The sequence below is a fragment of the Thunnus maccoyii genome, chromosome 15 (assembly GCF_910596095.1).
Source record: "Thunnus maccoyii chromosome 15, fThuMac1.1, whole genome shotgun sequence".
Classification (NCBI taxonomy): domain Eukaryota; kingdom Metazoa; phylum Chordata; class Actinopteri; order Scombriformes; family Scombridae; genus Thunnus; species Thunnus maccoyii.
The window spans coordinates 26,350,637-26,422,725 of record NC_056547.1 but is presented as its reverse complement, the minus strand read 5'-3'; the positions used below and the strand labels follow the sequence as shown (position 1 = coordinate 26,422,725).

Sequence of the window (72,089 nt, the reverse complement as noted above, 5' to 3'; positions counted from 1 at the left end):
AGTAATGCCATAATAATATTATTATAGCGGCAACAAAATGAATCTGTCCATTCATTTTTCTCCATTAATTCAAACAACGGAAGGCTACCTGCTGTGTTGATGACACACCGATGTCAGACTCATGCCCGTCTACAAACCAATCAATGTCAAGTATAGGGAGACGCAGCCCATGTACGCCTACGGTAGGTGATGTTATTGTCAGGCATAATAGAAGATGATAGTACCTGCAGGAACTACTGAAATGTAGAAGTTACATCTAGTTAAATCTAAAATACCTCTCACCCAAAACCACCCAAAAACCTCTAACCCTAATCCTAACACTAACCACATGACAGGCCTGGACCACTTGTAAATCTTGTTTGTTCCTAAGAAAAAATTGTAAGTACAAGAAAATTGATGAATGCCAGAAATTATCTTAAATTACTTGTATATGCCTCTTAATAACAAATCTGTTTGTACAAGTGGTTCTCGTATAAGGCCCAGTGTGTGACAGGGTACCTTTAATGCTAACCATAAGAGTCCAATATATTCATAGTGGAGAAATCATTAACTAGCTATATGCCAACATGCATACAAAATTTGCACCATTTTTTTTTACGTGGTGTTGATGGACACTGTTGTCTCACATTACAGTGCACAATGGAGGTATTGTTGCAGCATAGTCAGAGTTGGAAAGTTTTGAAACTCTGGGCTATTTTTATTTTAGTTAGATTGTACGGTTGACAGCAGAAGGTAACAGGAAACTTTGAGAGAGAAAGAGGGGATGACATTTAAAGGTCTCCACCTGAATTTAAAACAAAGATGTCACAGTGACTCGGCATGCATTCTAGACTTCTTGTCACTCCTTCAATCCAACTTTTTGAATGTGAAGGTGAAAAATTCATAGTCTTTTTGTGCGTCACTATTGAAGCATAGAGATTTCAGTTATAGTGACATAAGAGTACACTAACAGCACAGACTGAGCGTAATGATTATATAGCCTGAGACCCAGCAGAGTTTATGCATGACTGGATGAATTTAGGAAAGCTGTGACGGCTCTTATTGATTTGCAGCTTCCTCAGCCTTTATCACACAGTCAATGAGGAAAAAAACTATGAAACAGCGATTGCTTTCTTTGGAGAACTTCAGAGAACAGTGAAATTCATTCCAATGAAAGGAAAGGCCAAGATATCTGTTTACCAGCTTGTCTTACACTTACGCACCATTCAACAGATCAAAGGTGAGTTGACGTTAGAGACTGCCTTCCTGTTTTATAGAGACGAAACTCCTCTATGAATGCAGGACAGGAACTGTGGAGGTCGCAAGCCTCCTGAATGAACAATCCGCAGAGGGTCAATTAATGTTTAATACTCCACACAACTGAAAGTTTCATGATTCATGTGTTGGTAATCTCGTTAATGAGTACCATCATCTACACAAAAGGAATATAAGTGTTTTGGATTTCCACCTGCGTATGCAAACAAACACATTGGAATGTGTAACGCGATAGGAATTTCTACCGCTATTCCTCTCCACATGGGGTATCCTCTCAGTCGTGTATTAAGTGCTTCCTCATCTATTCCAGCCATTATGCGGGTCATAAATCTTCCGTGCCCTCCCACCACTTCCAGATATGGGGAGAGAGAGGTAGGGAGAGCGAGTTAGCAGTGGATCAATGTAACGCAGAGTATCTGTCCATTAATCATACTGAAACAGGCGACAGGCATGCAGTGATTGTTTGATTTTCCGGGGAAGGCTCACACCCCTACAGACCTTAAAAAGCCACAGTTCTCGCCCCACACCTCATCTAACAAAGCTACATTTGTTTGCCCAGTGAAAGACATTAACCTTTCTTTTTCACCATTTCCCAGCAGATATGGTTTTTGTTATCTGATATTGAAGTACTGAACCTTCCTGACTGTCAAAAATAGGGGTGGGTGTTATGGATCTTTTGACAGGAATTCTTTTTGCTTCAGATGAACTGTTTTGCATATTTATTCATGCTGTCTTGGCAGTCAGTGAAGATGTAATCATGTAAGAAGGGGATTTTCTGTGTTTGATATACCTGCTTTTTACTGAAGCGTAAAAAGTAAGTACCATTATCTGTGAGGAGGTTAAAAGGTGATGAATCTTGATGTCAGGTTGATGCCATTTCTGACAAATCAAGCCCCTTGGTCACTCTTGAAGAGGTAAATCTTTAAAAAGGGCTCAAAAATATACAGTTTAATTTTTCCTAAAATGGCTCAATAATTTTCCGAAACAGCTGAGCATTTTAGTTCTTAGCAAATATTACTCAAACAGGAGTAAATTGTGATCTATAATGAATAAGTTATTTCAATTTTTGGATTTCCATGAATTTTAATTATGAGCATAGTGATTATTAGAAATGTATATTTTACAGTTAATGGTAATGTCATGACAGTAAAAGCACTGGTGTAATTAATAATATTAATGATGGCTCTGTTCCATTAGGTGTCCCAGTAAGCATTTAAAGTGAGCCAGTATGCACAACAGCAGCTCCTTGGAACTTGCTCATGTAAATGGAATGCAGCCATCATTAATATTATTAGTAACACCCGTGCCTTTCTTGCTATGACATGTTTAAATGACTTCATTGACAGTGCTTCATTTTCTGGACTGAAAACAGTTTGGGAGGAAAATTGTAATAGCGAAATAGCATCAGGACACTATATTAACAATACCAGGAATTACGCTCTTCAATTTTAAAGGAAGTTCTGGTCTTACTTTCATATTCATACACTTATCTGGGATTATGACCAAAGGGGTGATGATATATGAACCTGATATCATTTCCACCTACCAGAAGCAAATGTTTTCACTTTTGCTTGCATGATTTTACTTGCAGTTGCAATTCACTTATCAAGCCAACTGATAAACCAAAACAAAATTGTTTTCACTCTTAAAAATGTTTTAGTTTTTTTTTAGATTAAAAAAGTAAAATAATTAAACAATAAATTACGTGGGAAATTTAAAAAAACAAACAATCAAACAAAAAAAAACTTCAGCCATGCTAAAATTGCACTTAAGTTACTGCAGAAGCCTGATGGGTACCAGGGCAAATATGGTGGAAAAATAGGTGGGGAGGTGAAGGAACAACTGTTTAAAAAGATAGTTTAACAACTTGGGAACTATGCTTATTCACATTCTTTCCTAAAGTGAGACAAGAAGATTAAAATCAATATCATGTTTGTACATGTATGAAGTTGGAGCCAGGACATGGTTAGCCTAGCTTGCTAGACTGCAAACAGCCTGTTATCGTTGTTTCTTGGTTGTTCACTCTGTTCACACACAGAAATGTGGCTATTTGAAATTTTAGAGGGAGTTACTGTATGTGTTGGAGCTATCTTCTCGCATCTTTACATTTCTGTTTGTGTACAGCTTAAACACACAGCATGATCATTAGTAAGCTAGGCTAATGTCCAGACAACTCCATAGTTAAACACAGAGACATTAGATTGATCTTTCACTCTTGGAAAGAAAGCAAATAATTGATGTACTGTGTTCACAAAACATTGAACTATTATTTTCATTCACTAAGCTGATACATGTACTGCATTAAGGAGAAGCAGGTTTGAGGTGTTCATTTCCTGGATGAATTAAGGTAAAAAAAAACGAAACTCTTCTTATCAAACCTTTCACCTAGAACAGATAATAGAGGCACCACACCTATGTTTTTTTGTGAACATAGGACACCCTGACCTACGTCTCAACTCATCTAACCAAAACTATTACCTCAGCCCCAGGCCCTCTGCTCATCTTGAAGCTAACATGCTATGGCCCATTGAAGATAAGAAGTTGGGTTCCATTTGCATGGCAATGACACCCTTCATTTGTGCTGCCTACTCAAACCGCAGTAAACACAATTAAGCAGCTAATCTCCAAACATTAACATTGCCTTCAGGTGGTATTTGACTACGATACTCAGCATGGGCTCAGCTAATGGCTCACAAATTACTATATAATCTTGTTTTATTGGAATCAGTATTCCTCCTTTTTTTCTCAGCTTCCCTCCAGGTCGGTTTTTTCCAGTTTTAACATGTCATTGATTCTAAAAATGTGGGAGGTAAACCAATGACAATGACTTTGTTCAAAAAGGAATGCACTCTGAATTCCAATGGTTAAATTTAATCTCCGTTCTAGACACTAACATGTCATCATTGTACATGTGGGGAAAACTGATCTAATGCCCTGCTAAGAATGTTTATCCTCTTCCAAACATTACAGACACTGGCTTGAACCTTGATCTTATCAATCTACGCTCTCAAAAATTCCATAACTTCACCTTTGTTTTATTTTCTAAATATATCTGACACTCAGCAGATATTTGGCTAACTAATTATAGTCTCAGGAATCTCCCCTGAAAACAAAGACACTCGCCTCGAACAACCTTTTTATCAAGTTTCCGTGATGCTCTGGCTCTTCTGGACATACTCCCATCACTGGCTTTATCGAGTGGGGACGCCCAGAATGATGGCCTTTATTCATGATGGCAGGAGGATGGGTGGTTCCAGCTAAGGCAGACAATCACTGTGCCACACAGTATGTCACTGTGTTAGATACTCTGTGGTGTCCAGAAGCTTTTCCAATGCAGCAACATCCAACAGAGGTTGTGTTAAAACCTTCACTATCACAAATGAGGTAATCTGTATTGCTTTTCAAAGGTTGTTGGCAAAAGGAAGCCATTGTATTACAGAAGATGATTTAGCCTGTAGATTCAACAATGTCCTAGATAATGTGACCTATGCAGCTTATGACAAAATAATGTTGTTCTTGGACTTGTTGATCTGTCAGCCTAGAGCAGCCTCTAAGCTACCTAAAGTAGGCTATGCACAGCTAAATGTTGACATTTGCTCCTTTAATATGGTACAGAACTGATGCTGTGAGAACAGCAAGGAGCTGCACAGTGTCACATATTTCAATATCAATCTAGTCTAATTTTTTTTTAAGGAATTTTGAAAACCAAGTTAGATTAGTTTGGGGAATACGTTTATTCACTGTCTTTCTGAGAGTTACGCGAGAAGGTCGATACCTCTCATGTCTGCACGTCTACATCTTGCAAGTGGGGATGCCCTGAGATGAAAAACCAGAGGTGGAGTGGACAGTAAATGAAACTTAACTCAGGCACTTTTTTATGATGATATAAATCTTTTTGACACTCATAGTATTTATAGTGATTTGTAGTCACGTCTGTGATGGAAACATGTCCATGGAGTCGACCCTCTCGTAAACCTGGAGAAGGACAAGGACATTTTGGTCAACGATACCAACCTGCTGTAAGTTAGGTGAATAGGGTACAAATCAGAAATGAGGTTTTCCTGGCATTGATTTTCTTTTTCATTGGTGCTATTTTGCTTAGATGGTTACTAGCTAAGGGTTAAATTTAGCACTACATCACTAGCTATTGCTGTGTATCACATGAAAGGTCCTTGAAAGGTCTTCTCAATTAGGCAATAAAGATGTGGACTTTTCCACAACCAAGCAAACACTATTATGCTTATACACTGTGCTACTGTGATGCTTCTGTTGCTGTAATGCGTAAATCTTTTGTTCACCCGTCTAGACCTCATAAAACTGTGTTTGTACTTTATAGTCACATTATCTGCGAGTCCATGAACAGACGATGTGTCATCACTGACAGACAGACTGGAGTAAAACTTTTTCTCTCTATGAGTTTTGACCTCTCTGCTAAATTTGTTCAGATAAGATGTTTGTACTTTTCCTAAACCCTTTCAACCCCAGTTAATTTTTTCTAAAAAGCACTATTCACTTTGTAACTTTCCTTAGACTCTACTGTTGAGCTGCCCAGTCAAAGCCTGAAAACTAGGTTTCAAAGTTTTAGAATTGCTGTAATATGACAGTTTTTAACAGTGCTGCATTTTCTACTGATTGCAACAGATTTTTCCAGAACTTAACGGTTGATGTCGATGCTCTGCCTTCCTATCTGAGTGCTCCATCAGACATTCCTTTTGTTTCTAAATGATTCTGTCAGTCATTACATTATCAGCTGCTGTTAAGCAACAATAAGACGCATCTATGCCTAACTGCGAACGGCAGAAATCAGACTATAGATAAAACTTACAAGAGAACTACGTGAGAAGTCCCGATTTTCATGAGATTACATTACGTTTGATTTGTATCTTTCCTTTGATGCTTTTAAAATTGTAACACCAGCCTTCAAGCTCACGCACTATCAGACGTTTTCAATCTTCCTGTCATTTCATATTTCACTTTCTCCTATCTATCTCTTAAGTGAGCTTGCTTTCCACTTCTTTAGGGTAGCTCAGTGTTGTCAGCTGAGCACAAAATACCCAGAAGAGGATCTTGTGCCTATTTATTTTTGGGTGGCTTAGATGAGAATGCAAAGAGAAAGGTTGAGTGTAAGGATGCTAAGAGGAATGCAGCAGACTTTGTCCACTATCTGACATCACAACAACAGCACCCACACGATCTAGAGGGATGAAGAGGTGTTTTATCCTCCAGACACCAGGTGCTCAAACTCAGACACCACACCTGTATATTCATTCTGTGATAAAGTCAAGTTAATTTGCTTTTTCCACCAACAAGGGAATGTGAGTAGGAGCTGTGAGTGACGTGTTGAAACCAGACATAATACCTTGTTTATGTTCAGTCTAGCAAATTTTTGTTGAACTGACGCAAAGAGATTAGGTGTCACAGATTTATATTTTCACTGAGGAAGTGCAACCCATTTGTTTTCACATCACAAATATATGCCTCCCTTTCATTTGTATGTACTGCTTATATATAATTGACAGTGATTATATATATATTGACATTATGACATTTATGCTGCTAATCTGTATCTCTTTTCATATCACACATATTTTCATTCATAGTTGTTTCTCTCAGCATGCTGTTGTTTTGCACACCTTCAAGTCATCCATGTATACTTACTACACATTTGAAAGTCAAGACAATGTCATACTGTAAAACACTCAATAAATAAGTGAAAGTCTTATATTGAAAATGTAACTTAAAGCTGCGATAATAAATATTTTTACATTAGGAATGGATCAAATAACGATGTGTAGCTATATGAAAAGTGTCACTCATAATTTTTTCATACAACAGCAGTTCCCCTCTGATCTACAGAGCATTTCTGAGTCTTTTAGCTCATTATTTTGATATACGACCCGCAACTTGACTGTTTTGGTAGACTCTCACCGCTCTCATCAGTGTCATTTCTAGATACAGCAAGCACCTGTTTTCAATTAAAAAGCTCTGATAAACTGCACCAAATTCCAGATTTTCCCCTCAGGAGTAAGTGGAGACCAAACCAGAACTAAAAGGAGAGTTTATAGTCATATATTATAAATTCATCAGGTAGAAAGAAACATGACTTGATGAATGCTAAAATGAATGCTAATGATGCTCTGTATCTGCTAGATGTGTAAATAGCCAACATTTGCCATATTTACATATTTACTTCAGGTGATAATATGACAGTGATGTTTTTACTGCTTGATTTCCGCTGCCCCAAGTAGCCAGAAAATGGTCTAAGTAAAAGTGAATAAGTATAGCAAAATGTACTCAAACACACATAACAGTCGATTAATCAATCTAAAAAAATGCATCATATTTTATAAGCTAATCACATGTTGTGTATGTAAAATCTTAATTTGTAAAGTAACTGTAAAGGTCAAATAAATGTAAGGAAGTAAAAAACTGAATATTTCCCTAGTAACAGTAACAGTGGTGGAGTGTATGTTTAAAGCAGTCTGATATTCAAATAGCCTACTCAAAATACAAGTGATGTAAATTCATACTTAAGTACAGTACTTGAGTACATTACATGTACTTACAATGTACTTAAAGTTATATTGCACCGCTGCATTCATGTGTACATGAACGATTAAAGCTTTCTCTAATCTTATTAGTCTCCTCTTCACTTTCCACAACACTATCTGATTTTATGGATTTATAGGTATATGACCTAATGTCCCATTCAGGCAGGATTAGAGAGAAAATTAGAGTATATTGTGGCCTAATTTGCCCTTAAATAATCAACAGATTTGTAATTTGCTGAATTGGATTTTAGCATATAGTTCATTCGGTACAACTTGTAACGAACCTTTATGTCTTTTTGATAGTGAAATGGTATGGTTCAGTTTAATTGTAAGCTATTAAGGTTTGATGTTGTTGTGCCAGGTTTCTAAACGTCATTAATGAGGTTTATTGTCATGATTCACCCAGTCTGTTTTTCAGGATTGCTTGGAATTGGTCTTATCTGCTGTTTGAGTGAAACCATGATACGGTCCTGTCTAATCAGCCTCTGTGTCCACAATGATGAGCTTATTGTTTTCCTGTCTGCTTCCTGCAGTGGGACTCATGGAAAGAGTGGGTGGCCTTGTTATCAGGACCTTGGTTTCACCCTTGCTACTAAATATAACCTACATTTGCTTTTTTGCTGCTTCACTTTTTCCTTGACCTTGACCCATGAGCAGTTCCACTGAAGAATGTAAAATACACATCATAAAATTATATTGCTCATTGTTCTGCAATGACCAGCATAATTTATGTTTTTATGCACTGTAATACAAATGCCAACTGTTTATCTCTTAAAAAACGCTTACATGCTGACATTCCTGAAAACACTGAATGACATGCCAGGATACACCTATATGGATTCTGCAGGCTAGATGGAAGAGAGTATTTAAAGGTGCAGTGTGTACAATTTAGTGGCATGTAGCGGAACGGACTTGGCAGGAATGGAATATAATATTCATAAGTATGTTTTAATTAGTGTATAATTGCCTGAAAATAAGAGTGTTTTCGTTACCTTAGAATGAGCTCTTTATATCTACATAGGGAACAGGTCCTCTTCCATGGAGCCCACCATGTTGCACCACCATGTTTCTACAGTAGCCCAGAACATACAAACCAAACACTGGCTCTTCAGACGGCCTTTCACTTTTTTTTTACGGCCACTGTAGGTTCTCCTACACACTTGGAAGAGGAGGGGGAGGAGAGGTGTATTCAGTTGGTTCGCAATCTGCAACCTCAACACTAGATGCCACTAAATCCTTCACACTGGTCCTTAAAGCAACTACTTGACTTAACATGTGAGGGTAGATACAGTGCTACTATACAATAAAAAATGTTATGGCAGATTATGAAAACACTCTACAGATGAGCATCACTAAATAACTTACAAAATAAATACATGTATTAAATACAACCAGAGTACATATTTACTCAAAGGCTGTGGCCCCACTTTGAGCATAAGCCGCCAACAAAGACTCTCCAGGCATCCTGGTGCTGGGCCAATTTCTCCAGCTGTCAGTTCTCTTCACGTCTGCCTCCTGGTCACAGCACCAGGTGTTTCTTGGTCTGCCTCTTTTCCTTTTTTAGATTCCAAAAGAGGGCATGTCTTGTGGTGCTGGATGCAGGCTTGTGAAGAATGTGACCAATCCATCTCCAGCGTCTTCAGAGGATTTCTTCCTCTGCAGGCTGCTGTCTTGTTCACTGCCAGAGTTCCTGGTTACTGATAATATCTGGCCAGCTAATTTGAAGGATTCTTCCAAGGCAGGTGTTGGTAAATGTCTGGATTCTCTTCATGGCGGTGACAGTTGTTCTCCGGGTTTCTGCTCCGTATAGCAAGACAGGCTTCAGAGTGGTATTGAAAATCCTGATCTTGGTGTTCGTGGTCAGATCTGAGGATCCCCAGACATTTTTCAGCTGATAGAAAGCTATCCTTGTCTTACCAAACTGGGCTTTTATGTCAGAGATACAGCATACAAGTACATCTACTCAAATAAGTAACTTAAACATAAAATTCATTATTTTATCATTGTAAATGTGTCAGTGTGTCACTGTTTCTTTTGCTACACTATATTTGACTCATGATTTTAAATGGAGCACAGCATAAAACTCCAACGCGGCATCAGATATCTATTAATCTGTAATGTTCTGAACTTTGAAAGGTAGGTGCATGAGTTGAACAGACATGTTTCAACACCATTTCCCTCTTATTCATCCATAGAATTTATGGTCAGCCCCTCCAAATTTGTAACAGGAAATGAACGTCTGAAAGAGACATGACAAAAACTGTAATAGAATCCTGCTGACTAATTATAGATTTGAAGACATGGGTGTAACTAATCAAACAGCACATGTATTGTGTGGATTCTATTCACCATGAAACGGCTGAACTATCATATTTATAGTTAGCCTTCTCAGGGTTCAGAGACGCAGGTTTCCTCTGTTTGTTCACTGTTTCTAAGTTTAATATGAGGGTGTTCCACGCAAGATTATGATGATGATTGGCAAATGATTCTTTTAAGAGGAAACGTACGTTGGATATTACACGTGATGAAACGGAATCTGCCATGTGGAAAAATACTTGAAAGTGGAGATGGAAAGTCTATTCAAGAACAATGTGTGTGATTAGCATATGTCTAAAACCTGTCCTTGTTCCTGATTAAGATTATAAAATTGTTACACCAGACCCTTCACATTCTTCCTCTGCATATTAAGTTGAAGAATGGATATTACAAAAGTCTCTGCGTTAATTTGAGTAAGTTTACATCAATATTAAAATAACTGTATGTGAGATATATATATATAAAAAATCTAGAACAAAAAATGTGTAACTGTCTAAATACTTATGGTCTGGACTGTATGTGGCTTAATTCAGGGGATAACAGGTGGTTGTATATGAAAGAAGACCATGAGATGTGGTTAAAAGCTCCATAATCCTATTAAGTGGACCTTAAATTAATTATTATTATTTTATCAAACAACTGTTCATAAGCTCAAGAATGGACTTTCATGCTCAAATTCCAAATGTGCTAAAATGAAAGACAAAATAGGAACACCCAAAAACAGCAAAAAATAGATAAATTAAATATAGTAAATGAATTGGAAAGCGTATTTGAATAGACTGTGGCAGACTGTTGGGGCCTTCACTGAAGAAATTTGGTCTTCCTGTAAGAGAAAAGACACACATTGTATGATCCAAAGTTGAATTCTGCCATATAAGGGCTTAAAGTTCAGAAATGTAAATGAGAGCCAGACCTTTGAGTCCTTTGTAGGTTATGAACAGAATCTTCAAAACAATTATGAACTCTTTCAGTGCAAAGGTTATAAAATACAGGTTTTGTGATATTTGATGCAAAGGTCAGGGTTTTATTCCAGTTTTATAGAGATTTGGAATAATTTTAATGCAGAATGCTCACAATATGTTGTACATAATTGACTCTTTATGTTTCTTTGGGCAGTGTTTGCTTGCTGAGCTGCAGCATATAGGCATAGTAACTATTATACTAAAACATACTGTAACTTTGAATCATATGTATTAAGACATGCTTGAGTAAAATCCAAAGCTGTCCTTTACTGTAATACCACAGCACTTTCACAATGAGAGGTCCGCCTCAAACCCCTAACCCCTTGTGGGTTTTGACCAGTGACCCAGCACTTTGGGATCAAACCATGAAAGCTTACTATAAATAAAAACAGTGAGAGGGTGGGAACCCCTGTCTGGGCCAGTAAGACTAGACTGGGTCCACCGAAAGGTCACTGCAAGGCTTGCTTTTGTCTGACTTTTCCTCGCAACCCAACAATTCCTCTCATGGAGTGCCGTTCACTCAGCAGAGAAAACAACTTCAGACTGGGAATGGCTGCGGCTGTTATTCTCACAGCGGGCAGGACTGTATGGTGTGTTTACTTCCTAATACCAGGCAAACAAAGGGCACATAAATTTTATCTGAGTTACATGAATTGAACTGCTTCACTATCAGCTCTGGCATCATTGCCTTGCTCTTGGATTACTGTAAACATTAGTGTGTGGAAAATGTTTAGGAAAAAAAAGTTTCTCTATTTGTTTTTGTCTTTCTGTCTTCTTTGTTTGAGTTTTATTAAGAATTATCACAGTAACAGAACAGTAGGTACTTCATATGTAAAGTTGGAAAATGCAAAACTACGGCTTTTGTTTCCAGAGTTATCCATCAACCCTTTGTTTGCACTCAGTGACAAGGCCTTACTAGTCCAGTAGATGGCAGAACAATCTGTGCCTCTAGTAAACAGTGTACGGTCTATAAAAACATGAACTGCACTCATTCCATGTAGTTCAGCAAATGACCAGAAGAGATCACAGTATTCCAACTTTTGATTGCTGTGCCTTCTGCAGACTTAAAAGATGAATGACTTGCTCATGTTTTAAAGAGAGCACAGAGTTAAATTAGATCAATTTCAATTAAATATAACTTTAAAAAAGTACATAGCAGTGCATTTGAAATGGCCTTAAATCAATCCATGAGTATTTTTTTCTATATAGAATTTTCCCATAACAGTTTTAGGGGAAAGACAAAATCTTTGTCATTTCAGTGTTTGTAAAAAGAAAAAAGTCTCTTGTGGTTCTATTTACCCAGTCTTACCCCTTATAAAATGTGAGTTTTTATGTGAGTTCTGTGTATGTTCAAAGAAAGAAAATTTTCTTTGTCTAATCCAGAGAAATCACACTCATTTTCAATATTGGACTAACATACAGTATATTTCTCTTTATTTATTACTAAAAACGGTAAATGGATGGTAAACGTACTGCACCTATATAGCGCTTTGCTAGTCTTATTGACCACTCAAAGTGCTCTACAACACATACTAACATTCACCCATTCAAACATACATACATACACTGATGGTAGAGGCTGCCATCAGTGTGCACCGATGGCCGAGAGCAATTTGGTTCAGTATCTTGCCCAAAGACACTTCAATATGTGGAGGAGCTGGGGATTGATCCACCGACCTTTTGATTGGTGGAGGACCCACTCTACCTCCTGAACCACAGCTGCCCCTGAAAGAATATAAAATATTCTATTAATATTAAATACAAAATATAAAAAAATATTTCTGACAAATGAACCATATTTCACACCAGTTAAATTCTCCAAAAATCTCCTCACAGGATCGATACTTCTCATCTGTCTAAGCATTTCCCTTTATAACTTGCAATTATAAAGTATAAAGAATTTGCAAAAGTGCAATTACATTGGCTCCAACAGTGGTAGACTTTCTCCAAAATGTTAACTGGGTTAACTGGTGAATTAAATTTATTGAGTTATTTTTGTACAATGGATTATCTTGTATTGAATATTCATGTTATATTGATACAAAAATTGTATTTATATGCCAATTTTCATGTAAGAAGAGAAAATTTGATAATTTCAGTTTTGTAGCCACCAGACATGCCACTTCCTCCCAGAGAGAGAGATTTTGGGCAGTGTTGTATAACTATGACTGAGTATTTGGGCTGTAGCCTATTCAATGTGCTTTCCTTGTGGATCTTCATTTTTTCATTTGATTGAATAAGACAAATAACTTTAAAAAGTAGATTTATATTTTTTACATTTCTTTGTTATATTTTTACATTCCAGACCACAGGTTTCCTTGACTCAAATAAACTTTCTTCACCTTTATCTTTTAAATTGATAGTTTCAAATAGTGGTAAAATCAGGTGAGAGGGGACAAACTTTGTTAAACCACGTGACTGCAACCATGACGACAGTCTTTCACAACCCAGTGTTTTTTACAGTCTTTGTTCACAACCCGTTCATTCATTCATTCATTCAAACCTTTATTTATGAGATCAGTCTTTAATTAATTAATTAATTCATTATTATTATTAATAATGATATAATAATATTAATAATAATACATTTAATTTGTACCGCATTTTTCATTCATATTGAAACTCAACCTAACTTTAACCTTGTTTTTTCTTCTTTTTAAAAGCATTCAGAGCGCTTATGTGGTCACGTGGTTCCCTGAGGTTTGTCCTTAGCAGTGGAGCCTGCTAATAAGTGCGCATGCGCAACTGTATTTAATCTTCCTACCGAGTTAACTTGCTCCACCTTTTGACAGCAAAGTGTTAACAAAGAAGTTTTAAACACAACATTTAACGTCGCTCTTAGCGTTTTGGTGGGGAAATTTAGGCGATGTTTGTGTATATTAGTGTTTTCACCCGCTTTCAGAAAGTGAATGTTGTGACTTTATTTGGGACAAAAGCTGGTTGGTGAAGCTAGTTCCGCCTTGCTTTTGTCCCTGTGATGGACCGCAGCGACAAGTGTCAAAAGTAATCAGAGCTCAACGAGAACAAGGGAAACACACGTCTCCTGTCATTTTGGATACATTTCTACATAAATTAAGCGCTTCCTAGAAACGGTGAGTAACGTTAGTATTTGTGCATGTCGTTACTCGCGTCTTGCTAATTTACCTGAGCTAACAAAGCTAAAGAGACAGTAGCCACCTGTTGCTGGCAGCCAAGGATTAGCATTATGTCAGTACAGTTTCTATCTTTGGCTGTCTGAACTAGGTTAAGGTGTTGAATAGGAAAGGAGAAATACACAAAAAGGCGGAATAAACAATATCAATAATGGTATTCAGACTGTGTTAGAGTGAGTTTAACTTTCTACCGTGTAGCCTCTGTTAACTGCTAACTTACCTGCACCTGTCTGATAATACAGAGCATGTACCATTAGCTGGGGCTGAATAACTGAAAAAACCTTTCGAAGGACTCTTTGTAGCCGTTTTCTGTCTGTCTGTTGTTCTCAGGACACTTTATCACTGCCAGAATGTTAAATTAGTTGTTCATTCTTAATCTATTCATAGTTCTTTTAGAGCATTTGCATGAGGCGCTTTGTTTGTAACTTGTTTTTGCAGACTTTCCTATAGCCACTGTAGCATTATTTTACATTACAATGACTTGAGGGAGGCTCCAGGTGTCAGTTATTGAACTACCAGGGAAGCAGCTCATTCCTCTGCATTCCTTTCACAGGCCCGTCTACTTGTTCCAACAAGTGCTTTGAGTGCTGACTGAAAGCCATAATACGCCCTATAACACGACACAGACTCTTCAAAGAGGGAAGACAAAAGGAGCTGCAGCTTATTGTGTATTTGTTCTAGATAGGCAAGATTGTAATCAGGTCAGTCATGTTATTGTGCTTTGTATACAGATACAATATACACATCACTTACTGAGGAAGAGAGGTCTTGGTAAATGTATTGTAACTACACAAAGGTAGGTAGCTTTTTGGAAAGAGTCTGAAAGATTGACGGTGAATGGGCATGATGCATGGGATTGGCACTCATTTTCATTGGATTCGACTGGTCAAAAATGCACGCCCACCATGGCGCGCAACTGTAACCTCGTTAACAATAACAGATTTTTTTTTGGCAAATAACCAACTGTTGTCTTTGAGGGGATTCTTACCTCAGCCTAAGAAGTAATGTTTTCAGAGCAGGCGTATGTCTCAAATACTTAATTTGGTGGCAGGTTAGGCCATTCATTAAGTTAGTTTTTGGTGCATATCCAGGAGTTGTTTATTAACATCGCCATGGGAATCTTTCAGCAAGTGCGCTATGTTCTCTTGCACTACTGCACATAATGAAAAAGTGTCTGGCAAATGTGTCCCATCATCAAAATCAAGTAACAGGAACAGTGGCTACATTTTGAAAAAAAAACCAAGCTCCTGTGGTTGCTAGATTATAAATAGATAGACAACAGAGATGTGTTCAGATGAGGTTCTTTGAGCATTTGAATATCGTGGGGCTGTGCTGTGCTTGAGTGTGTGTGTGTGTGTGTGTGTGTTGTTATCAGCTAATGCTAGCTGTTGACAGTGGCTCATTGAGAACCGTGCTGTTAGCCTCCAAACAAACTCCAACTTGGCTCTTCATTCAGTTTGCCAAGTCTGCAGAATGAACTTGTCACAATGGCTGATTGTGCTCCTCTCAGTTGTGCAGAGCTCTGTCCTTTTATCCGATGAACTGGGAGTTCTTAATAAGCTAATTGGGAGCTCATGCTGAACAAACAGGATTGCGTAAAATTCATGAACTACCAGTGCAGTGCAAACAAAGTACAGAATCATGTCTCTTAGGAATGTCAGCTTGCATATGAAACACTTCTGACTTCTTGCAACATTCGTAATGCAGCAATCTCAGTGGAGTTATTATTACTCAAGGATAATGGCTAATGAAACATGATCTGTTATCATAAACAGCACTTCCATAAAAACTAAAATGTACATTGAGAAGATGTGGTTACAGTTTGGATAGATGGTATTACAAAGGGAATTTTTAAAGTTTCTTGGACTTAGCTGTGTATTCCTCTGAATCATGAGCCCTGTGTGAATTCAGAGGCTTTTGGCGTGCTTTCGTAGTCTTAGAGGAGGTGCATTTTTGTGTGTGTTTTATTCTGATCAAAAGCTGCAAGCCGAGCAGCAAGCTTATCTAGCATGACACCGGTTTGAATCAGTGGTTTGCAAACCCCTCTGTGGCTTGCCAAAGTGTGCTTTGGCTTACGGAAGTGAATTACACCCTGGTTACCAGAGGATCAGTCAGTAATGTTTTCATTCTTAAGCCATTCTTTGATGTAATAGGCTCTCATTATTGAGCAGTTAGACTAAAAAAGAAAAACTCACCATGTTTCTCACAGGCATGAGATTATTGCTGAATTCAAGAATGGTCATGGAAACAAGAGGCATAATAGAAATAACACATCATCTGCTCTCTTGTACTCCTGAATGTGTACCTTTTTTAATATAAAACAATGATTCAGTCTTTTATAATTCAATCTCCGATTTGTTTACAACCTGTTTTAGAGTTGGACTACTCAAGGTATTGCATCCTAATTATGTAGAAGGTCTGAAGGCTCACATCCACGCAAAAAGTACAAAAAAGGTGTACACTTGCACTCACGTGAAAGCACTGAAATACCACTGTTGGATCCTGTTACCAAACCTGAAAATCTGGCTGCCATTTTGCCCACTGTGCTCTACATTGTACTCTCTCTAATGCTGAGATAGTCCATGTATGCCTGGTACACAAAAAAAAAGCTAACAGACAGAGGCTGTTGAGTCCTCAACCTTTGGATACGCTGTAAAATAATGACAGGACTGGGTGTCATCCTGTATGTGTGTGTGTTTGCTCATGTTCACGTGGTGTCCCTACTGACTACTGGCTCAGCTGCTCTAGTTTGCTGGCTTGTATGTATGCACACAAAACGGTGCACATTAACTCACCTGTGTTTGCTTTGCTGCCAGAGTGTACCAGTTAGTCGTGGCCCTTCAGAGCCGGAGCTAGCCCCGAGGACCAGAGCTCCGGGAGGATATTTGAGAACAGAATTGGGTTGCAGTGCTGCTGAACTTTGTCTAGTGAATTATTTGTGAGTTTGTGAGTGCGTATCAACTTTACCGGCAGGTTGGAAATACTGAATAATAAATGGATTACGCCTTTTTAAATGGTAAGAAAATAAACAAAATCAGAAAGGTTATCATTCTCACCTAGCTCAGATATTATAGATATTCTGTGTATTAGAATAATGTATGTCATTAATATCCAGACACAATGATGTAGTTATCAAATGGTAGTGATTGTGCTCAAAATGCAGTAACTGTGTGTGAAGCTGCAAGTTTCTAGTGGACATAACAGAAGCTGAAGGTGACACTAGAGGAGTGGACATTAGTCTTTTAATGGGATCTGTTAAAGCAGTGTAATGTACAGACACACTGTCCTGCCTGCAGCTGTTGAGCATTTGCTGTGTGTACATTATAGCCCAAGACACGTCAAACCAGTTGGACTGAACCAAAGCTGACCATGCAGAGGGTTGCCTGCTGTTAGAAAGTTACATTGATCTGATTTAAAGTTCAATGCAAAGTCGATTCTTTAGTCAGCGTGCAAAGTAAGGGTCTAACTTAAAGGGTCTAACAGTGTGGTGGTATTGTTGTCAACGCCAATGACTGTCTCCTGTCAAAAGGATTTGTGCTGCAATCCAAGAAAGTGGCACCAACTAACTTCCTTATCTAATAAAGTTTACTCAGCATATTTTCAGGCTTTCTTTTTCAGAAGACTCCATGAAAGTTTTTAAAGAAGCTCAGCACCAAGAAGGAAGTGGGCTTTCCTGTCTTATATACTTGTCTGTCTGTATCCTTTACAGGCGTGCTGTAATCACTTAACTACTACGTTGTCCTGCTGGAAGAAGAAAGCAAAGAAGTCACAGTCAAACTACAAGGACAGCATTTTGAGGGAAGATTTTATCGAACATCAATGATCTTCAGTAGAAGTAAGTTGGCGTTACAAGACAACATTTTGTAGCTAAATTAATTAACTAATATTGGCTTATTGTACTTTTCTTCCATTATGACTACATTTGAAATCTGAATTCACAGGGATATTGTAAGAACTTGGCCTAGTCTACTTGATAAGAAGGTCAAATACTTGCCTGCCACGCTACACTCTCCCTTTTATTCTCCATTGTACACACTGCGCTGCCTGTTCAGTCCCACGAGCAGGGTTTTACCAGTTTGTTGTCAAGGGACTTTTGACATTCCAAAGTGCAGCCTGATACTGTTGTTGTGACCCTCCCCTGTTAGCGTCATGATGTAGCCGCACCTTCTGCTATTGACCAATTACAGGCAGGGGCATCTTTTGGATTAGTTACTGTGAAACTCACAGGGAGAGATGATACAAATGATCTTTATGGTTTTAATATCAGCTGCTCATCTGTCCCAGTGATCCTGATCTTGACATTATGATTAACCACACGCCTGCCCAGCTGCTTTGTCTTAAAGCTACAGGACATTCAAAATCATGACTGTTGATAGTGTTGATGTCAGTGCTATCAGTTCATAGAAAGTAACTGAGAGTAAATGCTTCCCTGCTGTTTCTCATCTTTATTCCTGTTTGACAACACTTAGTTCTGAACTGTTCATCACAAACATGAGTTTCAATGTGTGATTGACAGTCATTAATCAACTGGTCAAGTTGTGACTTGTTGAACACTGCTGAACATTGCAAGTACTATTGCAGGAGAAGCCTGGAAGGATTTCATCAAAAAAAAACAAAAAAAAACAGTAAAAATATATTTATATGAAGTGTGTATTTCAGGACTCAAACTGGGCTTGGTAAACAAGATTTAGTACACGTTGTATCTCCAATGCAGATATTTTGTGGAGCTCCACACCAGAGGGGTGTTTCATGAAGATGACTCAGGACAGAAAGCTGTCTTGAATGAACCAGGATTAAACTGTTTAAAAAAGCCAACTCAGAGCTATATGCTCAAATTAAATCAAGTCTGGTTTAAGAAGTGCATGTTCATGTCTTTGATACACAAACCTGAGACTTCAAGCACACATACGTTTCTATGGTAACTTAGACCAGACTTGAGACTAAATTTGAAGCCTTGTTTACTGAGGGTTTAACTGGTAACATCCCTGAGGTGAGCTTTCCAAATGAACTATGCATTAGCATTGATTATGGTTAACTATACATATGTACTGTAATAGCTGTAGCTTTGGGCAGATGTAGTAGCTTGCTGGCATCACAACATTTTCATGTCTCTTTACCTGTCTCTGCTTCAAATACACAAACACACACACACACACACACACACACACACAGACACAGACTGTGAAATACTGAGCTTGTTTTGCTATTCATTGGATTTTTGTGCTGAATCGATTTGGTACCAGTAAAGTACAGCTGGTGTCATTTCTCTGGCTTGTTGATTCTCTCTCCGTGTTCAGCACAAACAGTCTTTATGTTTGTTTACATGTCGGATTGAAGGTGACTGAAGGAGGCTGCTCTGCTGCATTTGCGGTTGCTGTTGAAGTTGTTGTATTTAATAGAAACGCCCCAAACACCCTGGTGTCCAGACCTCAATAAGAAAGGTCTGATTTTAGTTCTTCACAACTCTGGTGTATTTTAGTAGTTATTTGATGTTCTCTATCATTTCAGATACCTTGCACAATACATCACAAATACACCCATATATAAAAACATGATTTAAGGTCACAACAGTTACCTGTACAGAGACCACTTGATAGCTGTATTGCTGCTGGAGATGTTTACAGTTTTTCAAGTGTGTCTTAAAACATCAGTCAGGCGTCCATATCAACAGAGAAAGAGGTTTTCCTTGCTGTAATCATTCCTCCTGTTCATACTGGCTGTGAAAAGATCTCCTTCAAATGTGCTCTCAATATAAGTGATGAAAATCCATGGTGTGTCCACACAGTCATTTAGTGCAAAAATGCATTTAAAGTGTATCTGAAGCTTATATGAGGTTTCAGCAGTCTGATTTAGGCTGTATTCAGACCAAATCAGGCAGTGAGGCGAAAACACTGGTCCTCCCATTCATTTGAATGGGGGTAGTGTGTTTTGGATGCGGGCGCCACACCGGACTGCGGCTGGAAAGTTGAGCCAGGGTCAACTTTTAGAGAAACGCAACCTGATGTCACTGCGGCTGAAGGCTGCGATGACCAATCACAACCAGGGATCAGACTGATCAGAGCTGTAAACTCTGCCATGAGGGAGTACAAAGACGTCACTAGGAGGAGGGGAGGACATTTCTCTTCGTTTGATAACGTTGAAAGTAAAGTTAGGCTTTGCTGTCGGCTTCCCGACTCATTTTAAAAAAGACGAGAGAGACAGACAGAGACAGACTGTGATCGAGCGAGCAAGAGAGTGAATGAAGAGAGGGAACGCTGGTAGCAAGAAGCCGGTGAATCAGATCAGTAAAAGGTTATTTTCTGATTGTTTCACTGCAGTTACATTCTGGAGCACAAATAAACACGCCAACACACCTCTGCTCAACCCTGCGGCTGTACGCCGCACCGCTTGATTTGGTCTGAATACAGCCTTAGTCATATCAAGTGGATATATGACACATTCACAGTGTTTTTAGCATAAAATTCCCTCTTTGTGTTTCCTCAGTGTTTCCCTGTTGAGTTGCGGTGGAATTATAGTAACAAAAATAGGAAGTTCGGCACAAAACAGACTGTAATGTTGAAAGATATCTACTTGGTTTGACTCATTTTGACGCTGAAGCTTCATATTAGCTTCAGATAAACTTTTAAATACATTTTTTTGCACAGAAGGAGGACTGTGGATTTTGTCCCCCATCACTTCCATTGCAAGTGCATTATGAAGACATCTTCTAATGGTCAGTATGAACAGGAGGAATGATTACAGCAAGAAAAACCTGTTTCAGTGTTCATTCGGGCTCCTGACTGTTGTTTTAAGACAGACTTGAAAAATTGTGAACCTGTCCTTTAATTGTATTACAATATGAAAAACAAAAAAACCCCACAAAACATTATTTGAAAGTCCTGAAACAAGCCCAGAGTCATTTAAAAGCTGATATTCATTACAGATATGTTGTAGAGAGAGAGCTCTATTTGTTTTTTTTTTAAAATTTATAGTTATTTATAATGATTAAATTCCCAGTGAAGTTTACTGTTTCAGTGCACTGGTGTAATTTTATACAATAAAGTTCATTGTTAAACTGTAAAATATCCTGCCTCTATTACGTATCTTTGTCACAAGTGTTTGATAACTACATTTGAGAGATCGTTGCAAAAAATGTGTGTTTATGTATATATTCTGTATATATAAGATTATCGGCTGATATACTGCCTAATATCTGCATCAGCCTCAGAAATGCAGTATCAGTCGGGCCCTATTTAAAACAAAGAGACATGGCAGCCAGGCTATCTGATGATGATGATTGCAGCCTGATGAAAATGACCCTCATATCATTGAAGGTCACATTCTATCACACAGTAGCACAGAGTTGGTTATTTGGCAGAATGTCTGTTTTTTGTGAAAACAGAGTGTTTTATTTTTCACTCTTTTGTAATGTCTAATATTTGAGCATTTTACACAACACATAATGTGAGATGATCATAGATAACCACCTCACAGTATGTTCATATCTACCAACCCATCCAGCGTATAGAAAGGTATCTTGTTCAAGTGTGTGCAGAGTTTCATTCTTCAATTTCAGTTTCTTAACTGCTTTGGTAAAGAATGTTTTCCCGTTCTCCTCCACACTGCAGCGCCGCGTTGTTACCCATACTAATAGGATGTGTATTTTTAAATGTGATTGCGTAATTGGCTGATCCTTTCTTAATCGTGACAGTTGTTTGCATGTGTCTTAGAAAGGAATTCTGAATTAGACTTGTTTATTTGCTGTGAGGCCTGCTAGGATTTCCAGTCAGCGTGTTAGCTAATTAATGCACTATTTTGTTTTAGCCAGCACAACTTTTGTTCAGCTTTCAATCTGGCCCCCATTAACCGCAGAGAACATCCAATCTGTTGAGGTGCCCTGAGAGGCGTTCATTGATTTACTGAGTGATAATGGAACGCTAGAGTCTTCAGTGATGGGAATAACTTTTGTAAGTTCCTGCTGTTTTATAGGATACAAAGTTTAACTTCAGTATCAGCTGCTCTGGGATTCCACATGTTGATGTGTAGTTTCTTTTGGAAACTTTATGTTTATGTGTAAGCTGTGGATTAGGCTAGATCAAGGAATTCATTAAGTAAAACATTTGATTACATTGTCTCGTCTTGAAAAACGCATGTAATAGGATACATCATCAAAATTCTACTTTTTTACATTTCAAATGATCCCTTTGTTCATTTGTTTCAGGAGCTGTCGGCTGCTGAGTTTTGGAAACTGTGATGGAAAATCCTGGTAAGAAAAATGCCCTTTTTATTGTTTTTCAGATGTATTAATTTGATATTTGTAAAACTTTTAAAGACTTTTTCAATTTCACTGTGCCAGATTTCATTTGAAATATGTCAGTAAATTAAAAAAAAAAGCATATAAAGCAAAACAAATCTTGTTGAACTTCAAGTTGAAACATGCCAACTGAGTTAGAGTTTCTATTTTAATGTATACGTAGGCTGTAGTGAGACTAACTTTATCCCAATCATGGTATCACGATGACAGAAAATGGTGAGTCAACAAACCTAGTGCTTGTTTATGGAGCTGTCCATAAAAGGGTAGGCCCTGTGACGCGTTGTGGTGTTGACACTGCAGCTATCTGATTGGCCCTCACTCAGAGGACACACCTGTAGGTTATCAGAGCTGCCGGTTTCTGTCACTGCCACGCATGGCCTTGTGTCTGTTTCACCACTGAGCTCAATCATTGACGACCTTGGCGTATCAGGGATACAGTCGCTCAGGGGACCTCGCTTCCTAAGCTGAACTGTTGTAGTACATTTGTGACATCCGTGGGAACACAGCTGGGATGGCTGTACAGTCTGAATATTTTCGTGAGTAAACCTGCTTTCTCTCTGTCGGTGGATGTTAAATTCTTAAAGATGTACATTTCAGTTCCTCCTTTAAACTACAGTTTGCTCTCTTGATTGGCAAAAATGTTTTTGAAATCATGAATACAACGTGATTGAGACAGTTTCCTCTTTGGGTTATTAAAATACCAAGACAGGACAGGGCATGGCTCCATGAGCACTTTTTAGGCTACTGGGCCATGGCAGGAACAGATTAAGGAAGCTGGATCTGCTCATCCCTGCCTGGCGCTGTCGCCAAGCTGTAAAAATAAACCAGACTTCCTCCTCTGCTCGATTTTAAAAGTGATGCGTTTCTGACATGAAGGCATGGCTGATGAGCAACTGGAATGCCTTACATATCCACGCATTTTGATGTGAAAGGGCAAAGCCATCCAGCGTGTTGACTCATGTTACGTTATAATCAGTATGGGTATGTTTTGGGGCTGTCTTGATGACACAGTGTGATTGTGTTTTTGTGAGTCATTAAGGTGTTGTTTTGTCGAGCCGGGCTTTCTGTTCTCAGTTAACGTGTCTGTCTCCATCTGCTGCTGCTCTTTGGAAAGAATTAAAAGGATTTCAGTGTCGGTGTGAGTCATACGTTAGAAAATGTTACTGGTTATTATCCCTGTCTGTTTACCGATGATTTCCATGATTGCTCTCATTATTGTCCTTGAACCATAAAACCTGACATGTGGTCTTACATTCCACACATTCCTGTGTCAGAGTTGTGCTCTTATGCTGTGGCTTTAATTGGACTGTAGAGGGAGCAACAGTAATACAGCATGTTATTAAGTCAGCTTTGTATGATGTACTGAATGTCTAAAAACATAGTGATATATTGCTCTCTCACTGCTTACCAAACCTCCTCCTTCTGTTATAGCCTATATCTATCCTTTTTTTTTAAAAATATAAAGTAAGCTGAAATCAGACACAATAACGGAAACACCTTGCATCTTATGTAGTTGAAACCTTTGAGAAGTTTCAAGTTTCAAGACTGTGTTTGAAGCTTTGTGATGTTTTTGGGTGAGATTACATTACTTTAAGATATACCCGCCTCCCATGACTGTATATATATGGGCAGGACAAAATAGCATGAACACCATATTGCATTGAGCTGTCTTGGATTGCTTTCTATAAACCAACATCTGTCTGATTGGCTGTAGAAAAGACGGGTAATGAGCTCCTCTAACTCCTACACACTGATTGGATATAACCTAATCACACAGCGCTCTAATAGAAACGTTCAGACACAGACTCCTCCGTTATGTATGTGAGATTTTGGCTTTGTGTCTGCTGAGGTGTTTATATGTAAAGCACTTTGCTGTGAGATGTATTATTGTGCTTTACAGTGTTACAGAAATATTTAGAGAGCCGTAGTTCCAGCAAAGAATAGCTGAATTGTTTATTGCTGTTTTATTTCCACACAGGACACATTTTTTCTGTTTTTATTAGAAGTGCAAATTAAGTCATAATAAAAGTACTTACAACCAAACATGTGGGAGTTGAGGTAAATAGTAAAACTGAGTGACTAACATCTAATACGTCTTATCAGTTAGCACATGTATTTCATAGTTTAAAAGGACAGTCCCTGGACAGTCATCGGACACCTTTGCTGTGTCACTTCCTCTTCTCTGGCACTGAGCTCCACCTTGGCCCAGCTCACCTTCCACACTTCTCGAGTTACCTCACCCCGCAGAGCCCGCCCCTCGTCCTTCAGGGAGTAGTGTTTTGTCAGTCTGTGAAATGGTGCTCGCGGGGGGCCCCACCGCTTTGCAAATCCCCTCAAGGCTTGATGGCTGGACCGGCCAAACCTCAAAGCTTGCCTGCTGTGAACTTTGCCCCCAAAAAATGCGCTCTCAGGAATGAAAGGCATCCAAGACTGCTGGATTACCTTATTGGCCTACCTTATTTATGAAGTCAGAGCTCCAAGAAGGGAGGGACCTAAGAAGTGAGCGAGTGAGTGTGTTTGTGTTTTAAAGGGGAATGACGGAGGGAGGTAGAGAGGGAGAGACCAAATCTCACAGGCTGAAGAGAGGGAGAGGGCATGACTATAGAGACGAGAAACTAAATGAAGCAAGTGAGCAGTCAAAAACGGTCTTGAGTTACAGGAGCTCTATGTCTAGTTGAAGGAGAGCGAGGTGGCTTCAGGTTTTCCTTTCCTGCCGTGGGCCTTGGGAGAGGCAGGGCCCGGCAGGCCAACGGGGACAGGAGCCGTAGCATGGGACACAGTGCTAGCAGTGAGACAGTGGCCCAGCAACCAGCCCAACACAACACGGGTGAGTCTCAAGCCAGAGCCTCAGAGCTACACGGTTGCTGCAAACATAATTTTGAGGTGATCTTCAATACCTGCTCGGGCGTGTTTGCATTAGTGAAGAATAGAGTCTCAACAACAGGATACAATATATATGAACAGGTGTTTGTAAATCAGAGAGAGACTGGTAGGCGGCAGGCACAGACAGGTGTAGAAGAATGCATGCAGATGGAATGTGGTGATTGTGAAATATACAAACCACACAAAACTTCTCTCTGTTTGCACGCAGTACTCCATCTCCCCGTGGAGCCATTTTCTGAAAAACAAGATTTCACGGTACAAGGCACCAACTGACACCACTTCTTTCCATGTGGATCTCTCTTTTTGAACTTATATGACTTGACTTCTACAAGTTTTGTTGCGAGTCTGCGGTTGTACGGTGCTCCCCAAAGCCCCCTGACTCTCTGGCAGAGCTCAAAACAGACTTTCAAACTATCAGAACCTGTTTTTTGTCGTCTAAAGGAGGAACCTCCCTCAAGTTGTATTTGCACACTTACACCTCCTCTTGATGATAGAGCTTGTAGCTATTGCAGTGTAGCATCTGTAACACAGGCTAGCTCTTTGTTTTCACCTCTCTCCAGCATAATATCACTTAACTTTAAGCTGCTGACACCAACCTGCTGACCCCGGTCTTGTGTTTGTAGAATAGAAACAACGTCATGTTTACGTATAATTTGTCAGTCAATATTTGCTTCATACAGTACACTCTGGTTTCTGTTCAAACACTTCTCAACACTCGTGCCTAAATAAAACAGGTAACATGAGAACATCCTCTTCGTTATATATTTGCCTTCCATGCAAAATGTATTTTTGCCTCTGGTGTGCTATTCTCTGGAGTCGGTGTCAACATGTCATGTGAATGGCATGAGTCATATGGACAGCTTGACCCGAGCACTGTAGGGTATTGCATTAGTGCCGGGCGGTTAGTGCAGCTTTCATGCTTTTTAGTAGGCCTTTGAGTTTGAATGGCTGAGTATTTGCAGAAGCCTGTGTTGTTACTGCTGTCATAGGTTTTGTTGAAACAAGCCTTCCTGTTTAGAGTCAGCCTATAAATGCAGATCTGTAGTTGTGTGTCAGTGTTTAGTTTAGTTTTTTTTTTTTTTAATCTTTCCCCTCATCTGTTAAGGGTCGGTGCCTTTTTTATTCTCTGCTTGTTCTGTGAAAAACACCCATCACAAATTGTCATGCTTCATAACACAAGGTCACCACATCCCACTTTGATTCCGTTGCAGCCAAGTAACATCAGTGTTCTCCCTGCTCACTGCCACCCAGCCCCTCCCAGTTTAACACCCACTGGTGTCTGGGATATGTGTCAGGAATAGCTGTGAGAGACAGTGGTCTGCACACAGTTCACTGACCTGTGTGTGTGTGTGTGTGTGTGTGTGTGTACCTGCATTTCAGCACGGGGTTTCACACATACATGCAACAGCCTGCTTTATTTCGTACAGTTGGTAGACAAAATAATGTAAACATTTTATGGAAAGGGTGTTTTTCCTGAACATAGTTGCATCAATGGGAGATCTTAGGTTGAAAGCCAATTAACCAGCACTTAAATATGTTTGTTTCGGCAAATGATCTGGTCCCAAAATGTAGGTTTTTTGGTAAATAATACTGCAAAATGATTCAGTATGTCTGTTTTGAATAGTCTTGTCTCATCACAGCATACATGCATGCCAGTGATCATAATAAACAGGGACATACACAGAGTAATGTCAAAATATATTGCACATCCACATATAAAACCTCACCTGACCTGCCTTTGTGAAGTGTTAACTTGTTGTGTGCTCCCAGTGGAGATAAATGAATCTAAGTGTGAGGACAAAGAGCTGCTTAAAAATGAGGTCAAGGCTGGAGTACACATCTCTCTGTCCTGCCACGCGATACATGACACAGTGTAGCACAGCAGTAGTTTGTCATGTTTATACCTCAAGTTGTAACTAACGCAGCTGATCTACACGGTGTTCTCTCTAGCGATGCCACCATTACTGCGTTGGCACATTGACGGTGCAAGTGCAGATGTTTGGGATAATCACAGTCGACAGTCGCCCCTTTAAACAGATGAAAGTATCTAATGGTGGGTGGAACAAATCGATTCACACTACGATTCTGAATCAATTCACAAATGAAAATCAATTTTCTAAATGTTAGTTAATAACGTGATGTTGACGGAAGCAAGCATTTTTTGATTTAATGACTAAATAATTACCTTTTGCGAGATGAACATGAAGTATATTGTGAACTTTCTATGTGGTCACTCAGAGACTGTTAGTGGAGCGGAGCAGTGAACTCCAGCAGTAACAAGTGAGACCGACCGACCAACACACATTGCAGCATTAAACCATTTAAACCAACTCTGAGGTGAAGATAATAACTCTGTGCTCAGTGTTTCACCTCAAAAACCCTGCAGCCGCTCAGCGTGTTGGACAGCGATGTCTTTCCCCGGAGCTGACGGTGCAGCAGAGAGGCTGCTCTCCACTGCTGGAGACATGACGTTAATAACACAGCAGAGTGCTCCACCTCCTCCTCAGTTTATTATTCTCATACTGGCAGGAGACTGTAAGATGCTTTCACATTAATTAATTCATTCATTAATGCAGTTAACTTTCAAAATAAAAAGGCTCCGGACCATTTATGTTAATTGCTAGTTATGTTTCATATTGTATTACAGCAGATGAAGGACACCAGTGAATGATTTGGCACACAGTATACTGGAGCAAGAGACTGAAAATAGTGCCCCCTTTTCTATTTTTCCAGTCAAGAATCGTTTTTGAATCGAGAATCAGTTCTGAATTGAATTGGCACCCAAGTAAGGTGATAGTATTGAATCTGGAGATAAGCATATGGTCCCAGGCCTAAAGGTATCCTATGTGAATGGAAGTTATTCACTCTGAAAAACAGTCTGAAATTGGTTATGTCACAGGCTTTGGAAAAAATATCCATCTGGATGTGAGAGTGTTGTGTAAACCACAGCTGGCATTACTCGCTAGATTATAAATCAACCGACTTGCAATCCACGATTTATTGCTTTCTAATCAGATGACATACATAAATACTAAAAATGTGAAACATATGACATTGTGAAAGTGGAATCTCAGCCCAGCTCTGTTAAAAAGAGACACATCATAGTTAGACACTGGTCTTTAGTGGAGGACATGGATTAGATGGAACTAAACAACCCAATTATGCATCAATGAAAAGGGCTGTGACCTTTTAACAAGTAGGAAACTGAAATGGTGCTGCCCCATTATCTTGATAACAAACTTCAGTCTACTAGTTGTTTATTGAAGAGGAAAATCAGCAGATCTTATGTTAAAATTTGATGGATCACTTTTGTAAGAGATTATTGTTGGAAGGAATGGTAAAAGAAGCAGAATCTACAATGGATGGGTTAGATTAAGAGCTTCAGACGACGGGCTTTCTGCAGTCTGGGTTAACTCAAACTCAACACCTTTTACTATTTGTACCTGACATACGGAAAACCACTCGTATTGTGTCCACGGCGACAGTAGTGACGGCACGGTTATTCCAGTTGTGTGATAATAGGATACTGATACCATCCTCAGGAAAAAACCCTGCATGGACAGAACCAAACTCTGGAGATGCACAATAATATGTCAGCAACTTCGCACATTGTCAGTTCATATGTTTTTGATTGATCAAATTCTAGACAGTGATTAATAGGTCATGCATTAATCATTAATATCTCCATTCCAACAAGATCTGTCCTGAGCTGTCCTCTGTAGCACGTAATTCTGGCTACATTAGTCTCTGACCTTGAAAAACTCATCCACTGGACATGGCTTTCATAGTGGTTGTAAGAGGTGACGATCCAAACATATATGTTACAAATCTGTAGGACAGGTACGCCCCCTCCACTGTCACATGTGATTGAATCGAAATCCATCAGTTATGGTGCTTGCTGGAAGAAAATCAAGGATCCCATCTTTTCACCTTGACCTGCACATTTTTCTTGTGTCTTGCCTCTTAATCCATTTTGCCTCCACTGTTTTTGTCTGTTGTCTTCATTATTTTATTTAATTTGACCTTTTTTCACATCCTAGTAACCCCAATTTACACTTAGATTGTGATCAGTGTAGTAAGAATAATGTAAGAATAAGACTGATAACTGGTTTGAAACTGTAATTATGTGGTGTCAAAAGCTGATATCTGATATTATAATGATATTGTTTTTATTTTAAAAGACGTCATCTAGTTACTCCTTAGTATTAACAGCTTCAGAGATTCAATTGTCCATTCTGAGTGTTGACACAACCTGAGGCTGTATTTGTATCTTTATGTGTTGATGAGGTCCTCTGCTAGAAAAGTTCCTTTTCTCTTATTATTAGGAACTGATGAGGACTGCTTTGACTTTTTAGCTTAGAGGCAGGGTTATGTGTTCTGCCTGGCTGCTTTAATGACTCTTGCTGAAATAAGTTTGTCCTCCATACATGCCTTTTGGGTGGCATGTATGCACTGTGACACAGAGGATTTCAGTCCTGCACATCCTTAGCTGCTAATTGGCTCTGTTACTTTTACTACAACCTTTGCTTCATGGAGGCTGAGCATAACACGTTCTCAGTGTTTTGTACATGGACAATTTCAGTGCACTTCAGAGAGGCAATTTATCTGTGGGCAAACATAAAAAAAAAATTCACAGCGGTAATTGTGTTTCTGAGAAACTACTGCTGGCTCTGTGTCAACAGTAGCTGTCAAGTCTAGTCACTCTTGATTGGCTTCTTTACCAAGAAGTTAAGAGGTCCCATTCAGTCTTTTCTAAATGATGGTACCAATTAGAGGAGAAAGTTCTCTTGGAAATTAGAAAAAGATTATTATCTGTATTTATTGAGTGCCTTTCCAGTCTTGCGAAAACACTCAAAGCGCTTTTACACTACAAGCCACATTCACCCATGCACACACACACAATTTGGGGTTCAGTATCTTGCCCAAGGACACTTTGACATGTAGACTGGAGGAGCCGAGAATCGAACCGCCAATCTTCCAAATAGTGGACAACCTGCTCTACCTCCTGAGCAACAGCTGCCCCCACTTTTTTATAGTCCATATAAAATGGATGAGGGTGTGTCATACATCCTTGAATATGCATATATGGAAGTCAATGACTGTGCATATTAAAATGAAATCTTTCAGTTAAATTTAGAGTCAACATAGGGCTGTGCGATATGATGATATAGGAGGAAGGAAAAACTGGTGCAGGTCTGAATGTTTGACGCCTACAATGAGGGGATCTGGTGGCTCTGTCATACTGTGGGGGGCATTTTGCTGGCATGGTTTGGGTCCACTTGTCCTCTTAGAGGGAAGGGTCACTGCAAATCAATACAAAGTTATTCTGAGTGATCACCTTTATCCTATGATGAAACATTTCTATCCTGATGGGAGTGGTCTCTTCCAGGATGACAAATGTCCCAATTCACAGGGCACGAGGAGTCACTGGGTGGTTTGATGACTATGAAAATGATGTGACTCATATGCTATGACCTTCACAGTCACCAGATCTCAACCCAGTTGAACATTTGACATGCTAGACAGTGCTCTCCATCACCATCATCAAAACATCAATTGAAGGAATATCGTTTGGAAAGATTGCTGTTCCTCAGCCTTGATATTGATTCTACAAGCCTTCAGAACTCTTGTGGAGGGATGAACACCAGTCTGCTCCCATAGGTGTTCAACTGGGTTGAGATCTGTTGACTGTGAAGGCCATAGCAAATCATGCAGTTTCATTGAATTTACAGAAAATGTGCTATATCGTGATATATATCGTTATCTGGATGTGAAATGACCTATATTGGGATATGAGATTTTGGTCATACCACACAGCCCCAAGTCAACATGACATAATAACAGATTATACCACCTCTATTGTCCACATCTCTTTATTTACTTTGATTGATTTTCAGCCTTCCCATCAAGTATGCCTCCTTCACATTGTGTCATATAACGCCCAATGTAACAGCTCAGATGACAAAATAAGCTCACTTGTCTTTCTGTATCTTTAACTGTTAAACAGTGGTTAAAATCCCCTTCCCTCCTTTCTGTACTTGAACTACAGTCCTCCTGCATGGCTCTATACTTGCTGCCAATCAGCAGAGTGTTGTGTAACTTCTGCCATACGACTCATCACCTAAGTATTACAATAATGGTTTCCCTCCCATTGCTATCTTAGTTTATTCAATAGCATAAGAGTCATGGTTTCTGTCAGAGTTGTTGAACTTCCCAACAAATTTAAGTTGCATTATTTTTCTAACAAAAATATGAAACTTGATATTGACAGTGAATCTGACAAGTGCAGAGGATGTGACATGCTCTTATACTCTTCACTACTATGGCAAGAATCACGTTAATTCACACCACCATGTAAATTATACTAGAAGAGGCTGTGCCCATATTTCACTATCTGGCTCTCATGTGACAGCTAATCAGGCAGCCAGAGTGGAATTTGGACCAGCCTTGTTTAGAGAGTTAGTCCCTTATTATGACGCATAAATGAGGCAGCAGCCTTGAGTTCAAGACCTGCTTTATATGGACATGCAAACCAAATCATAAATCCATATTTTTCAAGGTGGCGTAATAGAGATAATGCTGTTTGTTTGACCTATTTGTTACATAATTCAAACACGCTTTATTGATTTGTCTACCTTTTTAAATCTCTTAAATTATGATGTTGATCAATTTTACCAGTTTTTTGTGATCATGACAATTAGTGTTGAAGACTAATCATTAGCTGTACACTGAATGAGAAGATTTCTGAGTGGTGGTGTTCACAGAACCGGAGGTTGTCATCAGGATGTGGGCATTCAGTAACGCTGCAGATCACATTCCATCCTAATTAGTAACAGAGGTTGGCCAAGAACTCTGTGATAAGCCTAAAGAATATGTGGCTTTTTTTCAATACAGTGTAGCAGGGACTTATCAGTTCCATTCATTCGTGAACACAATGTACTGTACTTACAAAACAAATATGAGATTTGTGAGTGGTGCAATAAAAGTGCACCATTATTGTGATATCGTTGGTCTTCAGAGACAACTTTTTAGACATTTATAACAGAGTGTTTTTGTGTTCAAAGAGAGCGTGTTGATGTCTTTATGGGTTATACTGGAGATTGATTTGACCTGCTGGGTATCTATTAGAGACCAGCAGCTCTGCTAAAATAAAACCTTGCATTAAAATAAGAGAACTTCCTCTTTTCTGATGCTAAATTTTGATGATGTGACTTGGTCATATTTAAAGGTATTGACTATCTGCAAAAACTATTTTCTGTAAGTCAAATTTTTTTGCCACTGTAATTTCCCTACAGACGATGAGGTGGACCTGCAACACAGCACAACAGGGGTTGACGACGGAAACTCTGGAGGGGGAACACCTCCAACCAAACGCAAAGGCAAATTCTCCAAAATGGGAAGGATCTTCAAGCCCTGGAAATGGAGAAAGAAGAAGCCAAGTGAGAAGTTTGCTGAAACATCTATAGGTAAGCTGGGTACAAAAGCTTATTATTTACACTTGCAGTGTGCATTTTTTATGGTTGATTATTTATCTTTTAATTTTGTCAGCTTTGGAAAGAAAGATTTCAGTTCGAAAAAGCCGTCAAGAGTTGATTGCAAGAGGGGTTCTAAAGGAAATCCCAGAGAATGGTAGGTAAAGTGTAGTAATATCAAAAGAACTGATAGAACTAAAAACTTTATTATTCAGCTCTAACTTTGATGACATCTTCTTAACTTCTTGTGGACAGAGAGCAATGATGTGAACCACTCTAAAGCACCAGTGAAGAATGGCCACCCTGTGCCCATGGACGTGGATAAGGTGTCAGAAGTGGGAGTGCGGGTGTCCCGAGGGGAGTCCGACATCAAGGTGAATTCCCTCAGGCTGGCTCAGGGAGACGAACGCCGAAACAGAGCACCGTCCGACGCCTCCCGAAGCAATCGGGCACCTCTGGATGTGGACTCTCACGCACGGCTTCCTGTGGATGTAGACAGACGAAACCGCCTGCCATCAGATGTGGATAAGAGAGGATCTTTAACCCGAGGACCTCCACAAGATGATAGATACCGCAGAGAAGAGAGGAGAGACGGCAAAGATGACAGGGAGGACAGAGGGAGGAGAGACAGGGAAGACATGGAAAGAAGGGACAGGGAGAGAGAAGGAGGGAGGGAAGACAGAGACTTCAGGGACAGGCGAGAGAAGAGAGATGATAGGACAGATAGAGACAACAGGGAAAGGAGAGATCGGGATGAGCGGGAGCGAAGAGATCGGGATGAGAGAGAAAGGAGGGATCGGGATGAGAGGGAAAGGAGGGATCGCGACGAGAGAGAAAGGAGAGACAGGGACGAGAGGGAAAGGAGAGATCGCGATGAGAGGGAAAAGAGGGAGCGTGAAGACAGAGAAAGGCGAGATGAGCGGGACAGGAGAGAAGACAGGGATCGGCGGCCTGAGAGGGAAAGGAGAGAGAACCGAGATGACAGAGAAAGAGAAGACAGGGAGAGGAAAGACCCTCGAGCGGAGAGAGATGACAGAGATAGAAGAGATGAGCGAGACAGGAGAGAAGACAGAGAGAGGAGAGAGGACAGGGACAAATGGGACGACTGGTCCAAGAGGAACGAAAGAGCACGACGAGACGACCGGGAGAAGGAAAGGAGAGAAAAGCCAGAGCCTCTGCGCTCCGTGGACGAGTCTCGACCTCCAGTCAGGCCCGTCTCTGAGATGGACACACGGCCTCCTCTACAGAAGAGCTCCTCAGAGGACAACAAGAAGCCTCGGCCCGCCTCAGAGGCTGACCGCAGGTCCACCCTGCCCAGATACAACCCATCTGTAGAGTTCAGAGAACGCTCAGGTAGGATCTCTCTCTCGTGTTGAACTCCATGACCTAACCCAGCCTGTGTTATTTTTTTTTCTACTTTTCACCCCGCCAGTTAGTGACATTGAGCAGCACAATGAAAAGATGGAATGTTGATGGGTCTGTTGTCACTCTTCTGAATCAGAGTCACAGGCTTCATAGAAAAGGTCAAGAAAAATCAAGTTGTCACACTATCTTAGTACAACCTTTAACTCATTTGACTGCCGACTAGAAAAGACACAGAAACTTCGCCCTATTTCTATCAACTCCTATCATGGATAGAAAACTATTTCTGCTGGAGATAATATATAACTATATTTAACTAAATAACACAGCTGCCCAGTGCACACCCAAGCTCCATCCTTATAAAGAGTAACAGGTGCAGCCTGCTAAATTTGGCACACTATACTTTAAACGCGCCTTTCCTTCCGACCACTCAAAGCGCTTTTTACACTACAAACAACATTCACCAATTCACACACACATTCAGCCATCTGGAGCAGGTTTGGGTTCATTATCTTACCCAAGGACATTACGACATGCGGAGGAGCCGGGAATCAAACCGCTGATATGAATAGTGGACGACCCGTTCTACCCTCTGAGCCACAGCCGCCCCCTTTACATGAGTTACTTTAGTGGCAACCTCATTAATGTTCACAACCTGAAAATGTAATCTGACACTTTGTATATCTGTATTCTTGTATCTGACTTACTCCAAATACTGAAGATCAATGTTCAACACTATGAAGTTGTTCAACGTGAATTATTAATATGATATGAATGAAAGTTTAACTGGGACAACGTGACTCCTGAAATCAATGTCATGCAATCAGCTGATCGTTTTACTTGAGAGTAGTTCTCCAGTCTGTCGGAACTACAGAAACACTCTTGCGATCACGCAGGAGTGTCACAAAGTGGAGATTCTTCCCTCGTAAACAATCTTTAGTCGAGTGCAGACACCGTCTTTCAGACAACCTGCACTGATCTCTGCTAATGAGAAAGAGAAAAGATTCAACAGATTTGTTATCACTGGAGAGAATCTGACTGTTTTGCTCAGACACTCTCGTGCCCAAATAAGTTTTCCCATTCACACACTAGAATTCTCACTCAACACAACAGAAAACAGCTTTGCGTATCATGATCCACACACGACCCCACATGTCACGAACGCTGCATGTACTGGCTCCACAGCTACGTTGGTGGTACTGCCCAAGCTGACGTGTACGTCCACAAACATTTAAAAACATGTTGTGAGGATACTACAAAATGTATGATCGTGTTTGTTGATAGTGAAAACAAGTCAGAACAAGACGAAGAACGGCGCTGTAACTTTTTCCTTATTTTTGACTGCATACAAATGTATATCTTGTGAGCTAACAATGCCTTTTATCAGAACAAGCATTTTTCATATGGCAACGCCGCTTTCTATCACAGCCAATGAGAGTGCTGACATGATTTATTGAGGTAAAAATGACTTTAATCTTGACAGCAATGATCTTCTTTCCAGGAGCTCCACACGTTTGTATCATGAATTCTAAAAGCCATTTCCATTGAAAAACTTCCCACCATCCCCTTATTATACAATACAGGTAGACTACAGCATCGCTTTATAATATACCACTCAACCATTTAGGGTAGCGATGATGCTAGAACCATTTGACTATCTGAGAGAGAATCAGATCTGCATTCCTAACAGGGAAAGCCTGCCTACCTATGACAGCGACTGTGATGTTTCAAGTGATAAGCAAGCACCGAAATAACAAGATGAGGTGCAGCGATTTGACCAACTTCCAATCAGCCAGTACAATGTCTTCATTCAGGGAAGATGGCACATTTTTACGTTATAGATGAGTCATACGGGTGTGATTTATTAACCTGAGAACAGTTTAGAGCATTAACACGTGTGCTTTTACCTTCTTTGGGCAGTCCTTCATTAAATACACCATACCTGTTTATATAACGGGTATTTGCCAAGAGTATACTGTTTGACTTCAGCTTTGACATTTCAAGGTTGCGCCTTTTATTGCATTCTGCATCATTAACTATACTCCATAGATGAAACGTTTACGTCCTGTTTGCACTCGAATCCGTCACGTCGACAATGTGAGCTAACATGCAGACACGCTGTCTCTTGCGTAATGTGATCGTGAACCATTTTCTCAGCAAACAGTCAGCCGGTGAACGTTTTGCTATGATGAAATACCAACACATCTGCGAACCCGAGTCTCCTGATGTTGCTGTCGAGGTATTTCGGGTGAATGTTTACACTGACAGGAGTTATGAAGCCGCTAGTAAATATCAGGCTTTGATACACGGATTTATATAAACACGAAAAAAGGGAGAAACAAATCATTAGAACCCGTATGTGCTGCTTTGATCTGTCTCCGTGTCTGCTTGTTACCCCTCGTCTCCTAATATTTGTCTTTGCCTTGATCAGAGTTGCCCCCTGGGTAAACTCTAACAGATCTGCTTATTTTACAAGGTTTAGTCACACCTTTGTTTCCCTCTTGTGTTTTTTGCGATATCCTTCATGTGTTTCCGTCACCCTCAGTTTTTCATAATGTAGAGAACAGAATATAGCAGCCTTGTCGTGACCCCCCCCCTGCTCATGTCATGTGTGTGTTGTTTGTGTCCTCCCTCCGTAGAATCCGCTGCCGCTGGTGTTCGCTTTTCCCCCGACCCTCACCCGACACAGGACTCTCAGCAGGAACCTCCCCCTGCCAAACAGGCCCTGCTTCCCCCGAAATTCCTCACTACTCCTTCCACCGATCCCGGCAGAAGTTCAACCCCCACCCCTTCTTCTTCATCCTCCTCTTCATCCTCCTCCTCCTCCACCTCCTCCTCCACCGCTCCTGTAGCTGTGGCCAGGCCGCCACGGACAGTCTCCCTAATAGCAGATGACCCACCTCGACCTTCCTCGGGCGACTCCGACACGCCGCCCCCTGTCCCTCCCCATGGCAAGCAGCCTCCCGTCCCTCCACCCAAACCCACCAACCGTAACAGCAACCCTGCACTGCTCGGTGAGTTTGTTGGCGTCTGCTTCTGTTGTTTTATTTGTACATCTCTCTCAAGAAACAGCTGCTTTGGTCTATGCATATCTATGTTTACACTATTTGTCAAACAACTTCCAAAATGAGTTGTGTAGGATTGAATAGGACCCAGAGAAACTGTGTGTTGAATCTTTGACAAACAATGGTATCAAATTGCATGTCTTCCCAAAAGAGGTTCATAGATCACTTGGCCATTCTGGCGTCAAACAAAAATACTGCTGCACAAGTTGAAAAACCAGCGAATGCTTTCAATCATTGCTTAAAAATGGCTTAAACAGTTACTTGATTATCAGAATAGTTGCTGATGATTTTTTTTGTAGATGGACTAATTGTTGTAGCTCTGTATATGTTTGCTAGGTCACATGTGATGGTGCTGCCCTTGTCACACTCACTTACATGAAGTTATTGTGTAAATACAAAGGGTGCAACCGAACAAAACAGCCGGTTTAATGTGAAACTAAGTAGATAAATGTATCAGTCAAACATCACGTTCAACTGCTGCAGGTGCAAAGTCCATTTATGAGCTCACTTCCCATCGGGGAAGATGTTTTTTCAGGTGCAGTACTCTTTTGAATCTTTCCTTCAAACAAAACAACTGCTGTGAGGTGTCAGTTGAGGTTGGGATTTACGTGGTATGCTGGGTGTGCAGGAAGTGAGTAAGAAACTGCGGGTGGTAGAGCAAGATATTCTTTGAATGGATAGTGTGTCTTTTAAAGCCATTTAAGTCTCGGCCATAAGTTCATTGAGTCTCTCCCCACATATAAGTGTGAGCTGAGGCTGGTTGCTGCGTAGTGTTTTCCAACGTGTTGCTAGTGTGCAGTTTCAGTGTGCACAAGCACCAGTCTCTGGAGGCGGGGGGGGGACACGTACCGGCTTGTCTTTGCACCATTTATGCAATGCCAGCAATTCTCTGGAGGCTAGATAGAAACTGATTGGCTTTTAGTGTTTCATATCCTTTGTCCCAGCATGCCACAGCTGCTCTTGTTCACAGCCCATCCCAGCACTGTCTCTGTGAAACACACACTGTCTCTGTAGCAGTAACACATTCCACTACCATTTGTTAGGTGAGGTTTCTATGCATATGTTACTGCATTCACTTCACACTGTTACTGATACAATCTGCACGTTTGTAGGGAAAGACTAGCTTGCAATATACATTGTTAATGGACTCAGAGGAGAGAGTGTGTGCGGATGTGATGGGCTGTTTTAACTTTGTGCACAAGACCACGTCTCACGCAGGGAATCCCAGTAGAATACATCTGCTGTTTTATTTTTTTTCTTACAGCAAAATTTGTTGGATACTTATAAATATTTTGGATATAATACTACATGTAAATATGGTCAATCAGATGTAGAATACATGTTAATATATGTTAAGAAAAAAAGGTGTTTCCCTGTGATTAATTCCCTTAAAGAAGACTGTTTAATCATAGAGAATGAGCGGGAATATTCAGAAAGCATCATGATGAAACTATGACAAACTATTTGGTAGAATTACCAAATAGCATTATCTTCTGCTTAGCAAGCAAACTCTGCTCCAAGTTATTTTTCCACAGAAGTGTTTTTTCATTGATGGGTTGCTTCTGGACAGTGTAAAACCTTATCTGAATGTATCTAGTGCCCTCTTGTATTTCTCTCCAGCTTGGATTATAAACCCAGCCCCATTCCTGATATCTCCACTCATTTTTGCCAGCTTCCTCATTGAACAGGGGCTCTAAGGTCAGGCAGCCTTGTTACTGGACCGGCTGGAGACGCCAGAGTGAGCTCGGCCTCTACCTTTCACTTCCTGTGTACCTGCGGCACAGGGCTAGCCAGACCTGCTCAGGTACCCAGCGGGGCGCCAGATCTCGACCAGTATAGATCCTTCATAACACACGGAACATCTCACCTCCATTTTTTAACCCCAATACTGCATCGCATGTGTATTCAGCCGGCAGAGCTGTTTTCAGCTCAACTAACTTATTCTAAGCGCTGCCAAGGAACCACTGCATGGACATTAACATCCAGTGTGCTGGAGTGTATTGAATGTGTTTGTTGACTCCAGTGGATGTTCACTAAAGACTGCAGAGTTTGTCTAATTGAATACTTACTAAACAAATGGAAATGTGTCATGTTGTGAAATCTTGAAATGCTGAACTCCCCAGTGTTGCACAGCCCTCACAGATACAACATGTAGCATCATGTTATGATGCTTGCAGACGATTAAAGATCTTTTGTCTGTTGACAACTGACTCAACAACTCAGCAGTAACAGAAACTGTTTTTAAAAAGTGTTTATGTCACGTTTGCTTGTCTGCTTGTTTTTTTTAAAAAACACTAACTTCACCCTTCTACAGATTGAATGTGCATCATGTTGTGGCTGCAGATGAAGTTTGGATGTTGGACGCATGTATCGAGTGTTGTTTCATGTGACTGTATTAATTGGTTACTGTGGTTTCTTCACAGCGGAGCTTTCACAGGCTGGCAGCGGCATCATCGTGGTTCCAGCACCCACTAAGCGCTCTCCACCAACCCCACCAAAGAGGATGACCCCTGTCACCAAGCGCCATTCTGTGGACCCTTCTCCTCCCAGCCAAATCCCAGAGTCCTCCACCCCTGACCCGGCGTCTGCCCCCGTACCGCTGCCCTCTGCTGTCCCCGTAGGAGATAACACTGAGGACAAGAGTAGTACGGCAGCCCAGCAGCCCTCTACTGAACCTCTGCTATCACCGCCCTCACACATACCGCCATCTCCTCCCAGGGTTCATTCGCTCCCTCCGCCCAGCACCTCCTCCGGTACCACCGTGCAAGTCGATCCCCCCAGCCCCACCACCGAGCCTCCCAGCCAGCCTCCAGCCATCCCCCTGCACATCCTCATCCAGAGAGCCTTGGCCAGCCCCGGCCCGGCTCAGCCCAACCCCGACGGCTCCCAGAGGGCCCACTCGCTGCTGTTTGAATCTCCTCCAGATTTCCTCAACGAGGTGATGGTTAACTCACGGAACTCTCTCCCCATCACCATCGAACCTCTCAGGCTGTAAGTGTCCTATTTGCACGACTGCATCACAATAACTGAAAGTGGAGAATGAAGAGGAGCAGCCCTGTAGTTTGTCTTTGTTGAGAGGTTAATTTTGAGGAATTTATGTATTTGATTCAATTAAATTAAGTCACATGGAGTCACAAGACAGGTAGCTACAAACACAGTTTTAGTAGCCTGACAGAGAGTGAAAATAAACTTCCCTGAAGCTTCATCCAAATAGAATCAATAGTCAATTAAGTTGACAGAGAGAAAAAATGACAAAAACTCACCAGTTCCAGATTTTCAAACACAAACAAGTTAAGTAGCAGAGTCTACTTAGATTGATTAATCAGCCTTTGTGGCGCCATTATCATTGTAGAAAAAAAAAACCTCATTAGGAAGTAAATGATGGGAAACTTGGCAGAACCCTGTAAGGAATGATCCTCTACCAGTATGGCTAGATGACTTACAGCTGGAAGTAACCAAGGTTTTGAATTAGCTGCTCCAGATGTGGCGTATAAACACATCCATAATATAAAAGTTATTTTCTCTGTAAAATCAACTCGGGCAAATTAGCCAGTTTGTCATACTTTTTAATGATCTATTTATTAGATGTTCAATAAATGTCTATGAATGTACTCACAGATGTGTTTCCAGTACATTCCCATAATGAAGGAAAGATATGAGGCCTTTGCGTTGAGGCTGTTGACCTGTATGTACTCCAGCAGCAGCAGAGCCAGCCAACTCAATCTGTAGAACTGTGCCTTGTTAATCTCCTCAGCAAACAATTGAGCTTTATTCCCTCACTTGGCAAAAGGGTTGTAAAGTACATCTGATTGTGCCTAACAGTACTGAGCTGCATAGGTAGCTTAGAACATCAGGGTGGATTGAGGCTACAAGGAGCCTCAACGTGTTACAGTTTGTTCTCATACTGCAGGAAGAACCAGTTATAACTTAATGTGAGCTTTTTGGTTATATATATATGTATCTGATGTGGTCAAATTTATATGTGATGTGTATTATCAGACACAATATGACATGACTCAACACGATACACCTCTCATGTGTGTGTAGGCCAGAAGACGATGACTTCGACATGGAGGAGGAGCTGCGCAAGTTGCAGCCTCAGAGATTCCCCCGCCAGCCTGAGCTGGGGCCCCGCAGCCGGAGGGGTTTGATCGGAGACCCTAATGTCTGCGTCATCCCCGAAGGCGGAGGACCCGACGACAGCGAGGAGGAGTCCGACTCCGACGGTCCCGTCCTGTACAGAGACGACGACGACGATGACGACGACGATGAGGAAGGCCCTCCGAGTAAGTTGCTCCCGTTGTATTATATCTAGGTCATACGGTAGAGACGGTAGATACAAGTGCCCTGCTTGAAAACACCGATCAACTGAAGAGGAATGCTGGTTTTTTGCTTTTAAACATGTACTGAAAGCTTGTATTTCAATAAAATGCTTGAAAGAACGTTTGAAATGCAGTGAGATCAGGAGGCTTGATGAGACTCTTGAAGATAAAAAAAAAAAAAAACATGAATAAAATAATGTCCAGGTTTTATTAAGTAGAGCAAGAAACACAAGAGAATAAGAAAACAAGCCCTACAGTATAAGATCAAATATATAATCATAAGATTTAATCATGCATGCTTATGGTTAAGAGCACCCACCCAGTTTCTACTTCACAGTGAATAAATAAATAGTGCTTTGATATACTGTTTTCTCTTATTCTTATTATACTTAAAAGTGCCTGAAGACCTTTTTTGTTTTCTACATACATGTTATGTAGGAAAAAACTGAAAATAATTAGTGTCCTCAGTCTGTGTAGACCTTGATATGTAACATTTTTAAACCATAAAAACATGTTTTCGAGCAAAAATGCCAAACTCCTGGCTGTGAATGTTCCGCTTTTCTCACTTATATTATGACAGTAAATCTGAGTTTTGGATTTCCTGTCAGACAATCGGTGCAATTTATGGATGCGACACTGGACTCTGAGAATTTGTGATAAACATTTTTTGCATTTTTTTGGCATTTGCACCATCTGCAGATGAATCGATCGTGATAATAATCATTCTGCTTGGTAGGTGGGCTGGCGAGCCGCGTGAAGAGGAAGGACACGTTGGCCCTGAAGCTGGAGAGACAGGAGAGAGAGGAGAGAGACACTCAGGAGAACCAGGACGGCATGAGTTGGAACAACAGGGAGCAGTGGGTGGCAGTGAGGAACAGGATTGGCACCGCACTAACACGGTAAAGAGCTGCTGCTCCTCCCTAATGTCTCCTCCATCATATCAACAGACTGATGCACATGACGATGACATACATCCTTATCATAAAAATAGAGGTCATCAATCTCTGATGTAACAGCCGTCATGCTGTTTGACATTATTTATAATGTAATTCACTATTTGACAGGTGCTCCATCAGTTCCAGATGGAGCACACACTTACACACACACTTCTCAAGACAAAATGTGTGTTTTAGACTGAACCCATATCAGCCTTTTAAAATTGAGTAGTCAGCAGTGTTTTCTATCTTCAGGCGGCTGAGTCAGAGACCGACAGCAGAGGAGTTGGAGCAGAGAAACATCCTTCAAGGTAAGACTCCCCTTTCATCTATCTCTCCGTTCCCTCATTTAATCATGCAGGTGTATTTATTTGCATTCGATTCGTCTGCACCACAACGTCAGAAAGCACACTCTTCATTTTTCTCATCATTGCAGAAATCAAAAGTCTCTTTTGGCCCTCAGGCGTATTGATAGTTTAAACACTAAACACACAGCAGTTCTGTAAATTATTAATGGTGAGGTCACTTGGAAAGGATGTCTGATTTGAATCATGTTGCAACTCCTGGAGCCAGTTGGATAAACCATGCGTATGCACCAAAAACCCCATGCATAAACTGTCTGAATGTAAATTAAAATATTCATAGTAAACATGCACAGCTGTATACTCAGTTTTATGATATTTATTTACTTTATTTTTCCCTTTTCATCTCATCCGTTATTATGAAGCACTATATGACGTCTTTTTCAATACAAGTGCAAATGATCTAGATAGTTACTGATTCTCAATGTTTAATAACGACGATGATGGCGCAGCAGTCACAGATATTCATACGCTTAACAGGTGATCAAAGCTGGATTTACAGACATGCCTTAAGGGGTTACAGCTTAGCTGTGTCTCATATGTGTGTGGCCTCTCAAGCAACGCTGCAGGTGATGCTGTAGCTGTCGTGCTCAGTAGAGACTCAGTGAGACACATAAACTGTAAATCCAAACCTGCGCAGTAGGTATTGTAACAGCACAGGCAGCGCCGGAGAGAAGATTTGTTTTTACGTGGTAGGGAATTAATTAGCACTAAGCCTCACTGCCATACCAGCTACTGAAAGGGTGTCTACTCCCTGAAAGGCTCATATCAGACGACCCGCCTTCTTGACCTTCTTGACTCGACACTAGGACTGTCTTTAACCTCTTGTCATGTTTTAATCCAGTTTAAAAGCGTCCCCAAGCATTTCATGCACATGTACACAATGTCACACTAATTTAGATTTGTACAACAGAACCATGTTATATGCATGGCTTTAAAAATCTGAGAAAAAGGAAACATATTCATATGTGTGTGTGTACATCTGGGCCTAGGCGTACAAAATAAACGCCCCCTTGTGGTAAACTGTTAAAACAACATTATTACAAAAACATCACTGGAGTCCAGTTTAAAAATCACCCTACTGTGGTGAAACATTAGCGCAGCATCATTTCTTTGCTAAGTCGGATCCCAAAACCAAGTCTGAACATAATAGTTCTCCGAACCTGTCATCACGTTTTGATCCAGGATCCGTACCTCCCTCCTCTGTCTCGCTTGTCCTTGGCCAAGACGATGCCTCGCACCCGCTCTCGAACAGTGCCGCGCTTTGTGCAGAGCCCTGTGCTGATTAAAGATTCCCGTGAGCGCACCGTGCCAACAGCAGCTCGGGTGAAATCTACCTGACTGGCTGCAGTGTCTCTCTCTCTCTCTCTCTCTCTCTCTCTCATGGAATGTCTTTTTCCTTCCTTCTGCAGCCAAGAATGAAGCGGACCGACGACTAGAGAGATGCGAGATCAAACGGAGGCTCACCAGAAAGGTCAGGATGCAACAAAGTAACTGTATCATGCATTCACCGATATGTCTCCTTGATCATTATTATGAGCTAGAAAACACATGTGTGAGACCTGAGACAGACCTCAGTTAACATGTTCATTCCACCATCAGCTGTCCCAGAGACCAACAGTGGCTGAACTTCAGGCGAGGAAGATCCTGCGTTTCCACGAGTACGTGGAGTCCACCCATGCCCACGACTACGACCGGCGAGCAGATAAACCGTGGACCAAGCTGACTCCTGCTGACAAGGTGAGGCTCAACACATTTCACCTCCACACACACACACACACACACACACACACACACACACACACACACACACACACACACACACACACACACACACACACACACACACACACACGCTCGACACCTTTCTTCATACTAACAGGGCTCTGGTGGCTTAGAGCTTCTTAGCAAGAGAGCGTCTAAGCCCTGTGCATTTTTAACAACGCTGTCTTTTACTGTGGTCAACTCTGAGAGGATTTGCATTCCAAGCAGGTTCAGTATCAAGGAAGAATCCTGGGAATGCGATACAGACGCTGCTTAATGGCTGTGTTGAGTTTGACCAAGTGAATTACCTGGTTCAGTGAAGCTCATAAAATATGTAGGAGCAGAAATCATATGGATGTTCTCATATGGAAAATGTTGGAAGCAACACACGGTTTCAACATTGCTGCTTGTTGTTTGTTTGGAATATTAAAAGGCAAAAACATGCTTCCTTCCTTGTTGTGCCCTGCTGTAAACAAATAAAGCCACTCCAGCTGAAGCGCTGTCTCTTCATTGTCTCTTCTCAGGCTGCCATCCGCAAGGAGCTGAATGAATTCAAGAGTTCAGAGATGGAGGTTCACGAAGAAAGCAGGATCTATACCCGGTCAGGCTCGTACACATCAATAATTCACCTCAACTGTTCTCCAAGTTTATTCAGCATAGTCATCAATACTTCATGAGTTCTGTTTTTTTCTTTTGAAGAATGCTGCATTTTCTTCTTTTAATCTGAAGAGGTTTGCAGTCATGTAGCATCCTGAATAACCTCTTGACCTCTCTTTTCCCCCAGATTCCACCGGCCTTAGCCGCCCATGCTGACCAGTAAAGCACTTAAACCGAGTGTCCAGTCTGTCCGCACTGCAGCGAGGAGGCACCATGAACTCAACATGTGGCCCATTTGGTTCATTTTTACTGACTGCCTACTAACCCGCTCCAGCTGAAGACACTACCGTTGCTGAAAACTGGAACCAAAGGTAGAAAAGCCACACAGTGGTTCAGCCTCAGGTGGTTCTCAGAACATTGACCGTGGAGTTCAGGACAGGAGGAATTTGTTGGCGCGTCCATGACGGAGGCGCCCGGTGCCAACACTAAAAGTGTGAGAAACCCTTCCCCCCAACCGTCTGCTGGGGGCTGCACAGCTCATTAAGAGTTAGATTGAACTGGAGGGTTAACCTCTACTGTACTGTATGTATCACACTGTCTCCCTCAGGGGAAACTACTCTCACCTTGCCTTTGCCTTCCTTCACCATATATTTTCTCCCTTCCTCCCAGGAAAGGAAGACTACGCACATTAAGAGATCACTGTAGTTTTATATTAGCACTGTAGATACGTGTGTGTACTATAAATGTCTATCTAAAGGTTGCCACACAGCACCCGCCTTACTCCTCATATGATTTAACACACTCATGTAATTTAAGGTTCAGACAGAATGTGAAACCATGTGGTACAACAGTGTGTTAGTGATGGAAAAATTAGTCTAGACCCTCCAACCTAATATATAATATCATAACCTGTGCATTTTACTGTATGTTGTTGATCATTTAAATGATTCTCATGGAGCACATATCACTAGATAATTTTATAACAAGGCACCTCATGTTCCTTAATTGGGTGTATAGAAAATTTAACATTTTTGAAACCATAATTCTATATGTTTATAATTGAATTATTCCAGCAGGAAAATGTACATATTTTTATTTTCCTGGCTGTTTTATGGTACTTAATATATGCAGGTCAATAGTTGTATAGACCACCTGTGTAGATTTGATTGCCTGCTGATATGTTTTAATTGTAAAGTATTTCTCAAATGTTATTTCCAACTAGTAATGGTACAAAATATTTTGTTTTCTTTTTTGATACAGAGATCTTTAAAACTTTTTTTTTGGAAAACCACAGTATAATTGAACAATCCACTCAGAAATTAAAATAACTTGTGATTTACATTTCAACATGCTGTCTTTATTCTTGAGTCTAACTGTGTGTTCAGTTAACAGCAAGTCATCAGTGTAATCCCTCCATCTGCTGGGAACTACGGGCTATTTAACAATGATTTCAAATGAATGACAAGTATGTGGCCTCTATGACCAGATGAGGGCAGTGTTATATAAAATCTGTAGAATATGTGGTTTAAGACAAAGAAACCCTTCATTAGGATCATAGTTCTGGACCTGTGTGGTTTAATGTCCCTACAGCAGAATTAGCTTCAGATGTCTATCTGACAATTCTTTGAGCAAATCAAGTGTTTCTCTTTTACAGCCCCTGTGATGCTGCTTAAATAAATAGACTGTAGTCAACAGTGATGTAGCTCTTCTCCACTTAGTCTTCAGACATGAACTGAATGTCAAATGATCAAAATGAACATACTGAAATATTATTAATCTTCATTTTACTCATTGAACTGTTTTGTTTTAGAACAAAATCACTTTGTAGATCTTACTGCAGAGTACATCAGTTTATAATGTCCAATAACAAATCAATAAGCTTTTACCTTGTAACAAATATTTATAGAGAAATGTCAAAAGTCTCTAGTACACACTAACACGTAAACACATTTCATTACGTCTTTTGGAAAAAAAAAATTGAATATCATTTGATAAAATCTCACTTCAAGGTCTATTTAGTAGCTGCTCTGTCAATCATATCTTCAGCAGATGGAGGTTTATTTACATTTAAAAGCATCTTACAGCTGCTGTAGTTAATTTTTTTATTAATAATAAATCAAACGAGTGTATATATTGTATTGTGAAAGGAGACACTTATAGTGCAAACCCACAGAGAATTATCCCCACACTACAGCTCACCTCTCTGTGCCAGAGTGTTTTAGCATCTTTTAGCCAGTTTTGGTTTTAGTTCACTCTCACCAGCATCGTTTTCAGCAGTGAGCAGCTGTTTGTAGTGAATAAAGCTCACTGCACCCTACCTGGTAGCACCAAACAGCCAAATATTTTTCTCAGAAATAGATTTTCCAGGTAGACACGATTAAATACAACTCCAAATGAATGATAATGTTGCTTCATGTCTGCTCGCTCCTTAAATATGTAACTGGTTTCCAACACATTCCCCATATAAACTTTGAAAGGTTTTAATATGTGAAAGTTGTGTGTTCTCATCCATGTCCTTCAAAGATGAGTTTCGATGTTCATTCTTGACTTCAGAAACAGCAACTGACTAAACAGTCTCACCTTCAGTTTGACCCCAGTTTGATCACATAACTTATGATCCAAAACAGACAATACATGAACCCAGAAGTGAGACTGTTTTGTCAGCCTGGTGAACTTTGAAGCTCATTATTTAAGGTTTCATATAACAACTTTACTATAATTATTTTTTCTTTGATGTGTGATATAAGAACAGGTTTATTTGAATCTTATTAAACTAAAACCTCTATATAGTCCTGTCCACATGACATTAGCAATTTGACTTATAAAATACCACAGAGACTGTAGAGAATGAGACGTGCTGGCTTAATAAATCATATCATCATAGAGCACATATTGAATCCCGCTGTCAGTAACCTTTAGTAATCATGTCAAACCAGCAGTGATGATAGAATGCAAATCCATAAGGCCCCATTTGATTCAATTTCTTCCTCATCGGCTGTCGTCATTTCCATCTATTACAGATCCTTCACTTGAGTCACTCCGCTTCATTTTGAAGGCTGCACGTTGAATGATTGAATACTGTATCTCTGACTAGATACAATGTGTGTGCTTGATTTAGAGGGAACGGCACCAGGTCAGCCCGTGGCTTTGATAAGATGTATCCGGTCTCTCAGACGCTGGCTTAAATGAATCCTATAATTACATTAACTCTGAGCATGTGAGTCCTTATCAGCAGATTGCCTGAAGATTTCATCTCTTAAATTGTTTAGCTAGTTATCACACTGTCAAACTGTTCCCACAGTGGAACATGTGCTGAGCTAATTAGAGCTGCTGACTACTTGGCCGGTAACCTAAATGCAGCCAGAGAAGAAGAGCAGAGGTTCGCTTCTCTAACATGTTTGGTGCCAGGCTAGGCTTTGATATGATTAACTCAGACTGCTGAAACCTCATATGAGCTTCAGATCAACTTTTAAATGCATTTAAAAGAAAAATGACAGCGCACTTGAAGGGGATCTTTTAATAACGAGGAAAACCTTTTTACTGTTCATATGAACACCTGACTGTTGTTTTAAGACAGACTTGAAAAATTGTGAACCTATCCTTTAAAACTCTGTAACTCTTCTAAAACCATCAAGGAAATGTGACACAAAATAAAAGCAGCATAATTTTGCTTCTATCTGCATCAGTAAACCTCAGTAATTACCAAGCAAGAAAAACAAAAATCATAAAGTACTTCAGTTTTGGCAAAGCAGCCCTGCATGAATGTATAATTACAAATCTCAAATATTGACAGCGACTGTGTTTATTGTTGAGTTATTATGTTCTTGTAAAAAGAAAAAGGGGAAAAAAAAAAAATCATGAGCTCAACTCGACTTCATCCTGAATATGAGCATTGAATATTTATGACTGCACTGGGGTAATGAAAATTTTATGTCTAATTTGTCTTCGACACATTGAGTTTCGGTGGCAGGCATCTACGTTTGATAACAAACCTCCATTAGGGACGATTCATAATCTAACATCACTACACAGTCGTGGCATTAATGCATTACTATCATCCAGCCGTGATTATTCCTCATCACAGGTTTTTGGATTTTAAACAAAGGAGAAATTAATTAGCTCCCATGTGATAGTCACGTCCCAACTCAGGGGTTATAACAAATCACAGGTTAATACAGCAAAACCAAATGCCTCCCGCTGACCATAGCTGCTGCTGCTGCTGCTGACAAAGCACAAATGAAGACATTGCTGTAAAGACAGTAGCCTAGAGGAATGCAGGCAGAGGTGGGTTGTAAAAGAGGTGAAGGTGGGGAGTGGGGGGCATCACTGAATCATTAGAGAGAACCCTGGGAGTCTCCAAACAGCTGCTCCTCGGTGAAACGACGGGGGGGAAGAGGATTGCTGATACGAGACTGTAATTACATTTTGTGAATATAACAAAGCCTGCTGCAACTCTCTGTCGCCGTGGTGACAAGCAGGAGAATGTATTCTACCAGATGATGAGACTCTTTGAGGTGGAGGTAGATGGAGGTAGACAGGGAATGGAACTCGGAGAGTGAACATCAAAACACACCAATTTAAAACGTGTCCTCTCCAGCAGGGGTTCAGTGTTTCCCGGGCAGGCTGAGTGTTTCTCTTAACATCTTCTGCAGCTGCCTAGAATGTAATTTGCAGGAAGATCAGGATGAAAGAATCGCATTGGATCCTTTATAGCACCATTACAACCTCCTCTTTAATCTCACTACACTGATTTTATACATTTTATAAGTAGGTTTCAAGGCTTAAATGAGCAGAACTGATCAGTGATGTATGACAGGGTTGTCCATTGTTACCAATAACATCTGACTTAATTAGTTCTATTAGATGCTGAGATGTCTGCCTTAAAAAGCAAACCGAGATGAGAAGATTCAACACTGGATGGTATAGTGATAGCTGATGTTGTTATCTGTTTTTAGAACGTTAAAGGACTTCATTACCCTAAAATCAGGAAACACAATATCAGTAAAGTGCATACTCCTCTGACCTAATTGTCCTCTTTGGAGTGGCAGATAGGGCGATGGGGGTGAAAAGATAATGTGCAGCCATTGCTCTTGAGTCCAGCATTTGAAGGACTTTATGTATATTACACCCTATAGGATTTCTTGATGTGATGTTCCTCCATTCAGCGTCCACTCACCACAACTACTGATGCAACTAGATGATAAGGGCTTAAAAGCTTACTATGTATAACTCACTCCTACAATGTGTGAAGTACTCTTCTGACTCCTGGTTACTCTGAGTGGGAGCTATATGTAGCCATTATAATATACTGTAGATATACATTTGGTCACATTATATCTCAGGTTTCCAAAGTCACTGTTTAATGTTTTGTTGTCAGTATGAACTAAAAAATGTACAATAATCCATACATTTATCAAAATATGTGATTCAATTATTTGAGAAAAGTATATACTGTAGCAGCATGTGTAGCTGTTCCTCTTTAGGCAGAGGAGGTTGCTCCTCCTCTATTTTTTGAGAGGCAAGAGGGAGATCAAAATATAAAAAATAATATTTAGTTAAAATAAACCATTACCAAATCTCAGTATTATTTATGAAATATTTTTCTGTCTTGGAAAAAATCCATTATTGAAATTCTGGTTAAAATGCTTCAACAGCGACACCTGTGGGGCAGGAGGAGAAAGGGAAATGTGTGTGAAGTGATGGTGGGGGGCATGAATGTATAAAGCATGGATGGTATAAAGAGAACTGGATACAGCATCGGAGGCAGGGCCCTGTTCCTTCCTATGAAAGTTGCTCAGTGGCGCATGAAGCCAAAAAAGTTCAACAACTTCCGCATTGCTTCCGCATCTGTGTGGTCCATAGAGCAAGCACAGTAGTGACTTTCGCCGGCCGAGTCGGCTATTTCCGGTTAAGCCCTCCGGCTAACTTGAATAGGGATGAAACAATTCAATCGTGCGGCTCTTCGAGGCTTTTGAAATGTGATTGGAACAAATGGATCAAATTCTGATAGTGAGACAAGTCATTTCGCGGGGGGTGTGACGCTCAAAAAAATGTATCCGCTGATTTACAGACGTCTCTTTCACAATGTAAGTCTATGGGAAACAGTCTTTTTGGGCCAGTGTGCATCACGTGATGTTGTAATTACACGGTTTGGCCGCTATGTCAAATTTGCTTCAAAGTCTGGCGCTCTTCCTGTATCCAGTTCTCTCTATACATCCATGGTGGGGGGCAGTGGAGGGGAAGTGGGGGGCAGAAGAGGACGGGCTCCTGCTGTCTTCCTCAGGGTGGGACCTCTTACATCAATTTGAATTACTTCATTTTTTTCATGTTAATCTATGATTGGCCAAGCCCTCACCAGCCCTGAAGGACTATTAAGGTCTGTTGTTGAGCTAACAGGAGAAAGGATCTGGTATGGTCCAGACCTTCTCCATGTGAAAAGTGCCCTGAGATGACTTTTGTTGTGATTTGGCGCTATATAAATAAAATTGAATTGAATTGAATTGACTGTGCAGCGCAGCAGCAGCAGGATGCCACCGGGGAGGCCGGAGAGAGAAGCAACTGGAGAAACAACCAGGAGAGTTAGCTTGTTTGTCATTGTTGCTAATGATATCAGACTGAATAACCAGCAGCCACAAAGTTCTGTTAACTAACAAATAAAATGACCAACAGCCACAAATGGACGTTATGGATACTTCATCTCCGTGAAAGAAAGAAGAAGACGTCAGATAACGTGAGTCAGATACATCTTCTCTCTCTCTGTCTCTTTGGTCGTTAATTTCATCTCTGATGGTTAAATGTCTCTGTGGCTGTTGTGTGAATTTATCTCCATAACAAGAATGCAACAGAGATCATATAATGTGTTGTGGGTAGTTTGCTTGTTGAAGTTACAGTGAACTGTCTGAAGTCACTCATTCATTTGGAATTGATCCAGTTTTTAATTGAGCGGTTGTTCAGTCAGCTGTTGATGTTGTGTGATTAGTGAATGAGTGTGGAGGAGGTCTGGCTGCTTGTTGTGACATTTTCTTCAGTTTATTTTTAAAGCTGAGTCGTATGTTGAGTAATAAGCTTAGTAACCAGAATAACAAGTGTTAACATGTCAGCTTTGTAGACTATATTTTGTATGTCGTGCATATAGATTAGAGTGTGTAAGTCATGTATGTGATACATGCATTAATACTTTCTGATGTGAACTGACACTTTTACATCTGTGAATGTTTTTAGTGTTCAATCTTTCTAGTATTCAGCTCTGATTTGAACCTCAGAGTATCAAATTACAACCTTTGTGGCACTTTATATCTTTCTGTATACTAAGAAAATAGATAGGAAACATGTGTAAATCATGTGATATGTTGTCTGTTTTTGATTAGAACATAAATCTGTTGTTACAATAGAACAATACTATAAATTTGAATTTCACTTTGTTGGTAAAATGACACATTCTGAACCACTGCACGACTAAAATGAGCACTTCTTTGTTTAGAAACAATACGTTTATGCAGCCTTTTCACCACTCAGGGGTTTTTGTTTTGTCCTCCCCAATTTTTTGAGTCACCAGCTGCCACTGCTGTATATTTTCTGAATGGTAATTTACACATATTTCTATAAAAGTCAAATCAAGACTAATAGTCTACACCCATGCTAACAGCTCAGTGAGGCTGAACTTAACATGGGTGAAAGAAGTATTCAGATCTTTTACTTAAGTAAACGTATCAATTCCACAATGTAAAAATACTCCATTACAAGAGATAATCAGCATTTTGCTTGAGTAAAAGTACAGAGGTGTTCAGCAAAAATATTCTTAAAATTTCAAAAAAGTTATACTAGTCAGATGGCTCCAGTCAGTGTTTTTGTACCTCGTCAAGGTGGAGTTAATTTGAGCTACTTTATGTGTCATATTTTATAAACTTACCATTGGATTTCTGGGTAAAATCTTGATCTGCAAAGTAACTATTAACTACGGCTGTGAAACAGTGTTGTGAAAATTAGAATGTTTCCCTCTGAAATATGTATTCTTAACTCAAATAAAGTACAAGTAACTCAAAATTGAAATTCTGAGCTGGTGGTGGTGGCAGTTGAACATGCATAGTAGCCTATCAACCAAGTAATCTACAATGAATCCCTTGGGGAACAAAGTCTGGACAAAATTTCATGGCAGTCTGTCCTCAAAACTTAGGGGATCATCAAAGTCAATACGATACATCCTCTAGGAGGCATGAGTGAAAATTATATGGTTATCCTTCCAATATTTGTCAAGATAATGTATTCTAGACCACAGTGGTGACTGACAGACATTATCTGAGAGCCTCACTGCTTTTATTATGACTAAGAATTCAGATCTGCATTTTGCACCACATTCATGCATAAGGTCCTTTATAATATGTAGATATCATTTGACTGACTTGTGGTGAAACAGAGTGAGTCACATGTGTCATGAATAATGGCGCATTAATATTGACGTTTTCCCCCTGTGATGTCATATTTCTATCTCACTCTTTGAATGTGGTTCATTCTCTTTTTAATTCTGTTCACAGTTAAGTTTTACCATCACATTAAACTCAAAATAATTGTGGGGATTAAGCCAATCATTAAAAATATCCTCTCATTTTAATAAAAGAAGAAGCTACTCAAGGCTCAAAATCAGACCTGTCAATGCTGGAAGTTTTGATATTTTCTATGCAACCAATCTGAAACCATATCTTTTATCACACATGGTGCTCTGTGTCTCCATTTAGAGGTTTCCATTTGCCTCAGCTTTCATCTGCCTGCTGGAAACTTGCATCCATCCTGCATCAGGCTGAATCAGAGCCCTTTGCACTAAGAGCCCTTGTGAAAAATGATTGTGTCACAAAAGGAATGGGAGCTGCACACAGAAAGAGGGAAGCAATGGGGGTCAGAAAGAGAGAATATAGCATAGGAAAGCTAGAAATGAAGTAGTGAAAAGGAGGCTGAGGCATCGACAGCTTGAGTGTTTATATAGACCCTCTCTCCATAAGAGCTGGGCTACTTCCAAACTAAATGGATCTCCAATGACAACCAATCAGCTCAGAACACTTTGTTGCCCCGCAGCACAAACTGAACACATTTCACAGAAGTGCAAAAAGCGATTCATTTCATCTGCTTCATTCCAGCCAAGCTTTCCACAACCCAGCCCCAGATTTTATGCTCATATTTTTTGGATTACGTTTCTTTTCAAAAATCTTTACCCATGAGCCCTTTTGTGTGCTAACCGCCTGCTTTTTAGCATCGTTGATGGGCCCCCCTTGTCCCCGCTTTAAGACATCAGGGGAGCTCAAGGGAGGAGCTGAGCTCTGCTCCAACAGGCGTGATGATAACTGTGGTGTAATTAGAGGAATGCCACTGCATGCTTGGAAATCTAGACTAATTAGCAAAGCTTTGCTGAGTTCTCAATTCGCAAGGGCCCCACATGAAGCAAGCAAAAAATATGCTAAACTCACTGAGCGGTAAACAGATGTATAAATATTGTTGATTCATTTGTATCTGCAAACAGATACTGCAACATTATTCTACATCAAAGTGCCACAGCAGCTGGGAATGCAGTATAACAAAGTAATGTGATGTGGTCTAATTTAAGGTGCTGTAATGTCAAAACATAAGCAGTTACAGTAACTACTGTAACTTGCTGTATTGCTGGTTGCTAAGCTACTATGATATTGGGCCTATGCTGCTTTAACACAATGACAAAAGAATGGGAAGGACAAGAAAACCTCCTGTTATTGCGACTTGGGAATGTCCATGCATTATTTCAAAATGGTGACAGCTAGTCACACCATTAAGCCTAAATCAGCTAATTTTACCCTCTGACATTCGCTGTGTTAAGAACTTGTTGCGGTTATTAACAAGTGAAACCATGATACAAACTGTGTATAGTTAACTCCATTTAAATTAGCTGAATCAATGGCATTAGTGTTGGTTGTTATTGGATTTTATTCAGATTTAACTGTTGGATGGTGGTTTGTTGATGCTAATGCTAATTGCTTTCCTTTAAGGTCTGTTTTTGTCACCATGAACTCCTGAGAGAAACATCTTTAGCAGCTAAATGCTCAACTATGTTCACTAGCTAGTCGCTAACTTTGTCTGTCAGCTGTATGGTGCTGAGTAGGTAGTGTACAGTGTAGCGTACAGTGGAGCTTTTTCTTGAAAACAGGGAATTTGGAAATGACAAAGATGAGAGCTGTGAGATTGAACCAAAACAGTAAAGCTGTGGGTCGTAAAATCAAAAGAGCGAGCTGAAAGATGCTAAAACGCTCTGTAAAACTGCAGAGTTGAGCGATAATTCTCTTTGGGCTCATCACTATGAACAACATGTTTCACATATACAAGTAGTCATTTGATCCGTTGTTAATATAAAATATTCATTACAGCTGCTTTAATCATATCGCTCACTGTTGGTTTCATCTGATATTAAGATCTTTTGTGCCTTAAAAGACACTACTGTTTGCCCTGCTGGCTGTCTTGCTGGGCTTTGTTGGTGGAAGCTTATAGCAAATTTAAAAAGCTTTTGATCTACATTATTTGTATTGTATCATCAGTTTCTTTGATAAGTGGTGTGTATGCTCAGCTACCAGCTCCATCAGAGTGAGCTACACCCTGATGCGAACATGATCACCTGGTCAGAACTCATTTGGCTTTAATGACCAGTTTGCTGTGTGATTTGGCCTTTTTAGCTTTGTTATCAGTGAGGTGCCCAGACACAGGTTTCCAAACTGTCATATTAGAGAAAATACATAAAAATGATAAATAGAAGTTATTGTGTATTTCTGAAGATGAAACAGGACAATTTCCTCAGGCAAAAAGATGCTGGCATGGCTTTTAAAACAGTGTCTCACAATGGCCAGATTACAAACAGCCACTGTTCTTCTTTTCACAACTTGATCCCTGCTGGTCACGCTCTAATGGGGTGCATTGTGAATTTTATAGTCTGTGATCATGTCCTGACACTTTGAGTGGCCTTCAACAAAGATCTAAGCAGCAGCCATGATAAGAGCTGCTGATACGCTTTAAGTGCAAGGGAAAGAAGCTTTGGTGCTTCCTTTCTAGGACACATAAAGTATAACCCTTTCATGAGAAGAAAGGAGATATTCCCATTTCATAATTCCTTCTTACAGCATTAAACCGACAATACATGGACCAACTGATGTTGCATGATAACATAGTCTAGTGAAGTCATATTCTCTTGGTAGTGTTGGGTCAGCCTTACTAGCAGTCTGGTTGTACAGATGGAAATTAATGCTAGTGTATGTCCAATGTCAGTATGTTGGTCCACCACTTTGGTTCAGACTGAAGTACCTCAACAATCAGGATTGCCTTGTTTTAACTTGTTTTTCTTACCAAATACTGCATAACCTTTCCATTGGCCTCAGCTGTGCTTTGCGTTTTGTGCTAATTAGCAAATGTTACCATGCTAGCACACCAAGCTAATATGGTTAACATGATGAACATGATATCCACCGAACATCAGCATGTTAGCACTGATTTTATTAGCACAGTGACATTTGCATTTAACTAGTAAAGCCTTGTAGTCTTGTTTTCCAAACATCCAATGAATTCTGCCTCGCATCTTTCTTTCACTCATTGCTGTTTTCTAATGAGGTCAAAGAAAAGTGTTAAGAAAGGATATCATTTTCAATTAATTAAAAGAAAAAAATCCTTCAGCAGCCTCATACACTTCACCTGGAATTGCTAAAAGGTTTTAGCCTTATTTTTAGCACAGGGTAAAGTGGAAGTAGAGCTTCAGTTACTGCCAACACTCTTTGTATAAGTGAGAGATGTAATCTAAAAAATTCCTAGCATTGGAAGAACGCTTCTTTTACCTTGGATGGAAACATAAGTGTTTTTTTTCTTGGTTTCTTGAAAATGAACATTACTATCTTGCACAGTTCATTTTCACAGTGTATTCCATGGTACACCTGTAATTGAACCAAAGAAGTCAGAAATGCAAGATCACCGCATTTATCTTTCAAAATGGGAAATGTCACTCTACCAACTAGTTATTTTAAAAGTGGATTTCTTATCATTTTCTTCTGCATCTCCCTGCATTTATAAGAAATTGACGATAGTCTGGAAATTTAAAATGAAATACCTTTGTAATTAGCCCAAAATCTCTCAGTTTCTTATGTAATTTCTTTATGACTGCATTATATATTTCTGCCAGGAAAATGTATGAAACATTATGCATGACTGGAATGAATATATCTAATGGCAAGTCAGAAGTAGGAGATAAACGGTAAGTCAGAATGATGAGATAGAAAAATCTAAATTATGAGATGGTAAATCAAAAGTTTGACTTAATAAGTCAAACATATGATATATTATTATGAGAAAATTATTTTGTAATGTCATCGAATTGACTCACTATGTCAAAAGTTTGACAAAGTATCTCCTAACTTTGACTTAGTAGCTCACTGTTTTGGTTTAGCATCTAATAATTTTGATTCAGTGGCTTATCATTTTAATTTAGTATCTTATAATTATGACCTACAGTAATATGTCATTATTCTGATTTAGCGTCTTATAATTTTGATTAACTATCTCATAATTTTACTTAGTATCCCACAAATTTGAATTAGTGCATCAAAATTTTACTGCCAAGAAAAGGGCTTCTATGGGTTATGATAGTTTAAGTATTTCCTCAAAATTAGATTTAGAGTTTTCTGAAACTGATGTAAGATTAACATATTCTTCAAATGGATTTCATAATTGTTAACAGAAATCTTTAACATTTAATTGACTAATGAGAAGACCTGCTTGTTTCTGGGAAATTATGCAGCAATTGACAAGCAAAATTTAGTGATTACTTTTAATGGGCGAAAGGGGAATAATTTTCAGTAACAAGATGATGAAGGTAATAACACAGAAATTTCACTGGTATGACTTCCTGAAGGCATAAAAACTCACTTCCACATTACTGGATAATATTTGAGTCAGAGGACAAACAATGAACAATGATGAGAAGTATAGAAACCATGTAGAAAACACATGTCAAGTGTAACCAATGTGATGTTTATGATAGCTGATCCACATTTGACATTAATTTACCATATAAGCATATTGTTTGAATTATACAGTATGTGAACGTACCAAAGCTTAAGGTTAGAGGCTACAATGTTTGCTACATTACATTTATAAAGAATTTAACTGAAATCATCTGCTGGATATGTCTTCATTGGCTGCATCCTGAGAGTGTTCTTTGCTCTATCTTCTCCATTAGTTCTCAGCTAAAATGAGAACACTGAGTGTTTTACATAAAATTGCGGCAAGAAAAAAATCAGCATTTAGGAGCACTCAGGCATTGAGAAGAAGAGGCATGCAGAGTTACCAATTACCTTTTAGAAAATTAACTTCCAAGAAAAACGCCCATGCCTTGCTACACAGTGATTAATGTAATTTTACTCAACTCCTAAATATGAAAGCCTACAAAGCACCTCATTTATGTTAGTTTGTGTAACTCTGTGCAGAGGCTTAGAAACTGCCTCTTTAATGCTTTTAGTTCGAGTCTATTTTCTTTATTTTTACTCAGCATGTAATGAGATAAATTCACAGCTGGTGTCTCTTAAGTACTGTGTGCGTGATCACGTAAGTAAAACTAAAGACCAGTGTGCAGAGTGTTTGGTTATTTGAAGGAGTGAGTTCTATTATTTTAGTATCTACAGTTTACAGCACTGTCATATAAACTAATTTAAACTCACTGAATTATTGTGGAAAGACCTCCAGCCATGTAAATGTTATATACAGAGTTGGATAAGCCTTAAAGCCTCCTAAATCTACATTTCATTAAACGTGTTTAAAAAATGTTCAATGAAATGGACTTAAAGTAATTTTCAAAAGTGGTCTGGGGCTGTTTGCATTGGTTTTGGTGAGGCCCCTTGGTTCCAATGAACAGGACTCTTAATGCTACAGCATACAAGTATGATTCCAACATTATGGCGACAGTTTAGAGTTTATCCCTTTACTGTTTCAACATGATAGCACCAATCCATCTCTGGTTTTCTAAGTACTTGACTGACTGAACTCCAACACTGACTGCGAGCCAGACCTTATCGCCCAACCTCACTGATGCTCTTGTAGCTAAACGGGAGCGAATCCCTGCAGCCAGAAGCAGACTGAACATGAAGAGTGGAGGCTGTAATACGTACAGATTATTAGTTAAAAACCATAAAATTAGACATTTTTAACAGAAATTTTATCATATTCACCCTGAATCAAAATTTCAGGGCAATGAAAAATAAAATACAATTTGAAATAATGAAAAAAGGTAGAACTAGAAAGATGTAGAAATTAAGACTCACAAATGAAGACTCACAACATAAAAAACATCCATTGACTTGATAAATAATTGTATAATTACACATTTAAACAAACTTAAAAATGACTATATACACTTGTCTTAATTTTGAGAGAAATAGGTTAATGAAGGGGCAAAATACAGATATAAAAAGAAGGCTCTCAACAGTTATGATAATCTAAATCTCGGGGTCAGGACACCCTGAGGGGTCACATGATAAATCTGAAGGGTCATGATTAAAAAACATAAGAAATAAGGGAAAAAAACATGTATCAACTATAAAAAATTTGCTATTTTCTCTATTTTTTCTGTCTTTTTTATTGTGAAGACTATGAACACTGTGATAGAGAAGTCTAAGAAGGTAACACCAGTGTGCATGTAACTCACACAACCTGTGAGAAGGTCATGATGAGTAAACCTGCTTCAATTTTAAGTGTCTTAAGCCAAGGCTCTGTCACCTCACAGCAAAAGGAAAAACTTTTTTTCCTTAGAAGTAAAATTTTTTTTTTTTTTATTCATTTTGTACTTTGTATAGGGGGAAGAGTAGTTTGGATACCCAACGACACAGAACTTAATATGGTTAAAACACTGTTTTATCACAATTAAACGTTGGAGGAGTGTGCTGTCACTACTTCACCAGCCAACTAGATGCTCAAGTAACAAAGTAACAAATTTAAAAAAACAACTCAGCAACATATTGGTGAAAATTGTTCCAGAAGTCAGCATAGTGTTGCTGAGTTGTTATTACAATTAAGTGCAAACCAGTTCAACAAAACACAAAAATGATCAAAACCAGGTAAAAAAAACAAAAAACATTGAACAATCTAAAAATGTAGATTAAAAGGTAAATAAAATTCCCTTAAACACAAGCAAAATAAATTCAAATAAGAAATAAAATGACTAAAAGTCCACGTAATAATTTACTTTAAAGTCCAGAGAGAAGGAGAGGGTTTTAAAGTTCAAGAAAAAAAACAAAAAAACTCAACAGAAAATAACGCAAATATTAACTAGACTAAATACTAACTTCTGCCATGTGACACAGACACAATTGAGTTTTGAAGGAGATTAAAATAAATAAAACTAAACAAAGGCATGTCTTAGCAGATTGCATTGTAGAATCTTCAACTACTGTTTAAAGATGTCCACAGATCTGTTTAGGAGCCACAACCTTAGTTTTAGGTCTGGACTTGAATTCTTGGATGGTAAAAAATACAACCTTTCCGTCATGAGACAGCATGCCGTGCGTGCAGTGTGCAAGAGCTTTTCACCTTTTCATATTTTCCTGCTGGTTCTTTTTTATGTACCTGTCAGCCAAGACTACATGTGGTGCAAAAAGGGCTTTTGTTCTGAAATGTTCTTGTGCAGTGTAGTGCTGCCAAAGTTTTCAGTTATGTACTGTATGTTCCTATTTTGATCAGGAGAAACTCATTTAAAAAGGAGTTTAGACAGTTATTAATAAAACGTGAACATATTTAATATAGGGTTTCAATATCGGAGGAGCTGTTGAGTAATATGAAATCATGATTAGACCTCACTGTGAAATAATTATTCTTCATAGTGTAGTCACAGCATGAATATCCCCCCTGATGGGGTTTAGACACAGCTTCTGAACATCTGAAGATCACGAGGCTTCAGCTGAAGATGTGAATGGGATGTGAGCTTATTGGACACTGGGCAAGATTACTGGGCAAGGTGGGCAACAGCAATGGGGTCCCAAAAGCCTCACATTTATTGGTTTGTGGTCATTTGTTGGTGCAAACTGGTTTGAGATTTTGCATCACTTAAGTATAATATCAACTGAAATGATAAGGGCCTGAAGGTGCTTTCAGACAGTGAGAGGCTGCTGCCGTGGCTGCAGGCTACCGCCGATCCTACACCAGTACGGTACAGCACAGGCTCATCACATAGTTGTTGTGGGCTCAGCTTAAAATAGAGGAAATGGATACCAATCCTAAACATTGTTTATCAGCCCAGAGTGGATAATCATTTTGAAGATGTTGCTACAATACTGTTTCTCTTCATTAAAGGACACGTTCACAATTTTTCAAGTCTGTCCTAGAACAGTCAGGTGCACAAATGAACATTGAAACATGTTTTTCTTGCCATAATCATCCCTCCTGTTCATACTGACCATTAGAAGATCCCTTCATAATGCTCTTACAATTTAAGTGATGGTTGGCAAAATCCACAGTCCTCCTTCTATGCAAAAATGTATTTAAGAATGTATCAAGTAGATATCTTTCAACATTACAGTCTTTTTAGTGCTAAAGTCCCTCTTTTTGTTACTATACTTCCACCACAGCTCAACAGAGAAACACTGTGTGAGGAAACACAAAGAGGGAATTTGATGCTAAAAAGACTGTAAACGTGGCAGATATCCACTTGCTATGACTAATGGATATCTGCCACTAAATGCATTTAAAGGCATTTTTGCATTAAATGACTGTGTGGACACACTGTGGATTTTGTCCCCTATCACTTACATTGAAAGTACATTTGAAGGGGATCTTTTAATAGCCAGTATGAACAGGAGGAATGATAACAGCGAAGAAAACCTCTTTCACTTTTCATTTGGACACCTGACTGTTGTTTTAAAACTGACTTGAAAAATTGTGAGCGTATCCTTTAATGTTGAAGTCGAACCATCATCAACTCAGACATGACAGCTGCCCTCGCTGTCTTTGCCACTGCACTGCTGCTGACCTCTGCGGCAAAGCTGCTGCAACTCTGATGCAATAATTCTTACCTAATGCTGTTGGCCTGTCTTGTAAAGGGGCACTTTGCCAAAATAGGCTTTTAAAAACTTTTTCAGTTGATATTGAGCTCACATGGTACACTTTCTTAAATACATTTTGTCACAAAATAATTTGATTCAGGTCAGACCTGGATAAGCCAATTAGTCTTCCAGCTAGGAGTACTGCTTGGGAAAATAATGTGAGTCTGGTGTACACAGTACATGATGGGCATTTGAAGGTATACAGTAAGAGTTCCATACCTTATTTAAGTCCCTAGTGGATTAATCCAGCCATGATTGGACAGACCTGAAGCAGCCACACTCTGGGCCTGACTTTGATGAAAACTGGAGGTGGAGAGATGCAGGTGAGTAGTGTCAATCAGACTCTGAAATGACAGCTGACAGCAGTAGAAAAGGCAATAGTATTACATTCTGATAGCAAAAAGATGATAGCATAACAGGTTGTAGCTAAACCAGATTGCCTGAAGTAAAAAATGATAGAAGATAAAAAGACCTATGTCAGAATGTTTTTCATTGACTATAGCTCTGCATTTAATACTATTGTACCATCTAAACTGGTGTTAAAGCTTAGAGACCTTGGTCTTTGTAATTCCATATGTAAGTGGTTATACAGTATGACTCTCTGATAGGCAGACTTCAGATAGTGAGAATAGATATCTACCATAGTTCTCAACACAGAAGCACCGCAGGGTTGTTGCCATAGTCCCTTACTCTACAGTCTGTTCACACATAACTGTGTTGCTAACGATCATAATAACAGCATTGTGAAATTCGCAGATGACACCAGAATGATTGGACTGATAAATGACAACAATGAGGATGCCTATGGGAAGGAAGTGAGGGACCTATCCATATGGTGTGAAGACACCAGCCATCATTCTCCATAAATGAGTCGATCTATTACGGCTTATAAAAATATATTTAGCTACTTTTTTGACAGGTCTATCATATATCAATTTGTTCATTGAAATGTGAAAAACAATGTTGGACCACTGAACCTTTTGCCACCTCAGATGGTACCCATATATTTGGTCTGGCCCATGGACTCTTTGTGTGATCCAACTATAACATCAGCTAACCTCAAAAATAATGTTTTTCCTATGATTTATTTTCAGAATGAGTGATTTGTGAGAGAATGATAGATTGTTAGTGAAGTAGGTGGATGCAGGCATTAAGTGCAGCTGGAGCTGGTCATGGCTGAAACTGGTACTCAAAATTGAGGTTAAAGGACAAGAGCAAATGTTCCCTTTATTGGATGTTTTCAGGAAAATAAAAAAGATCATGCAAGGTGCATTCTCTGCCGCATAGAAATAAACTATGTAAACAAGGGCAGCTATGCTATGCTGGTACATTGCAAAACCGGCATGCACAGGAAAAAAGTCTGTAATATCACAACAACACACAATGTAGCCAGCAGCCTTCTACCCAGAGAGACGGGAGCATCTACATCAGCTACACACAGGGTCCAGAGAATAGGGATGTACCGAAAGCCGTATTTGTATTTATATTTGTTGAGGCAGCAAAATTATTTATATTTGTATTTGTATTCAAATAAAATACAAATAGGTGTAAAAACACAGTTTTTGTTTTTATCATGCTTTTAATTTTAGGATATTAAGGTATTAAAAGTTTTTGTTAAATGTTTATGAATAAACTAATTTACGAAGGAGGTCCCCACACTGGATATCGAACTCAAGTCTCCCAGATCATAGACATGCGCTGATTACAGAGCTAAAACCAAGTGTATTGCAAATGCGCAGCCAGACCTCTACTTATTTATACACCCATAACACAGAGACAGTACAGTGTGTAACGTGAAGGGAAGAACTTCAAAGGCAATTCTTGCTTTGCACTTTTCATTTATTTTTTACAGCCTAACTTTGTGGAAAGGAGAAAGGGCACAACAGGTGATGGAGAGTCCCTTGAGAGCATTTTGCTTGTGTCAGTAGCTTAGCTTTATCTCTGGGTAATAGCCCCAACTCCAGGAGTGATGTCCAAATAAGGACATGTGCATCATGTAGCAGGTGGATGTGACTCCCCTCATTGAGGCCTGCTGATAAACAAAACAGCGGAGCAGAGGAGAGAGACTGAGATAGCAATGTAACCGATCTGTGTGCTGGTATTTGACATGTTTTTTTTTTTTGTTTTTTTTCTTCCCAAAAACAAATAATTTTTAAAATATTTGTATGAAATAAATGTTCATAAAAAACCCACTATTTGTGCTTTGCCAAATAATGTATTTGTATTTGGGCCCACCCCTACCAGAGAACATAAGACAGCAATGCCAGGCAAAGCTTCCAACACCCACTGTGAACTGCATAGCAAATGCAGAGGTAGGTGTAGGCCTATTAGTTCAGCACTAGCAGCATCACTACTTGGGCATAAAATACACTACCTGCTTTTAACTAATTTTATTATTTGTGTTCTACTCCATAGTTCTTGGAGTACTAGCAGAGAATTCCCTCCCCTTTGCTATTGCTCCAATAATCATGGAGCTTGCTCAAAATCTTGCTCTGGACAAAGTGGCTTTGCAGGGAATAAAGGTTTCCACTAAAAGCTTTAACATCGGCATCGTACAAGATGGTCCATGGCCTAGGGCGGACTTTGTCTGAAAGGACCTTCTCCAACCTGAGGAGATTTCCCTTTTCCTTAAACTTGGACGAAAGTACATCAAACAACAACAAAAAGGTTGGTCTCATATTTAATTACAAGATACGTGTAATCTATTATATTACCTCTGTTCTATTTGCACTAACTCTTAGTTTTAATCTTATAATGATTTTATATATAAGCAATCAGTTTCTTGTCCAGTCTAAATGTTTATTGTGCATCTGGCAAATAAATTCTGATTTTTACATTGGGTTTGATTTGAAGGTCCTCTCCATGCTTGTCAGCTTCTACCATGATGACTTGAGGCAGGTGATGGTGGAGCATTTGGGGTCCCTAGAGGTCATGAAAGTAAATGTCACCACCTTGGGGAGGGTGCTCTGCAAGTTCTTTGACCAAAATAAAATACCACAGAAACATCTGGTAAGCATGCTGATGGATTCTTGTTTAATCATGAGGGGTAGCAAGACCGGCCTCGAGATAACGATCCAACAGCACTGTCCAACCCTGCTCAACACTGATGGAGACTCATGTCACCACATACACAATGCGGCAAAGAAGTTTGCAGCTTACAGACATACTATCAGTGGTGTCCAGATCACATAAAAAGACTATTTATTTGAATGTGTTTGAATGTTTTTCATTCATTCATTAATTAATTCATCAGAGAACTGAATTTATTACAAATCTTTATTGTTTCTGTGCAGTTCTACTTTATAGGCCCAATACATAATCTGAAAATGGCTCCCTCTTTGGCAATAATATAAATTTTGCTCCAATCTTCGTCATTTAGAGCAGTCAAAGGGCATTCAAAACAATTGCGCTGTCATATACTCATAACTTAAACAAATATTAGTGAGGAGAACCTGGACAGGTACCAAAGAAGAGGGTGCTAAAACAAGGACTGGGCATTTAAATTAGAGAATATTTACAGGCAATGTAAGGAAATGCATCATTTCATAGTCTCTCTTTTTGTCAAGTGCCAGATTCTGAATATCCCTGCCTCCAGTCTTCAGAGGGGTTTGTGCACATTGGTGGCTGGCTGTCAGCATATGATGCCAGCATGGCAATATACACGATGCTGCCAGCATACAAGATCCTCTATTTTGGCTATTTAAGCACAGAATACCAGCTTTATAGAGAGCCTCTGGGAATCATGTATACACAGTACAATGTTATTCAGATGACAAGAGCCAGAATCAGGTCCATACTTAAGGACCTAAACCGAAAAGGTGAAGATGATCACTAGTTATACAGAACTGAGTCATATACATCATGGTTACCAATGATGAGCAATATTTGCCTTATTGATACGTACTTATATTACTGATTCTTTTTCCATAGGCATGACACAGCAAGGCAAAGACAGGAAGAAAAGGGTCTGTTGAAAGATGAGGGGACTATAACGCTACTACAGCTCAACATTTACATGGGTGTATTGGCATATCCTGAAGGAATATGTCATGGTTTTCCAAGTGGGTGTTTTCGGGTATTTTAGGCATTAACTGCAACTGTTGACTGCACTTATGTATCCAATGGTGTTTCTTCCATTTAAAAACAGTTTGTTTTACATACACAGGGTAGCCAGATGTTGGTGCAACTCCAAGACAAGCAGCTTGAGCTGTTCCTGGCTTTCCTGGCTTGCTTCCTAAAAGGGGAACATATCACTCAGTGTCACCCAGGGCTCTGAGAGAGATGGTCCTGGAGGATGACATGCTGCTGCCTGCCAGGGAGATGTGTGTGGGACTGGAAGCAGACACATTCAGGGTCAGGGATCCCAATCACACTGTTAGTACCCAGCAATTTAATAACATTTGATACTTGACCTTTTTTTCTCATTGTTTTGAGAAAACATGAAATAAATGTCAATTCTGTGGTGTTCTATATTTATGCTGCTGAAGCCATTCATGGAAAAGATGAGAAAAGCCTACATCCACCACTACTGCTTGCTATATGCAGAGGAAGCTCCCCTTGGCCAGCCAGACACTGAGGGCCCTTTCTGCTCTGGACCCACTTCTGAGAGGTCACTGACAGGCAACCATCCAGCTGCAGACATTGAGTGGAATGCTGGGCCACCTCTTACCAGCTGGCAATGACATCCACCAAGGGATCATATGGTACAATGTTGATCTGTGCCTGGCCAGGTTCAAGGACGTAGAGAGCATGGTGGAGTGGTGGGGCCATGTCTTTGAGACATGAGAAAGGTAAGTACCCAGTCCTCGAGTCATCTTTCAGCGTGATGAATGAGATCATCCACCCCAGGTGTGGAAACATGCACATCTCAACATTCAATGTCATCCAAATAGTCAAATACACCCTCCAGTCCAGTGAGAAAATGGCTGTCCAGCTCTTCAAAAGGGAGGATGTCAGGTACAGGGAGGAGGACCGCACCTCTCCATACCTGACAAGAACATCCAGTCAGCAGAAACCACTGACGGCAAGCAACAGCAGCAGAACAAGTATGGCTGCCAATCATCTGGTTGTGCTCAGGAGAGCAAAACGCAGACAGCTGAAGAGGAAAAGAGGGCAAGGCTGAGGCATATGGCAAAACAGCAAAAGCGGGCCCTTGAGACACTGGTCCAGGCCAAGAAGAAAAAACTACACACAGACCCCTCTAGCCCTGTCTCCCCCACCAGTCCTAAAGCATAGGAAACTCTTTCATATTCACATGTGTGTGTTTAAGTAATCATTTTGAAAATAATTGTAATTAGTTGTGTACCTGGTGGGGCTGCCCTTTGTTAATTTTCTTTGTAAATGTGAGCATATTATACATAGAGGTACATTTGCACTTACTAAAAGAATACTCTGTACTATATTTTGCTCAATCTTGTAATTCTGTTAGCTTGTGACCAACACCAGAGTAATCCTAAAAGTCATCAAAAATGAGCATTTAGGAGCTTATTTTTCAAAGAAAAATCTCTGCAGGAGCATACCCCCGGATTAGTTCAATTAGTACCTGCAGGTATGCAACCTCCAACCAGCTGTGGCTTAATCATGTCTGCTGGCAAGTGACTTCCTCTGTTCTTTGTCTCACAGGATTATCCATCACCGCTCTTCAGTATGCTTTGGGAATATGTATGTATGTTTTAGCCGTGGCTCATGGAGCTGTATTGATTTGGCAGGGTTGTTAATTTGTCATTTACATGCTGCAGTTCCTCAAATTCAGCATATGCAGGGGATTCTGATTTGATCCTTGGAACCAATACATTTCCTGTCATGGTAATATGAGTTGGTAGGCTAATTCCTTTATAAGCCTAACAGCTGTGGTTAATGAAAACACAAAACAGATATTTCAGTGCCTTAGAGGAAACAAAGGGAATGTGCTTTATTTTAAAATGAGACAACTACCAGCTGACAAAATGATTACTGGCCTTGAAATTAGACTATTGCTTATTATAGTTTTTACATGTATATAATATTCTCACCATTCTATTCTTTCAACTTTACTGTAAGGGCTGCCCTACATTGATTTTTTGATCATGAATAAATCAAGGAGCAGGTCATTATCCTTAAGCTGCCACAATGATAATGCATGGCAACTCAGATGAATTTGAACAGTCACACGCTGATTTATACACATATGAGCAAAATTATTCAGCCAAATGTCTTTATTATGAAACTTAATTAAAGGGTTAGTTTGACATTTGGGAAGAACAGTAATTTGCTCTCTTGCCGAGAGTTAGATACCACTCTCATATCTGTTCATAAATATGAAGCCAACAGCTAGCTCTGTCCAAAGATTTAAAAAATCCATCTACCAGTATCTCTAAGCTCACTAATTGACGTTATATCTTAAACCAAAGTGTAAAAGAGATGCCTGGGACACACTGGATGCGTGAGCAGCATGTGTGTGTCACGGAACCTCTTGCTTTTCATTTTGACGCCCATGTTAACAGGTTTAGAGCACACTGCTGCGTCAAGTCATCTAGAGATTCGAGGTCTCGTCTATTTTCTCTGCGTGATGCGCACGGTTATTAACAGAAATAGACAGGGAAAGCGATAGAAAGATAGGGCTGCCAGTGGCAGAAGCGCCGCAGCAGACACGCTTCCTGTGTGGACGCTGCAAGCGTGAGAGACGCAGCAGTTCAGTGACGCACACGCACTGCTGAGGTTTACGCATCTAGTGTGTCCCAGGCGAGAATATTCAGTTTTTCAGCAGATTAAACAAACAAGATATAACTTGTTGGTTAGAGAGCTTTAGACGTGCTGGTAAATGGATTTTGTCACCTGTAGACTGCCAAGCAAAGTAGCTAGCTGTTTCCTCTGCATTATTATGGATCCCACTGACCCTAACCCTAACCCTAACCAATCTCACACCTCATACCTAAACCTAACAAACCCAACCAACAAGTACCAGCCATTTAGAGGGAGAGTAGGTCAGGTCTTGCCAAGAAAAGCAGTGGGATCCATAATAACGCATTTCCCCCTGTTTACAATCGCTATGCTACACTAAGCTACACAGGTGCTGTCTGTAGTTTCGTATTTAACAGACAGATATGAGAGTGGAAGAGATCTTATCTAACTCACAGCAAGAAAGCAAATAAGTGCGTTTCCCAAAATGTAAAACAATTGCTTTAATTGGTGAGCTTTAAAGGTATTTTTGTTATTTTTACACATACCCTGGCTAGCTGTTTCCCCTTGCTTTCAGTCTTTCTGCTAAGCTAAGCTAACTGTCTCCTGGCTCTAGCTTCATATTTAATGGATAGACATGAAAGTGGTGTTGATCTTCTCATCTAACACCCCAAAATGTGAAACTATTTTCAGTAATATTATATTTCAAAATAACCAGTGATAAGAGACTTCATTCTCTTGTGTCCAACTCTTTTTAATTTATTTTTTGTGTTTGTATCATTTTCATACTACCATACTAGTTTGAATGAGTGATATGCTTTGATGTTCTGTGTGGCTGCTGTACTGAATAACTTTCTTTCTCCCGTGAGAGTCCACATAAGGTAAGCCCACCAGGAGTGAAATCGACTTGATGTTGTAACACAGTATTATTGATTGCTGAGGGGGAAAAAAAAGTTGAAAAAAGAATAAACCAGATTTTTCTCTAGACACGCAGTTCTACTGCATTTGTGTATAAGGACTTACACCAACAAGACCCTCACAGGATGCTGTCACACAATATTTCAGGAAGTTTAATGTTATTTAATTATGATATTTGCCCTGTTAGCACAATTAACTGAAGTAGCTAACATTAGCCCAAGTGTGCTGTGCACCTTATTATTATTATTATTTTTTTTATGACCCACCCTACTCTGCCTCTGATTGGCTAGTGCTCGTTGGTTAGATTGGTTAGGTTCAGGCATGAGGAATGAGATGGCCAGGGTTAGGGTAAAAATGTCAGGGTCAGAGCCAATCAGAGGCAAAGTGGGGGCGGGTCTTAACTCGGGCCTGAGGTAGCAAGGTGTGTTTCCAGAGCGTGAAACGCAACACCCCACACTCCTTATTTGGAAGGTCCTGGCATCAAATGAAAAAGATATTGCTGACCATAAACTGCAACTCTGGGCTTCAAACCGACTCCAATGCAAACCAATGGGTTTCCTTTCCTTTTGACATAATTTGTGTGCAAATATATACATATAAGTTGATGTTGAATTGTTACTGCTATTTTGTTTCAGTGACAGAGCAGGTAGCATCATTGCAGTTATGTATTTAATCATTTATGACCCTGTTACTATCGTGCAAGGTAGCTGTGTTAAAGTACATTTAATAGCACTGACAGTATTGACTGACTGATCTACTGTACCACCATTTTTCCCATGCTGCTTTAACCCTCTTCAAGCTCTCTGGCTACACCTGACAGATGAACTTGAATTATGCTGTCAGTTTTAGACATGTTAATGGGTGAATATGCATGGCAGTAATGAATTACATTAGATACCTTGCCAGGCATCAATGTGCACAGGTACAGTATGGATGGGACAATGTGTGCAGGCAAATAAATCCATACATACTGATTGATGTGCTATTCATATAAGCAGCTCTAATGAGACCCTCTGTCATTTCTATAGGGGGTCATGATAAACCACAAGAACTCATTGCTCACCTCTGCTTACATATATTATATGTCTTTACTAATGTTGCAGGCATCTGCATCTACTGCTAACAGCGACGCACCTTTTCATTAGTGACTATAGTCTGTTCATTTGGGCTGCTGTCACATACATAATGTTTATGGCAACATTAGATCTTGCTTTGCTTTTGCAGGCTGCCCTTAAAAACATTACATCTCCTTACACCTATTGGCCTTTATTAATGTATTCTGAACTGAAAATGCTTATAATTATCTTGGCTGCACAAATAGTTCTTTGCCACTGCGGGTCATAAATTCAGCACAGAAGTAGAGACAGTTGACTGTGCCAGGAATCAGAGAGTGTGTGATGCTTTATATCAAGAGTGAGGTTCCCCTGATAACCACGGGTGTAGCTGCAAATGTGACAATCATATGGGTGACTTGTATATATTGATTAAAAACTGTGTCATGCTCTTACTTTTTAAAGCGATACTTTCTGTTATTTTACTTGAGTGTCTAAATTCTTAATGTGAATTCTACGCACTTTAAAGTGCATTATATTTTGCTAAAAATCTTAATGTAAAAATTGCAATAAAGCAACATTACACCTGTTAGAGATGACCATGGTTGGCCCCTATATACAACCCTATTCGTCCCCTGGTTGGTTTGCTGGAATATTACATGTCCCCCGAGTTTTTCTGTGTGGTAATCTGCTTAGAGGTTTAGAGATGTTGGTAGGTGAATTTTTGAACATGGACAGTGCCAGGCTAGCTGTTTTCCCCTGCTTCCAGTCTTTATGCTATCCTAATCACGTCATGGTTATTCTTTAGTGCACAGACATGAGTGGTTTTGACCTTCTTATCCAACTCCCAGAATGTGTTTTGCTTATAATTCACTTCAGGTGGATGTTTGAGCGTCACTGTGCTGAATTATGTTTTTGTATGTTTACACAATTCATCTGCTGAAGAGGGAAAGTTTCTCACCGTGCTCACCTTGACTCTCAGTTTAAGGGGCAGGCTTACCAGCATAATTTGTGACATCACAAGTTTGGAGCCAACTGTGATACAATATGCAAGTTACTCAAGTGTGTGTGACATTGTGTGTCCAGCAGTTTAA

The 72,089-nt window shown here is 39.8% G+C and overlaps 1 protein-coding gene and 1 long non-coding RNA gene across 8 annotated transcripts; both read left to right on the top strand.

The window, feature by feature from the left end:
* The first annotated feature begins 13,810 nt into the window (after window positions 1-13,810).
* On the top strand, window positions 13,811-46,637 carry phactr4a (phosphatase and actin regulator 4a). Of its 3 annotated transcripts, XM_042435342.1 has the most exons (15): window positions 13,811-14,175; window positions 17,945-18,070; window positions 22,436-22,480; window positions 32,707-32,877; window positions 32,960-33,040; window positions 33,139-34,236; window positions 36,885-37,259; window positions 39,734-40,301; window positions 41,358-41,596; window positions 42,369-42,531; window positions 42,823-42,878; window positions 44,342-44,403; window positions 44,532-44,669; window positions 45,218-45,294; window positions 45,478-46,637. In XM_042435342.1, the coding sequence occupies exons 3-15, from the start codon at window positions 22,468-22,470 to the stop codon at window positions 45,491-45,493; spliced, it is 3,057 nt and encodes a 1,018-aa protein (XP_042291276.1). In that variant the 5' UTR covers window positions 13,811-14,175; window positions 17,945-18,070; window positions 22,436-22,467; the 3' UTR covers window positions 45,494-46,637. The 3 variants fall into 3 exon arrangements, with proteins under 3 accessions (XP_042291276.1, XP_042291275.1, XP_042291274.1); XM_042435341.1 differs by lacking the exons at window positions 13,811-14,175; window positions 17,945-18,070; window positions 22,436-22,480 and adding an exon at window positions 22,903-23,064; XM_042435340.1 differs by lacking the exons at window positions 13,811-14,175; window positions 17,945-18,070; window positions 22,436-22,480 and adding an exon at window positions 24,833-25,355.
* A 5,365-nt stretch (window positions 46,638-52,002) lies between these two features.
* LOC121912537 lies at window positions 52,003-69,554 on the top strand. Of its 5 annotated transcripts, none has more exons than XR_006100090.1 (8): window positions 52,003-52,020; window positions 64,613-64,680; window positions 64,784-65,035; window positions 65,222-65,377; window positions 66,299-66,429; window positions 66,534-66,742; window positions 66,856-67,158; window positions 67,261-69,554. It is a non-coding gene; the product is annotated as an uncharacterized LOC121912537 (long non-coding RNA). The 5 variants fall into 5 exon arrangements; XR_006100089.1 differs by lacking the exon at window positions 52,003-52,020 and adding an exon at window positions 62,177-62,691; XR_006100091.1 differs by lacking the exon at window positions 52,003-52,020 and adding an exon at window positions 65,935-66,186 and having other exon boundaries at window positions 64,556-64,680.
* Window positions 69,555-72,089: the final 2,535 nt, after the last annotated feature.

Excerpts from the sequence above, each read along its gene's own strand:
- phactr4a (XM_042435340.1), top strand. The coding sequence starts at position 25,298 with ATGGGACACAGTGCTAGCAGTGAGACAGTGGCCCAGCAACCAGCCCAA. Across the intron at positions 41,597-42,368 it reads CGATGAGGAAGGCCCTCCGA|GTGGGCTGGCGAGCCGCGTG; the intron begins GTAAGTTGCTCC and ends TCTGCTTGGTAG. Across the intron at positions 42,879-44,341 it reads GCAGAGAAACATCCTTCAAG|CCAAGAATGAAGCGGACCGA; the intron begins GTAAGACTCCCC and ends TTCCTTCTGCAG.